The 52,633-nt window shown below is 42.1% G+C and overlaps 3 protein-coding genes across 5 annotated transcripts; 1 reads left to right on the top strand and 2 right to left on the bottom strand.

Moving 5' to 3' along the window:
- Positions 1–279: 279 nt before the first annotated feature.
- QTRT2 (queuine tRNA-ribosyltransferase accessory subunit 2) lies at positions 280–19,131 on the bottom strand. 3 transcript variants are annotated; one of them, XM_033146545.1, is made up of 9 exons: positions 19,068–19,131; positions 16,704–16,917; positions 15,607–15,662; positions 13,637–13,713; positions 10,495–10,704; positions 9,011–9,210; positions 4,748–4,899; positions 2,925–3,039; positions 280–1,021 (listed from the first exon to the last, which is right to left on the bottom strand). In XM_033146545.1, exons 2-9 carry the CDS (start codon positions 16,907–16,909, stop codon positions 790–792), a joined length of 1,248 nt encoding a protein of 415 aa, XP_033002436.1. In that variant the 5' UTR covers positions 16,910–16,917; positions 19,068–19,131; the 3' UTR covers positions 280–789. The 3 variants fall into 3 exon arrangements, with proteins under 3 accessions (XP_033002436.1, XP_033002437.1, XP_033002438.1); XM_033146546.1 differs by having other exon boundaries at positions 16,704–16,881; positions 19,068–19,120; XM_033146547.1 differs by lacking the exon at positions 10,495–10,704.
- Positions 19,132–19,392: 261 nt separating this feature from the next.
- Positions 19,393–40,135, top strand: CCDC191 (coiled-coil domain containing 191). The gene is made up of 17 exons (XM_033146548.1): positions 19,393–19,500; positions 20,615–20,653; positions 21,372–21,513; positions 22,773–22,919; positions 23,655–23,833; positions 24,912–25,135; positions 26,586–26,745; positions 28,245–28,435; positions 28,711–28,960; positions 29,286–29,773; positions 30,558–30,634; positions 31,839–31,921; positions 34,565–34,666; positions 35,625–35,768; positions 36,941–37,093; positions 37,812–37,966; positions 39,979–40,135. Exons 1-17 carry the CDS (start codon positions 19,429–19,431, stop codon positions 40,109–40,111), a joined length of 2,739 nt encoding a protein of 912 aa, XP_033002439.1. The 5' UTR covers positions 19,393–19,428; the 3' UTR covers positions 40,112–40,135.
- A 6,068-nt stretch (positions 40,136–46,203) lies between these two features.
- On the bottom strand, positions 46,204–52,187 carry ZDHHC23 (zinc finger DHHC-type palmitoyltransferase 23). Its single transcript, XM_033146549.1, has 4 exons — positions 51,817–52,187; positions 49,403–50,104; positions 48,052–48,219; positions 46,204–47,008 (listed from the first exon to the last, which is right to left on the bottom strand). The coding sequence occupies exons 1-4, from the start codon at positions 51,957–51,959 to the stop codon at positions 46,741–46,743; spliced, it is 1,281 nt and encodes a 426-aa protein (XP_033002440.1). The 5' UTR covers positions 51,960–52,187; the 3' UTR covers positions 46,204–46,740.
- Positions 52,188–52,633: the final 446 nt, after the last annotated feature.

Consider the following 52,633-nt stretch of genomic DNA (forward strand, 5'->3'; position numbering starts at 1 on the left):
AAGGCATGCCCCTTGCCAGCCACAAATCAGGGAGGGAGAATGGAATTTGCAAGAGGAAAATTGTTAAAAGCGTATTAAAAACCATGAAGATAGAACAGCTGTTGTTCTGGGGACTTTTTATCAAAACCACAGACTGAAGCATACAAGCCATAGTGCAGAATAAGGGTTCTGCACTGTGCAAGTCTATGAAATACTTTGGGGATTGGTCCCACTTGCAAAACATTGCTTGTGTGCCCAGCGAGCCAGAGGTCAAAGAGTTGCAAAGAGTCCTTTCTTCTATATGTTTCATCTTCTTCCCAGAGGCATTTTAAATAAAAGCCCAAATGGGCTGATATTAGCCGGTTATGAGGATGAAGTCAGAGTGCACAATGCAAGCTGACATTTTTAACATGATTCATGTGACAGTTTATATTCTTTTCTTCAGCTCTAGTGCTCTTAGGGTTCCTGAGGATTACAGACACAAAGTCATGATTTTAAACATCATGAATGGGTACCTCTAGAAATGTGATCTCCTCCTTTGTTTTCTGGTTCCTTTAACCCAGAGGTAGTCAAGGTAGTACCTTGAGGATGTTGTTGGGATGCCAGCTCCCATCAGCATGGCCAACGGTAGGGATGCTGTAAGTTGTAGTCCAACAACATCAGGCTGTCCTTGCTATAACTGGTTGGCTAATGGGGAAAAGATTCCAGAAGGCTTGGGCTTCAGATGACATGAGATTAATGGTAGCCAAAATATGGAGCCTGTTGCTTCATGGGTTCTTTTCTCCCTGTACTATTTGTGTATTTCTAGCCTCAAGGTGCTTGCATGCTGACAACCTCTCTCAATCGATCCAACTGGTCTTCTTTCAGAGCATCTCGCACAGAACAGAAGAAACCGAAATAGTGCTGAAAGTTATGCATCATAAGCAGCACACCAGCTAGCAACTCTTTGGTCTCAAGAAGGTGATGAACGTAGGCACGACTATGATTCTGGCAGCAGTAGCACAAACATCCATTCACTAAAGGGCCAAAGTCATCCTGGTACCTAAGTAAGAAAAGGAGCAGATATTAAAAGCTAAAAAAATAAAAATAAAGCAACCCTCCCACAATTAAAAAAAACCCTACACCTTGGGCACAATGAGGCAGCCACTAATCACTTATTGTGAGACAATGTCTGATTGCAAAGCAAAAAGTATTCTATACACAGAGTGCACTGCAAAGAATAAGATGGCCGATTCTTGTCCCAAGGGACTAACAAACTAAAAAGCATGAATATATTCTATGGAAACTAAAGATGGAGTTATCACCTGGGTGTCAAAGTATCTTTCTAATACCAGCTAGTTATCAGGGTGGGTGTAGGGATTCTCCGCTGGAATGCTATGGAGCCTGACAATGAATACTGCCTTGCCCCACCCTAACCTGAAAAGTAATGACTATGTTTTAATTACTATGGCAGGATGAACTTTTGAGGTGAATGGCAGACTCATTCTTTTCTTCATCAAGATAATGCTGCTATCTATCTGCTCTCTGCATTCCATTACAGGACACAGCAGGAGACCCATACACCACAATAATAAGGCAGAGAGCTGCAGAAGCACCACCTTGGCAAGAGGCACCCTGGAGCTTTGCTGTCAACAAAAACTTAGAAGCCCAATAATTTCTGGTGTGGGTGGACAGCCAAGAGTGTTCAAGTTCCTTTACGGTTTCATGGTTTTCACACAATATAAGCTAATCCCTCTAGCCTGTCCCAAGCACAGCATGAAAAATGAAGGCAATCATAATTTCTATTTAATTTTTAAAATGTTGACAAGAAACTAATTCTCCCTGCAATAAATTGAGCCAGGACATGCATACAGATGTGGAAAGCATCAAAAGTATTTAATAACATATCTGTTAAAAGAGATGTATTTTTTTCAACATTTTTTCCAACTCAAGAGGGTATAAGTTTACTATATGATGCTTGGTTTTAGAATGTATACATCCGTGGTATTCTGCATGTTTTCTAACCACTGGCCACCTGTAACATCATGTGCCAGTCATGGCTCCCGTAATGCCTGTTCCTAAGCCCTTTGAATATGAGCAAACATGAGGGGCAAAGAATGGTGAGAAAAGGGAGTGAGAGTCAGTTAAGGAAATATGATTGGTACAAGGGCATGAAGGGGATAGGGGAAATAATCAACAAGGAGCACAAGAGAGTGATGAAAAGCTGAATACCTGGCAAAGAAGGAAAAGGAAAGAATAGAAGGAAGCGGTTAGAAAGTAAAGCAAACTCTGACAAGTTGAAAGATTGGACTCAGAAACTGCTACCCTAACAGCAGCACTGGCAGTTAAGTTAGCCTTTACTGTGGTGCTGATATTTTAGCAGGGTGGGGGTAGGACTTGTCCTTTTTGTTGTGTTCGTGGATGAGCATTTTAGGAATTTTATATTACATACTTTTTGTTAATTTATTAGCTTTTAATTAATTTTATCTGTTTGTATTTTATCTTGTGAAGTTGCTTTGATATGTGTTTATTAAGTGCCTAACAAATGATAATGATAATGATCTTATCTGATATTGCCGACTCATCTACCCAGGAAACTGAGTAACCAGGATTAGTTTGGCATTTGGACATTGTGGGGTGGTTATTTATTGTTATAACTGTCCATTTATTGGTTGAGATACAGTAATAGTGGCATGTTCATTTGACTCTTGAGTGATTTCAGTTTGCTGCTCCTCATTCCCAATAGCAAAACCTCCGAAGAGTGGAATACTTATCTTGAGTTACTTATTGCATAAACTTAAATGGACTCAAAACTTTGCCAACCAGAGCATATTTACTTAGAACGAGTCCCACCATGTTCAGTAGGGTTTATTTCCAGGTAAATGCAGATCTGCTCCCTTAAGCAACAAGATAAGTAGTCCATGGCAGAAGCTGACATTTCAAACTAAACTCTTAAACCAACATACCTTTTTTCTTTCAAATTTATTTCAAATGAAGCAATTTCTTGAGCTCTGTGGATTGTTTCATTGTCTGTTTTTTCATCCTCCTTTCTCCTCGTATCTTTTTGCCCTTCTTTTAAGACTGCAATGAAACACAAAGTATTTCATTAATAAGGTTAAATAAATATAAAAAATATCCCCAGTCTCAAACACTTCAAGATGACTCTCTCATTAAAACACACATGGGCATTTAAAATGTTTAAAAGATAATCATGATATTGTAGAGGTAGTAAAAAAAAAAAGTGACAAGAAGAAGAAGAGGAGGAGTTTGGATTTGATATCCCGCTTTATCACTACCCGAAGGAGTCTCAAAGCGGCTAACATTCTCCTTTCCCTTCCTCCCCCACAACAAACACTCTGTGAGGTGAGTGGGGCTGAGAGACTTCAGAGAAGTGTGACTAGCCCAAGGTCACCCAGCAGCTGCATGTGGAGGAGTGTAGACACGAACCCGGTTCCCCAGATTATGAGTCTACCGCTCTTAACCACTACACCACACAAGACTTTAGAGGTAGAAGGGAGCCAACTACTGGTAATCTTATGGGGACTTGAAGTTCAAATTGCTGCATTTTAGTTGCTGTTGCTCAGCTGCCTTCCCTTTCCCACTCCTAAATAACCATAAAATTCAATGCTGCCTGAACTGCATTTTGCACACTGTGAAGTCACCAAATTCAATGGCTTGTTTTTATTTGGATGGAGTTCACAAGTGACCTGCATCTGATCCACACTCCACATTTGACCTGACAGCCTGACAGCTTGTTGAAAGGATTTCAATCAGAATGTTTCAACTGTCACAGTAGTGGTGCTTTTATAGATAAAAACAGACTCATAAGGATACCATCTGTAAGTTCTCAGCACACTGAAATGTTCATAAAATCACTGGGGTGGAGAAATGGTCTATGATGCATGTGAAGCCTATTCATCCTTTGGAAATTCTGAAACGAGACTAGGTATTGTTGTGGGTTTATTTCTTTTATAAATAAAAGACTATCTTCTATTTCCAAACAAGTTACCGTACTAAGAAGCACAGAGAGACTCTAAAACTTCTTATTCAATGAGAAAAAGGAGCCGAGTGTTTCCCCTTTGCACCTTAAATTCTATATGACTTATCATATTGTAAGTAAGGGTTCCGGAAAATGTGATAAAAGATATACTTGTCTGCTCTGAGTTGCCAAAGCATGAAACAAACTCTCAACCCTGAACCCATTAAGAAAGCCATCAGCTGCTCCTTTTCCGGCCTACATTTTCACACTTGCCCTGTCTGTGAATAGCAAGCCCTGTTTGAAATCTTTTGATAAAGAAAAAGTACAGTCCCTAAACTTCCTTCATAATCTAAGGAACTTCTGTTTTGATGGAAACAAAACAACACAACATACAAGCAAGTTTAATAACATTTGCAACCTTTTAGGGAAGACACCAGCAAGGTGAAGCCGAAAAAGAGCTCCTTAAAGTCATGGTTTGATTTCTTCATTAGTAGCTGGATGAGACTGAAGAGAAGAATTACTGTAATTTTGCACTGCAAAACACTAACTGTCCTAAGCCTCAATAACATATATGGACTATAAGGAATACTGTACCTAATAAAAATAGTGGTCTCAACTACGTCAAGCTTCATCTGAAAATAGCATTTCTTTTGTTATGACCAGTTTGTTGTTTTTCTGATGTCAAATGAGCTACAGATATAAGGAGGTTATTAATACTGCAGTACTGTGTATATCTATTTCTAAGAACTAAAAAAGTAATGCAGCCATTATTCCAGTATTCGCACAAAAGAAGTCCATAAAGACAAATACCTGCTGTTTCAGGATCTGGTTTATAATTGTAGCTGAAGGACAAAGCACTGCCCCGCTCTGTCACTTGGTAAGGGAAAGAACTCTCAAAAACATCTACACCTCTCTCAATGCAGTCCAGCACCTCATCAGGCCTGCCAATTCCATGAATCAGTCTGCAGAAGACATTTGCAAAATCATCACAGCAGAAAGAAGAAACGTGGACAGACACACTTTTTAAACCGTGTAAAACCCAAACTGTAATATAATAAATTAATAATAATAATAATAATAATAATAATAATAATAATTTATACCCTGCCCATCTGGCTGGGTATCCCATCTGGCTGGGTATCCCATCTGGCTGCTTCCAACAAAATATTAAAATACAATAGTCCTTCAGATATTAAAAGCTTCCCTAAACAGAGCTGCCTTCAGATGTCTTCTAAAAGTCTGGTAGTTGTTTTTTCCTTTGACCTCTGATGGGAGGGCGTTCCACAGGGCGGGCGCCAATCCCGAGAAGGCCCTCTGCCTGGTTCCCTGTAGCTTCGCTTCTCGCAGTGAGGGAACCGCCAGAAGGCCCTCAGCGCTGGACCTCAGTGTCCAGGCAGAATGATGGGGGTGGAGATGCTCCTTCAGGTATATTGGACCTTTAGGTACACTGTATAGGCCTTTATAGGTTGGCAGCAACATCCTAAGCAACTAACAGACTGGCTGAATATGCTAAATTGATTTATTGATATTTTTAATCGACACATTTTTTTAGAAGGGCGCAAAGTACAACATATATTATCTTCCATTTGCAACACATTCAATATATTAAAAGCACATTTCAAATTAACTTGCACCCCAACAATTCAAAGGTACTTTTTCTTTGGGCAGTTGTTTATTTAATCCAAGACCAGCATTAAAGTTTACAAAGTCACTTTCCCTAGACACACTTGGATTGAAAAGAATTATCATGACTACTGTTTATCATTCTGTGTAGCACCTTTCATAGTCCAAAATGCTTTACAATTTTTATCTTAATCATTTGAGTTCACATGCTAATGCTTGAGCTGCGTGCTAGTATGCTTTGTCTTAGCTCAGGATACAGCTGGTTCTCCCTTTCAGGTGGAGATGGGGAAAACAGTCACAAAGTGTAAACTTCAATTAGCACATAGCAGTTTGATCTGTGAAATCTGTGAAGATTCTTTTTCACAAGAGCTTTTCATTCAGTGCATATAGCATTGTAGCTGTTCCAATTAAAATATATGAGGCAGTCAGAGGGATACAGTGCACCAGCAGAGGAGTAAAAGAGCTTGCTCATTCTTTTTCAGACTGATACCCATGTCTGAAATCTATAACATGTATGGTTTGGGCATTGCTGTTTTCCAGAAGCAATAAAGTCTGCTTTGGCTTTCAGGAAGTCAGTAAGCATTCTGTGATCTGTCAAGATTTATACAGAAATACATGGCTGAAGGATGTTCTGTATAATATAATGGAACAGGGAATTTCTCCACTGGAACTTTTTATCTTCAGATGAAATGAAGGCAAAACCAGTATTGTTTCAAATAGTAAAACAAATAATCAAAATTTGATAAGGTGAGAATCTAAATTCTGTTCTCCTTCCTTTTCAGCATTAAATCCAATTGGGAGAAAAAGTAAAAACTATTTAAGAGTTCTAAATACCTATAAATATTGGATTCACATTAAGTTCGTTCATATGAGTGGGTTACCTTCTACCCAGTTATACAGGAAATATAATAAAGAGCTTGCTGGCAGCTCTAGTGACCTGAAAATCATGTTACATCAGAGGAGATACTATTATGTGTTTCTCTGTTTAGCTGATCTCTCCTGGATACTGAATACGCTGCAATTTCCCACACCATGCTGCAGTATCTGATGTAAGGTACAGTCCTGGTCTAATTGATTGCTTTTGCTACAGTTGCCTCATGATTTAGAGCAGGGGTGTGTCTCTCCAGATGTGGTTGGACTCCAACTTCCACTAGCTCAAGCCAGGATAGGCAACAGTCAGAGATAATGGGAGCTGTAGTTCAACAATATCTGGAGGGCCACAAATTTCGCATCCCTGGTTCACAAAGTATCATTGTGAGTTTTTGTTTGTGTAAAATAGTCAGCGAACACAAAACACACATTCACTGATCTAACCCAAAAACCGTTAAGTATAAGTCGCTTTAGTTGTGTGTAGCCTTAACCCAGTTTTTGCACTGACTGCAGGGTTGAATCCTTAGGGCCCTCTGCAGTAGGCAGTCCTAAACTGTTGTGAAATGGGAGCCAAAAGTACTTCTTGGAGTGGAGGGTGCAAGAAAAATACACTTACCGGTACTTGCCTTTTGGGACTTCTCTGGTTAAATAATATGCCCCCACCCCAAGAAAATATGAATTGCATTTCTGACATTTTGCACACATTCTCCTTCAAGCCCTCCAGATCACATGAGCTTTCTTAACCAAAAGTATTTTTTTCCTAAAAGCATTTTGCCATTAGCCAGAGCTATAATATCCCCTTGGGGCTCAAAAATGCAGCTGGAATCACCAATGCTTAATATGCTATTATTAGTTATAGCGATGCTAGACTCCACAAATTCAGCTGGCAGCTTTGTCAAAGACTGGGGGGTGTAGAAACAGCAGTTTTCCTCTCCCTCAGGAATAATGGCTGTGCTGACAATTGAACAAGCCAATCTAGGTCAATAAATTTAGCAGATGACTAGAAAAATGCACAGTACCATAATAAATTGTGACTTTAGTAATGACTTTTTTGACCAGGCTATAGAAAACTTACAGCATGAGCTGGGTTTATTTTTATGCTCCCTGGATAGGAAAATGCTATGCATTTAACATAGCTATTATACCAGCAATTAACATTTGAAGTTCCTTAACAACAATCTTTCTAACAGCAATCAAGGTTACTCCCAATTTAAAAACAACAAGATGTCTGTCAAAGTTTGACAGGCAGATTTTCTTCCTCTATCACTCCAGCCATCTCCATTCCAGGCTGAATGCAATAGTGAGGGGGGAGGGCAACTTTTGCAGAGAAAGTTGACGCAGCTGGCAGGTAGGCATAGAAGGAATGTAGGGCTTGGGTAAGAAGAGGTGACAGTTGCTCTCTTTGCCCATGGTCGGAAGCTTCTTGTGAAGCTTCCCACTGATAAGGAGTGGCATCACACCTCTGCTGATTCCCCTGCCATTTTGTGACTTCCACTCTTTTAAGGTCCAGTTCTTCCTTTGTTGTTGTTTAGTTGTGTCCGATTCTTCGTGACCCCATGGACCAGAGCACGCCAGGCACTCCTGTCTTCCACTACCTCCTGCAGTTTGGTCAGACTCATGTTGGTAGCTTTGAGAATAGAACGCAGCCCTTAAGGAGTAGAAAAATGCAGAACACAGCCACAAAATCTGCCTCCTCTCTTGCAGTATTCTGCCAGTAATTTATGAACTTTTTTATCTCATTTGAAAGCTCTGCCTTTTTTCCAGTGCTGAAAACAGCCATCTCCCAACGGAAGAAGGAAGTTTATTAAAAGGATATACTGCCAAGGGATAGTTTTTGCATTTTTAATGATCCTGATAAGCTCTTGGGGTGATTTTCTTCCACAGCCAGCGGAGATAACAAAGTCAGTAGTATTCTGCTATTGCAATTCCCGATTGCAATGAAATGCTGATCTCCAAACCACAGGCAAACACAAAGCAACACTCTTCCACTTACTTATTTTGAAAGCTTGAAACAAGACTACCAGAAAAATAGACAGAAGATGTTCATTAGCACTGGGGAGAGGTGCCCAAACTTCCTGCCAGGAGACACTGAAAAGGGACACGATGTCTCCTGAATCATGATGAATTGCAGCCTAAATTTATGTCAATCGCCAATTCCCCTCCTGCACTCAGAATTCCTCTCTCTGAAATATGCTAATTTCTATCTGCCTACAAACCCCTTTTTGGCTTATCTGTGACTTTATCTGCCTCACACCTGATATCAAAGGTTTCCAATTCCACTCTTTAAAATCAATATTCATGGTTGTTGCAATAATCTTACATAAACCGTTTTGTGAGATCCACCCAAAAAGTGGTACATAAACAAAAGATAACATATACATCATAAGGTTCAGGGGAGGTAGGGAGGCCTGGAAGGCCTGATTAGATTCATGGCCTGAAGTGCCCCACCCTTCCCATAATTTATGAAAATTTCATTTTCAACAGCACATAAAAAGTTGTGGTCTGGAGATATAATCAGCCAGGAACTTTCCAAATATCTGCATTATGTGGCTTTTGATCAAATTTACACTTTGGTCTGACCTGGGTTTATCTTCCGGTAACTCTGCTGTAACCGCGGACAAGAGTTCCAGCTTGGTCTTCCATGCCATGGCATTTCCCTGAAAGCCATCAAGCAAGAAGCCAGCTACCGGTCTCTTGGCAGTCTCCTTAGCAGATCGGAGCCTCTCCTCCAACACATCTCCACCTTCAACAACTCCAATTATCAAGCTCTGTTGCAATTCCTAGTTTGGAAGGAAGTTATAAATGTAAGATAAATACACCCTTTGGCTGGAGAAGAAGGTAATTTAAGCATGCAATCCTAACCCCTACTTGCCTGGAGGAAGCCCCACTAAATTCAACAGGACTCCGTTCTGAATGGACATGGTTAGGATTACACAACTGACTACCCTGTTGCACCAGCCTTATTTGGAGCAGATACCAAAAAGAAAGAAAAAGGCCAGTGTGGAGTATAAGGGTTAAATGAATGAACTGGGACACAGAAAAAAAATAATTACCATATCACTGTCCTTGTCCTTCTCCCCTTATCTTGACACCAGTTAACTTCATGGTACTTAAATGAGAGTTAAATACACATAATGTAATGGCCTGAGACTCTGCTCCCAATATTTTAAGGCTGATTCTCCACCCTATGATTGCTACTTTTTAAGAAAGAGTCAATACTGGCTGTGGCAGATTGGTTTCCTACTGCCAAGGAACCATAGAGCTCCTGGCTACCACTACCTTATGAAGAACCATCAGAATAATAAAAGAACTTTTCACACTTGTGTCAGGGAACTATCCCCGACTCAGCGCGGAGTGGTGCAAGGGCTCTCAGGATGTTACAGAGAGCCCCAGTCCCACCTTGCCAGCAGTACCTCCTCTAGCAGCGGGAGGAGTAGTGAGGCATCAAGCGAGGAGGGGGAGGTCTCTCAGGGGGAAAGGAGTCGAGGCTCTGGGGATGCACGAGAGACCTAGCACTCACACAGTTCTGCGGGCGATACAGGGGGTGCGCAACTTCTGTCGCCCCAAAGGCGTCATGGGGTGAAGCGAAAAGATGGGAGGCGGGGTTTTCGTATCCCTAAGCTCTTTTGTTGGAGTCAGAACCGGAAGGGACCATTCCCGGATACTGACACTGCTTGATACAGACATGAACTTTTTAGCTCTGCACTGTATATAGTTTGCACAATAAAAACCTTAAAGAAAACAGCAGAGTTCTGGCTGCTTACTCATGAGCAACTAACTGAGAACCTTACAACTTGTTTTTTCCAAAGTAAGAGAAAAGCTCATTCCCCAGCTCCCAAATAAGCATAATGCCTAAATGGCAGAGCAAATATCATTTTTGGGAAGCAGTTCTACAACACTAGTGCCTCAATATATTCACTAGAGCAGGGGAGAACCTTTTTGACTGTTCTGTCGATAAATATCAGACTTCAGAACTACTCTAGCTATTTTGCCAATATACTGTATGCTCCAAACCTCCCATGTTGTGGGAGACTTGAAATGGTTCAAACAGACTTAGCTCTTACTGGAGATTTATCTTGCAACTGCAGGCACTCATCCAAAAAGAACAGGGATCGATCCACAGACTTCTTGGCCCTCTTCTTAGATATTCCTTCTCCAACAGTGTCTCCATCTGATAGACACTGGAACCAGTCTGGCTGAATAACACGTTGGATGGCCATGAAATTTGATGGTGTCATTTCTATCCGCCCTCCACTTCCCCATACAGAAACTGACTGTCAAAGACAAGCAAACAGAGAGAGTTTAAACAGGGAGATTAGGAGATAATCAATGAGCGACAAAAATCTTGCTAATGGAACCCATCTTTTCATGCACTTGGAAACTCAAGGCAAAACTGCACTTTATAAAGAACATTGATTGCTATTAAGAATGGAAGTACCTCAAAGTCAAGTTCCTATTTCCTTTATGCTTAGCCCAAACTGCCCCATTCCCTGACTTCAATATGTTCATTACTCATTACTGTCAGCAACAGCCAATGATGTGAAGCAGAAGTAGAGAAATGCGCATTTTAATGACAGCAGGACAAATGAACAGCCAAACCTAGACAGCCGAACAAAGAGACTGGAGTGGAACTAAGCCAAAAGCTGCTGTTTTTGGTGGCAGCTTCACATTCTCTGTAAAGTGTCATTCCAACTTCTAAACTATGATCAGCAGATTTATCATCTGAAGGATGAGCATGTGAGGCCTGTATCAAGTTATAACTTCCACATGGAAAGAACTGTCAATAACAACACACCAGAGACAGTTTTTTCAGCTCACATAACATAGTGGTCTGGACCTTAAGTTCTCACTCTATGAACAGAAGGTGCATTCCATGGGCACAACTGTCCCGTCATAATAGAATTTCCTTTTCTTGTACCCCTCCACATGGAGGTAGTACACATCCAGCTGCTTAAGTTATGTCTATATACTTGTGTGAATCAGCCTCTGAGATCTGCTCTAAACTCACCAACAGAATTATAAAACTAATAAAATTAACATTAGAAAGATGTGATAAGATGTAATGCCAAAATGTAGGAGACCTCAAAGGTGCACAGAGGAGGAATTATTCACCCAACATATTGAAAAATGGACTCTTCCCCACAAAAAAGAGATTTAGTTATTTGAAAAGATAACCCAAACTATCTTCCACAGTTTGTTTGAGTAACTAAGGCTGCAAACCTATACACACTTACATTGAACATCTTCTAAATTTCCACTTTCTTCCATCTTGATGACTTGACTGTCTGTGATCTTTATTCCTCCAGCTCTAGCAACAGAAGGTCTCATTTTCCCTCAAAGGACTCGTCCTTTCTCCCTTGCTACTCCATATGCTTGGAACTATTTCCTAGAACACCTGTGTGATGCCACCTCTCTTACTTCCCTCAAATCCCTCCTCAAAACCCATCTTTTCAAAAAAAAAAAAAAAAAAAAAAAACACCCTTCAGCACAACTCCCAGTTTCATGGCCTTTTGTAACTGAGCCTAAATTTGTTTAACTGGCGCAATAACACACTGCTTTCCTGTTGACCCCTATCTCCACTCCTCCCCTGTGTTGAATTACAGTGGTGCCCCGCTAGACGAATGCCTTGCTAGACGAAAAACTCGCTAGACGAACGGCATTCGTCTAGCGGAAGCTGCCCCGCAAGACGAAAAAGTCTATGGGGCTGCTTCGCAAGACGAAAAATTTTCTTTTTTTTCCCGTTTAGCGGAGCACAGCTGTCATTGCCGCTTCGCTAGACGAAAAAACCGCTAGACGAAAAAATTCATAGAACGAATTTTTTCATCTAGCGGGGCACCACTGTACAACATAAATTGCAAGCTCTCTGGGGCGAGGAATATACAGTGTCATGCAAACTGATGGTGCTATTTGATAATAATATGCTGTATTGCAGCAGGAGCCTTTAACTTTGTATTCTGACCCAGTGTTGGTGTTATTATGGATGATTATTCAAGCACTAGGCCTCACTGGTATCACGTAGACCCAAAAGGTTGAGTTATTAAAGCTGCCATCACTCAGGACATATTGCAAACCAAAGTCACCTGCAGATAATTAAATGCAGTGAATGCGGACTAGCAGTTGTACTGAGCAAGACTTTACTGCTTTAGCTGCATTTGCTGATTCTTAATTTCAAAATTAAGAGAGACACTCAATTAATTTAGGCTTTGATACATCTGTTGAACAGATCAACAAGCATCTGCTCTCTTGGGCAATTACTCCAGCAATTACAAACTTTTCCATACAGGGGGAAAAAGTTATGTTTCCGTATTCACAACATGCTTCCAAAATCAGAATGTAGTATATAGGCATGGAGAGTAGATTTGTACATAATATATAGTATACCATACTTCTGTTTTAAGTCCTATAAAAAGGGTAGAAAGAACAAAATGGATGTTGAACACCAGGCTTAATTTGGTTTGAAAATCAAGAAAGGAGTTGTGTTATTACATTTCCAAAGTAGAAAATTTAAAAAGGAACACGGTCTTATGCTTATTGAAGGGTTGTATATATACTTTGATTCCACAGACAAGAAACTGTCTTCCTGAAAATATCACATTTAGACTTATTTAGCTGTTTGTTTTTAAATCATGTTTCTAGTCCTCATTGTGGCAACAGAAATGAAAATGTGCTGGTACTGTATGCAAAGGATTCTATAGGTCAGGCTTGCAAAACCTGAATAGCTGCACATCTCTTTCGGTCATAGTTTCCTACCAATAATTATCTTCCTGCTACCATAATTCCATGCCAAAAATAAAGCAAAATAAAAATTCTGAAACTGTCTCCCCCAACCTGCAAATCTTCTATAGCTGTCACTACTCCCAAACACTTCAATTGTAAGCACATTTACTCAGAAGTAAGTCCCACTAAATTCAATGAGATTTACTCCCAAGTGAAGTGCATATTGGATTGCAGCGTTAAAATTTGGGAAGCCATGATGGCTATGTTCTGCCTCCACTGTCTAATGCACTATGTCTCTGAATACCAATTGCTGGGAATCACAGGTGGGCAGATCGTTGTTGTGCTCATGCGCAGCTTTGGGGTTTCCCATAAGTATCTGGTTTGCCACTGTGAGTTGCTGAACTAAATGGGCCATTGGCTTGATCCAGCAAGCTCTTGCTATGTTCATTAAAGTACTGAAATGTCAGAAAGTTCTTGTGTCTACCATACCTTGCAGTTGTTGTAACCAGGTGGGGAGCAGATAACTGGGTCATGGAGGGAACAATATAGTACTGAATCTGGCATGCCTATGTATGGTTAAAAAAAAAGTTACCTTTTAGTATACAAACTATGAAACCTGCACTGATAACTTTTTAATACATTGCTTATAAGCAACTGTGATTGTATATAACTTATCACTTCCGAATAGAAATACAACAGACAATTCATTTCCCTAGATACTATAATATTCTCCTGACCAGCTCTGTTCACCTTCCAGGAGAGAAAGGGAAGGGAAGTGGCAGCTACAAAAGCTCAACTTCATAGGCTCTGGATTTTGATTTGATTAATGTTCCTTACAGTTAATACTGTGCTGACCCCCAGCCCAGAACAGAGCTTTAAAGGATAACAAACATAAAAATAAAAGAGTGAACTGCTGCAACAAGAGAGTGAAAGCTAAAGTATGGCCTCAAAGTGTAGCTCATTTATTGCTTTCAGTGGTGATGTCAGGGCAGGGCTTTGGTGCAGCAGTCCAGATCCCCACTCAAAAGAACAAGTATGAAGGCCCCCAAACATAGTGGGGCTGGCCTACAACATTTCGATGTAACTAAAGCTATGCATGTTACCATCTAAAGAGGGGAAGGGGATAAGATAATTAAGCCCAGAATCTAAAGATACCTAAGTGCATCACTGATTGCTTTCAAAAAAAATTAATATAACAATGAGCAGAATTTGCCAGAACTTTCTGAGAGAGGTCCTTCTGGGAAGAGATCCTTCTTGAAGTGTAGGGCAATTAAGATTCCCAGCTTAACTGCAATTCTGTGAGGCTCTGGTACTTTAATGCCTTACAAAAAAACACTCCTGTGCTTTCTGTTAAATTAAATATAATACTAAAGGTGGATTAGTGATCAACATGCTACATAAGGTATTATTAAACAGCTTTAAAAACCACTTTAAAAGTTTTAGATGTTCTACCAAAAGGAAGTCAGGAGTTTTATCCTTGTAGTTGACTAAAGATATGATGGCAGAGCATTCAAAACTCCCCAGATACACAATGTTTTCATATCCCATGCCTGCTAAACTGACCTTATTAATTCAATCTGAGTTATAATTCCGAGAAACCTTTTGGTGTATATAGTGCTTTAAAATCTATTTCATAGTGTCCTCACTTCCTGGCAGGTTGGCCACTTGCAGTGGCCAACATATAGAAAATCAGTTGACCAATGTGTGAACACATAAACAAACAATAGCAAACTGGGTTTGCACTCGTGTGCAACACTGATTTTGCCTGCAATAAGCTCCTTATACAAACATATAGCTATAATTTGTGAGCATCAATATGGTGGAATATAAAGGCACAGTGCAATCTAGTCTCTGCTTGTCAGTGGTTTATAGGACTATTATGCCTTAATCCATGGATTGCCAAACTTTTTGGATTAGTGGGCACATTTGGAATTTTGAGAAAGTGCCATGCAGGCCAGTCACAAAATGGCTGTTGTTGGGGTGGGGCATAACATATCTGCCATTATCGAAAAGTGCAGAAAAAGAGCTAGGACCACGAAATGTTAAAGCATGCCCCCTCCAACAGCTGTCCTGCTAATGGGGAAAAGGCACCTACATCAACCATCGCCATGGTTTGCTCTTTGCACATCTCCTTTATTCAGAACAGGTGGGTGTCCAATGAAATGTGGGCTTGTTTAACATGGCATGCCCAATGTAGGAAAGGTTGAGCCAGTGCAAACAGGAACTGAGCAGGTACAGCAGTCTTTGTGCATTGTGGATCTATGAGGGGATATTTACTAAAACCTTTCATGAGTGCCATAGGAGGTACTGGTGGGCACACTACCATTTGAACATGCTGCGTTGGTGATCCTTGCCTAAATCTAATACATTCCATCCAATTTCAAATACAATTTCCAATACTGTACTGCATATTATATTCCATATTCCAGCGTCCCACTGTATTATGGTAATACTATTACCTATGAACTTTCCAGTTCCTTCTTTATATTCCGCCAAGACCTCATGAAGTTCTGCCCTGCAACCAAACAGAGAACAAATTAGACCATTGGGGAAAACCCTTTTCAGTCCTGTGAATTCTATGTCTGAAGTAAAGCTTTGCTTTAAATGAGTATATAAGGGAAATCACACTACTGAATATAAAATGTTAACTGCATATAAGCTGTCTATATACAAGATACAGTGGTACCTCTGGTTATGTACTTAATTCGTTCCGGAGGTCCGTTCTTAACCTGAAACTGTTTTTAACCTGAAGCACCACTTTAGCTAATGGGACCTCCCGCTGCCGCTGCGCCATCAGAGCACGATTTCTGTTCTTATCCTGAAGCAAAGTTCTTAACCTGAAGTGTTATTTCTGGGTTAGCAGAGTATGTAACCTGAAGCGTATGTAACCCGAGGTACCACTGTATCCACAAAACACCAGCAGGTGACTGACTGTTTAACTGTCACATCACATTGTCTTAAAACAGAGGTAGCTCTGGAAATGAGGTTTTCTCTTTATATATAGAAACGGGATTGGAAAATGGTAGGATTTGACTGGTCAAGTCAGTGGACATTCTTTCTCATTTCATTTAACCAATGTAGTGGCCTGACTGGGAGGAAGGGAGAAAATTCCACTCAGTGATTGACTGGAGAGATGCCTTAGTTGCAAATAAAAGGGCAGTCTCAAGCCACAGTCAAGACCAGAAAGTGGATCAGTCAGAAGTTGATTAGCTATGCAGCAACTTGACTCATACAGGGTCACAGCGAATAAGCTTCCTGCTGTCAGGTGGTTAGAGGTGATACACACTTATCTATAGAGTCCTATTGAGTTCATTGTTTACTACAGCATAGATATGTACAAGATTGCCCTGTTGGAATCTGATTCTATCACATCTGCGAGGACAAAAAAGCAACAACATTATGCAATCAAAGATACACTACAAAAGAAACATGATCTAGTGATGCATAGTCTGCCTTGGCCTCATACAGCTGAACGAGCACAATTTAAGGTGCAGTTTTACACATAAAGGCCTAAATGACATGGATCCAAATTTTAACAGAAGAAAAATGCACTCACAATGCTGGAAGTGGAAGTTGTATAACTACAGGAATATCTTGGACCAACTGTAGATTGTCATGTGTCAGGTGTGGTGCTGATCCCGTTTTGGTGTAAAGCAGACAACCTGGAATCTCCATAGATTGAATCCCTTTCCTACCAAGATTTGTCAGCATGCCAAGACGACAGCCACCAACTACTTTGGAGAGGCAAAATTTCATCTTCATTAACACAACTGAAAGAGAGTAGCAAATTCACACAGCCATATTTATCATGCAATACTTGCAACGATGTGCAGGGATAGTTCAATAATAAAGAACATGCTTTGCATGCAAAAAGTCCCAGGTTCAACCCCAACATCTCCTGATAGGACTTTGGGAAAAAACCCATTTGAAACATTAGAGAGCTGCTGCCAGTCACTGTAGTGACAATCTTGAACTAGATAGATCAGTGGTCCGAGTAGGTATAAAGCATATTTTTATTTCCCTAATTATCTAATTTTCACAATATCCATTTGGAAACTATTTGAACATCTAATTTCTCCAAACTACTATGGCATAAAGACGAAGATATTATCACTAGGAAATCCTTCTGAGTAACAGAAACTGAAATAAATGAGAAGTGTGCAAGAACACAGAATTGCATCTTAGAATGTTTGTTGTGAAATTCATTTTTCAAGCAGGAACCTACTTCATCATTTACTAAGGGTGAAGGTGTTGGCTAAGGGGTTAAAGGTAAAGGGACCCCTGACCATTAGGTCCAGTCGTGTCCGACTCTGGGGTTGCGGCTCTCATCTCGCTCTATAGGCCAAGGAAGCCGGTGTTTGTCCGCAAACAGCTTCTGGGTCATGTGGCCAGCATGACAAAGCCGCTTCTGGCGAACCAGAGCAGCGCTCGTTTACCTTACCGCCGGAGCAGTCCCTATTTATCTACTTGCACTTTGACGTGCTTTCGAACTGCTAGGTGGGCAGGAGCTGGGACCGAGCAATGGGAGCTCACTCCGACGTGGGGATTCGAACTGCCGACCTTCTGATCAGCAAGCCCTAGACTCTGTGGTTTAACCCACAGTGCCACCTGGGTTGCTAAGGGGTTAAGATGTATTATTTTGGCAGTGGACTGTGCTAAGGTTGAAGTAAAAGGTCCACAACATGTTGTTGAACTTCAGCTCCCATCATTCCTTGTCATTGATGGGAGTTGCAGTGCAACATCATCTGAAAGGCCACAAATAATAAACTGAAATAAACTATGGAGCACAAATATCCCTAAAGTGAGATCTGTGAGTTCCCACTTTGAATATTATGTTAGAATTTCAAAACACAAGTTATTCATATTTCTATGTGAACTAGTTCAGTGGTAGCCAATGTGGTGCCCTCCATTTTGGGGGGCTACAATTAGCATCATACTCAGCCAACACAGCCAATGGTTAGAGATGATTGGAGTTTTAGTCCAAAAATTTGGCTACCCCTGAACTACCTCCAAGAGCCGATGTTATTGGAGATTCATGGCTAATCTCTCAATGTAATTTTCTGCTTCTAGAAGCAGATGTGAGGGTTGGGGGAGGGGGAGAGAGATGGATTAGGGCTATGGCACAGGAAGGAGTCATTTCCCTCATACTACAGCCCCAGTTCAAAGTTGCCTTTGGACATATTAGCCACAGAGATGGGGGAACATTACAAGCTTTTCTTTCCATTATAGCAGCATTCATCTTCTTTTGATGACCTAAAGTTTTAGCTATTATGAAAAGGGAGGGATGACATCTTTCCATCCACTTTATCTACATCAAACATTATTTATGCTCCTGTCTTCCCCACAACCTTTTCTTTTAAAAAGCCCTCAACACACACAGGATAGTCAGAAGTTCACTGCTTGCTGTAGTGCTTTAAGTGGAGGAAACACATAAGATTTCGGTGGTCGCACGGATTACTAGGAAAACTGCCTTTTCTTCATCTCCAAGTCCACGTTCTGTGTGGCTGGCATATTAATGTAAACAGTGGAAAACATGCCACGTAAATGTGTGGCACTTGATAGGTGTCTACGTAGTAATAATAGCGAAATATTCAAAATGCAACATCAACACCGGCAGAATCCCAGACTCGCCTGCTTCAGGCAGCAGGGGAGGACGCTCCTCCAAGTAAAAAGAGTGTCTCCTTGCGTGCGGTAAACCAGCCCATCTGCTGAGCGCAGCTTTCTCCTCCCCGAGGAGCCCGTTTAATCCCCCACAAGGCGGAAGAGCCCCACACATTTAACGCCCACCACGCAACAAAATGAAGGGGCTGCAGTCCAGTATGGTACCCGCCGCCCTTATCCCAATTTAAACGAAGCCAGGGAAGCTGCACCCGCTGGGCCACAAGCGCCTCACTCTCGCGCACGAGCTCCCACTCGGTACCTCAGCTTAACTCCACGCGCCGGCCACTCGCTTCCGTCGCGGTCCTTCCCTCCTTCGCGCCCGGCTCACCAATCAGAGCGGGCTTTCGTCATCACGAGGCGCCGGTTCTTGGGGAGGGTCCGGGTGCTACGCCGCTGTTGCCATGGCGAAGCTAAAGGACGCCGCGCTCTGGTCGCGCGCGGCAACCTGGGTCGCGTAGTTCGCTCTCGCCTTCTGCTATAGGCGCACGCTTGGGACAGGGGAGGAAAGGACTTCGTTTCCCAGCATCCCTCGGAGCAAACGGCGGGGGGGGGGGGGAAGCGTGCTTCGGGGAAGGAAGGAAGAAAGGAAGAAATAAAGACGTCTGTCTTTAGCTTCGCCGATGGCGGTTATGAGACACAGACCTGAGTTGTACCGCTGGCGGCGCTTCAGCCAGCCGGCGTCTCGGCAGAAGGTAGGGATGAGGGTTGTTGTGCCAACCCAGGCAACTGTTCCAGCGTGAAGTTATGGTTGGATGGGAAATAGGCAGAGAGGAGTTCTTCTCGCTCCCTCCTGGTCTCTGTTTATTGCATTTATATCCCACCTTTTCTTCTGAGGAGCTCAAGGTGGTGAACACAGTTCCCTCCACTCCTCATGTAATCTTCCCCACAACAACCATGTGGGGTAGAATCGTAGACTACAGGTGGGCAGTGTAGCAGTGTGCCTTCTTCCAGGATCGTAACAATTGTCTATTTGTATGCCACTTTTCTATGGTAAACCATGCTCGAAGCAGCTCACAACATCCACAGTACACTTAGAATCACAGAACTATGGAGTTGGAAGGGACCCTTTAAGGTTCATCTAGTGCAGGCATCCCCACACTTGGCCCTCCAGATGTCTTGGGACTACTGTACAACTCCCATCATCCCTGACCACTGGTCCCATTAGCTAGGGGTGATGGGAGTTGTAGTCCCCAAACATCTGGAGGGCTGAGTTTGGGGATGCCTGATTTAGTGCAACCCCTTGCAATGCAGGAATCTCAACTGAAGCATCCATGACAGATGACCATCCAACCTAATTAAAAACCTCCAAGTAAGGAGAATCCACCACCTTCTGAGGGAGCCCAGGTAGGTTAAGCTAAGAAGCATTGAGTGGACCAAGCTTTGTGGCTGAGTCTCCCCGGTCCCACTCTGACTCTCTGATCACTACACTAATTGTGATGGCAAGTGGTGGGAGAGCCATGATTGACAAAACAAAGTATTAATTCATGCAACACATAATCAAGCAATCAAATTGGTTGACACTAGGTGTGTCGGTCCCCACCAATTTGGACTGCTATCACAAATTAATGCAGGATAAGGCTATCACTTACTACTAGTCAATGCTGCCACCAGGATCTGCGGCACTGTGCCTCTGAATACTAGTCACTAGGGAGTAAGTCTCAGAGTTCAGTAGAACTTACTCTTTAGGTGTGCTTAGGATGATTTCAACCTTAACCTTTCTAGGGGCTTGCAAAGACAGGTCTTTTAGTTTTACTTTAATATTAATAGCTAGCTCAGTGCTAAATTATTGTAATGTTTCTCCCCCAGACAAAACTTGATCCTGACAATGTGGAGCACTGGATTAAGGTAAGGGAGAATAAAGTGATGCATAACCTTCCTATTTACCTTTTCCTTTAATGCCTATTGTACCCAGTGGGACTTAATTTCTGAATAATCATCCTGGATAAAATTAGACCAGTACAGTGGTGCCCCGCTAGACGAATGCCTCGCTAGACGAAAAATTCACTAGACGAACAGCATTCGTCTAGCGGAAGCTGCCCTGCAAGACGAAAAAGTCAATGGGGCTGCTTCGCAAGACGAAAAATTTTCGTCTTTTTTTTTCGTTTAGCGGAGCGCGGCTGTCATTGCCGCTTCGCTAGACGAAAAACCCGCTAGACGAAAATTTTCGCAGGACGAATTATTTTCGTCTAGCGGGGCACCACTGTACTTATTTAGTGTCAAGGTATGTCATGTTTTGGAGTTAGTGGCTCCTCTTTGTATTTGGATTTATTTAATATACTGATTAATGAGGTGTTACACAAGCAGGTCTGAGCTGGTTATGTAAACTGTAGCTGAAATCTCTGCAGTTCACTGCAGATTTTTTTTTATGAGATTGTGACCTTTATATGAAGTAAGACAATGAGTCTACCTACCCCAGTATTGTCTATTCTGACTGGAATAGCTACCCAAGTTGCCATGGAAAGAAACATAGGACCTTACACATCTAAAGTGCCCTCCATTCCCTCCCTCCATGACTAATGTTTAATTTGTTCCTGATACATATGTCTGTAATTCTCTTTCTTAGCGAGTGGAACAAGCATCTGAGTTTGCTGTTTCTGAGACATTTTCGTTAAAAAAGAAATCTTATTCTCGAGGACTTCATGGCCCTGTGCTGGATTTGGAAACGACAGAGCAGCTGCAAGATCATGATGAGGCATATGTGGAAGGTATTTCATAAATGTGATGCTGGTCCAGATTAATATATCTATATTCTTTAGCTACATTCCAGAAGACTTGCATTAGGTACACCTGAAGAATAGTGTATGTTCATGGGACTTTTCACATTTTTTGTGGTGGTGGGAAGCAAAACTCTCTGCAGCACTCAAAGCCCATGCTGTATTACAAATGGATTTTGAGAGTTCCACTCTGAGATATATCTGGAGGTTCCTGGGGTTTGGCTACCAATATTGCCATTGGTAGTGGAAGGGACGTGTTTGTGTTTATTTCAGTACAACAGAATATATTTAAGAGTCATGTCTAACAACACAACCCTAACCATGTCTATTCAGAAGTAGTTCCTATTGAATTAAATGTGACTTGCTCCCAGATAAGTGTGGTTAGGATGGCAATCCAGGTTATTTGTCATTTTGACTAAATATTATTAACATATATGATAGCTTTAATGCAGTGGTTTTCAACCAGTGCCGTGGCACCCTGGGGTGCCTTGAATGGTGGTCAGGGGTGCCGCGAACAACACTGGCCTCTGTCCCATTTTCCTTCCCTCCCTCCACTGGTGCCCTCTTGCATCTCTGCCTCCCAAAGGGTTGCACAGCTATTTGTTGCAGCGGCCCTTGCTACAAACTCCCCAGATGAATGGTGCCTCTGGGGCTGCCCAGGGTGTTCTTCCCAGGCCCCTGTGGGTCAGTGTGAGGAGGTGCCTCTCTTTGGGGCAGGGGGGGAGCAGCTCAGAGACTAGGGGCTGCAGCTGCCCAGAGGACTCCCAAGGAGAGGGAAGAAGAGAGGAGGCTGAGGGAACACTCCACAAGGGACGGTGTTCGAAAAGGGGTGAGAGGCTGCCAGTTCTGCAGGCAAGGGGTGACATAACTGGGCTCCTGAGCCTCACAGGGGTGCCACAGAAAGAATGTAGTTGGTCAAGGGAGCCATGGACTCGAAAAGGTTGAAAACCTTTGCTTTAAGGTAAATGATGTAAAGTAACAAATTAAAAATTACAATCTGATTAGTATAATTTTTATTACTGAATTTTATACCCTCCCTAAAATATCCAGCGTAAACAATACCAACAGTAAAAAAGAATACAAATCTAAGGCCAACTTAACTAAGAAGAGAGTATAAAAGATACAACTGGAGCTTGCTTCCAAAAACAGATGTTCAGGCATGAAGTGTTAAGCTACTTTTGTTTTAGAATTTTAGCTTTAGTTGCCACTTCTTATCCAATTAAAATCCACTGCTGCTTTCATCAATGTAGCCCAAGAGCTCCTTAATGAATGGATGAATTCAAAACTGAAGTTGGAACTTGCAGATGAACAAGAAGATGATGCTGAAAATCCACCTCCTCATTCTCTTCCTCCCCAGGAGCCCCCTATTGGCTTTCAGAAGTATGAAAAATTTGATGGTGAGAACTTCCCTCAATTTTAAACTTGGATCTAGAAAATGTATAGTGATAATACTGAGTACCGTTTAATGGGAAATTGTCAATATGAATAGAACTTCCTTGCATTTATATCTACATTTATAGCTGAAGTACCAAGGATGTCATGCAAAGTTTGTAGTGTTGTTTGCCGCTACATTAGTACGTTCTGCTTTGATATTAAAATGGCTCAGTTCATGACATGAAGCAAATGTAACATTCAGATGGATTTGTATTCATTGATTAATATTGATCAAGTAGTTTGGGTCTTCACTGATAACAAGCTTAAACAAGTTACAGGTGGGTAGCCATGTTGGTCTGCCATAGTCGAAACAAAATAGAAAATTCTTTCCAGTAGCACCTTAGAGACCAACTGAGTTTGTTCTTGGTATGAGCTTTCGTGTGCATGCACACTTCTTCAGATATGTAAAGCTCATACCAAGAACAAACTCAGTTGGTCTCTAAGGTGCTACTGGAAAGAATTTTCTATTTTGTTCAAGCTTAAACAAGTGATAATAAATACCAAATATCTTATTTTGCATAGATATGGGCCAATGGCCGTAATAAATTTACTACTACTACTATTTTGCATACTTATAAACATTATATGTCTTGTTGCTAACCAGGGTACCTGAATTTCAACACTAGCAGGAAATGAAAGAATGGTATGTTTAAAAAAGTTTGGTGCCATTTCTGGATTGTTTTGCTTGGTAATTTTAGATTTTTATGGTTATCTGGAAGATGAGATGGAAAATACAACAGTACAAGATATTCTGCAGGATCTACTGCAGAGTGAAGTTGTTGACAGTGGTATATTGGGAAACCTTAGAACTGAAGAACTTAAGGAGAAAAGGAAGCCCAAAGACCCACGGATTACCATGGAATTAAGGCATAAACAGGTGAAGAAAAGGGGGTTTATTTTACACATTAAACTATTTTTATTTGGAAAAGACAGCCTTAAGGCACCTACTATTGTAAGGTACAGTTGTAAACAATAGTGTAGTGTTTCTTAAATTGTTTTGTTAAGTAAACTGTTTCCTGAGCCATGTATACTGCTGTAGTATAATTGAAGTTACTGGTGAACAACAGTGCTGATGTTTTTGTCTGTTTCCATGTATTTTAGAATACTACAACAGAGGCCAATTCCAGCATAACAGTGTATCCAGGACTTCTATTTACATTTGCCAGTTATAGAAGCAATTCACCAAAGCGAGGTTTAATGTTTTTCCTTCTAACGTCCTGAGACATAGATTTTCCAAGGGCCTAGTTTCCGCCTTTTGTGATTGTGATAAAAAGTCGACGGAATCTCTCCATCATATAATCTTTATTTGTTCCCTGCATAGTGAGGCTCGGGCAAAATTACTAAGACCAATAACTCAGAAACTTACAGGTGCACCAGCTGAGTCACACCTTGCCTTACTCCTGCAAGACAATGACTCCTATACAACCTTGCAGGTGGCAAGGTTTCTAAACTCTGTCATATCTCAAAAAAGGCGCTGTGGCCAACTACACGACCACTAATACTTTTGTTTTCTGCTCCCTGGTTGCAATTTTAAAACTTGTATTTGTGCTGTGGTTTGTTTCCCTATGACTCCAGGGTCTATGGTTTGCTGTAACTTTATGTCATATATTCCATATTTTATGTTTTTATGGGCTTATAGCCACAATAAATTTGAATTTGAATATAGAAGCAATGATTGCATGGAGATATCCAAGCACTTCACTTGTGTCATCCACATAGTTATCATCCTTGATGGCAGTCAAGTGCTGGGGAACATACATTAGTGGGGTTCTAGTTATATTTCTCAATGGATTTCCTGAACCTTGGTGTATTCTGGAAGGATTTCATGGAGAAACACAATAGTCATGGCAAAGGTGTAGCTGCCGTGAAAACAACACACCTACAACAATTTGTATACCATAGTCCTGTAGTATAAAACAACAAAATATGATCTTGGTCTTGATTTTGTTTTTCAGGTAAAAGAAAATCGGCTGAGGAGACAGAAGGAGCAAGAGCTTCTGAAACAAAAGAAGGCCCTGAAAAAAATGGCAATGTCAGAGGCCCAGAGGCAACTCCAAGAGGAGAACAAGAAGAAGGTTCTGAAAGCCAGGAGAGAAGAAGAAGAAATTCAGAAACAGATGGTGAAGCTGCGGAAAGAGTTGGTAGAAAGAAGGCATCTCATGGAAGAAGCCAGAAAAATGTAAGTTAAGGAAAACAAGAACTTGGCATTCAAATGCATTTTAGGTACCAGAGCACAGTCTGATAATGTGTAACGGAGCAAACATGCGGAAGTAGGTCTAAATATGATCATAATCTGGATGGGAGATTCTTGAGAATCCCATGCATAAAACTTAAGAGTTCTGAGGGAGGAAGAAGGCACGATATATAAGCCACACATTTTAATAACTCATTCCTAAGTTATGTGAAGCTTCATCATCTCCTGGAGCCATGAAGTTTCTTCAGATTTTTAGACCTGGAAAGCCGATTTTCCTCCCTTTCTGAGCTTGCAATTTAAAAAAACTGGCCTAATATCACGTGTGCCCTTTTATTTTTACTTACACTGTACAAATTAAATTAAAGGAAATTGTCCATTTGTGGTATCATGCAGCTCTCATAAGTACTCTGAAATAAGTCCCACTATGCTCAACGGGGCTTAGTTGCATAGTGCTGCAACTGAAACGTTTTGGCATTTCTACAGCAGAGAGCAAACACTATTAGGTCCCCCCAAAAGGCCACTTGAATCTTTTCATATGCTGTTGTAAGAAGATTATCACTCTTGGTGATTGGTTTCATTATATGAACTTGTTGGCTAGGGCAAAATATTCCAAATGCACACCAATTTGCTGCCTCAAACATGCTTCAAATGCAAAATTCAAATCCCTGTAGATGGAGGGTCCTTTATATTTGGTCACCTTAACTGCTTCTGTGAACCGCAAGGGCTTCTGCAGTGGTAGGTGGCTCAAGAAGGCCATTCTCTGATGTTTGCTTCTTTAGGTAACCATGGAATCCTTGGGAAGAATTCATGGTAGTGCTATGGCATTTGTTCCATCAGCACAATCTTTTTAGCTTGCCAGATGGAATGATGCTCCCTGTGTGCTGTTCTGGGGGTTCTCCTGAACCCCACTAAAGTCATTTGGGGGGCATACGGGGGGGTGCAGGAATTCCTGTTGAGCTAGTGGAAGTCCTTGTGTAGGGACTCATTAGTTGAATCTGTCCCTTAGTTTTTTTACATCATCTTTTTGAATGTCTACCCCATGACTAATGGGATTATGTATTGTGAACTTCTGGCTGCCTTTATGCCACAAGAACCTTATATTGCTATGATTTCTATCACTAAGTGGCATGTACAATACTGATTTTATGCAGTATACTTTTTACTGACACAGATTTCCTTTTATACTTACATAAAACTTTCCTAACTGCAGGCAGCAGAACTATATTCCTTTGAGATTTGCAACTAATACAGGCATAGGATAGAGAGAGAAATGTAGCAGTTACGTAATGAATCTTGATAATGGGCTCACAAACGGAGTCGAGTAACAGAAAAGTAAGGATATGAGAACTGGCTGACAGTGACATGAGATGACCATCACAGTCCTCTTATTCTCTACTATTTGCCTCTGGCCTCTCACAGATTGCTTTATTTTCAGGGAAAGAAAGAGGCATGATTTAAAAAAAATTAAGAGGCTGGTAGAAGTCAGCATGCCTCCTGTGCCAGTCCGTCTGGATTGTGAGATAGAAGGACAAAGGAAAGAGAAACAAACTGGGACGCAGGAGTTGCTGAGCAAAATTGACATTGCAAATCAGAAGGTGAGATCATTCGTTATCTGTTTTCAGCACTTTGAGCCAGATGTGTCTCAGTGATAGTCATGGGTCAGCTCTCTGTAAACCAAGAAACCAACTCCCCATTTCAGGCTGACCTAGATCAACTGAAGATTGAGATCCCAATATATATATTTTTACAAGATGTGAGGATAGCAAGACTATTAATCATAGTGAGCAGTTGAGTGGCAGGAGCTGAGATTTGCCGTGAAAACTACCCAGCCGTTTAGTTTATACCTGGAAATAGAACACAGTGTCACATTGGCTGAGTGCACAGATGGTTTTGAATCTCCTTTACACCTTCATTTCCCCTTTCATGCAGGAAGACTGAGTGAACCTTTCTTGCGGCTGCTACTGCACTGTTGAGGTTTGGTGTTGAAAATGGCAGTGCATGGCTGTATCATTTGTTTGTGCACTTAAAGAGAAGGCTAGAACAGCAAATAGGGGAGAATGCATAACAACAGACCAAGGCTGCAATCTTAAACTCACTTATTAGAGAGTAAATCTTATTGAAATATAATAAGACTTAATACAGATGCACAGGATTGTACTGTAAATTGCTATTTGGGAATAGTACTTGTTCTACTTTGACTTTCTTGAAGGCCAGTGCACACCAGTTAGTGACTCCTAGCTGTGTGCCTTATGAGGCTGCTGCAATTTATTTAGTAAAAACTGAGCCTTTCCAAAAAATGTCCATGGTAGCTGTCCATTGTTGTGTTTTTAGATTGTAATCAAGAAGAAAACAGCATATATATTACTGAGCCAAGCAGCCAGCCCCATAAGCATTATTTTTAAAAAAATTAAATGCAGTTAAATGCAATTTCCCATAGAACAGTATAAGTGATATGTGGAATTGTGATACTTGAGAAAAACACATGTAATATTACTGGAAGTTGAAGAGGTAGGCAGTAGATTTGTTCTAAAAAATTCTAAAGATCTTTCAATTTGGTTTTTTTTTTAAATAAGGGAGAACTTATAACAAGTGAATTTGGGAGAGAAAATAAGAATCCTTTGGTTCTGCAACACAGAGAGGTATTCTAGAAAAGGTAAAAGGGAAAGTCAATTCTGAAGGCAAAGTGTGAAAAGAGAAGTTTGTTTTCCTGTTAATCAGCCTTCTGTTGTCAGCAAAACTCTGAAGACTAAAAATATAAAGAAAATAGGAGATGATAGGATCTGAACAGTAGATATGATGGAACATTATTACTTCATTTGTCATTAACTTCCCATGAAGCACCTCAAATAAATTTTTGCAATGCAATTGAAACATATAACAAAATTGTATGATTTAGTTGAGATTCCTGCATTTCAAAGGTGCAGACTAAGATGACCCTCAGGGTCTCTTCTAATTCTACAATTCTCTGATTCTATAAAAACGATTTCAGATCCAGTACTGATACCAACTGCGATAAAGATCTCCACTTAGAAGGTTTGTTGAAAGAGGAAAGCTATCGTATAGTTACTTGATTTCATAACCGTCCCCAATGCAGTGCCTACGGAAGTATTTCTCTGCCTGGTACAAGCTTATTCTGGATCTCAGGATTAAGATGGGAAAAGCAAGGGCCCTTGCTGACTGGAAGTGCCAGCTGAAGACCTTGCGAGCCTGGAGAGATTACACATGGTCTCAGAAGTTAGAGCAGGAGACTAAAAAACTGGAGATCCATCTTCGCAAGCAGAACAGGTAGCAGCATTTAACACTTCCCCTCCCCCCCCCAGGATGTTGATAGTATGAGGAAAATATCTGCTGCTGTTTTAGGGACCAGTTCCAGCCATATACATTTTTGTGCCTGAACCAAAATGGTAAAATAATGATCTCTTTAAAAACAAAACAACCAACAAGAGGGTGAATGTTGGAGACAGTAAAATGGCAGTAAAATTCTAAAATAGGGTGGGGTAGACACACATACTCCAAATCTGAGGAATTTGCAATTGATTTTAATGAACATTTATTTTTAGGGGGGAACAGTTGGCTATAGAGTTTAATCGGAAGTGCATTTTGCGCCGTTATTTTGCTGAATGGCATTGCTGGAGCCGAACAGAGGTGGAAAAGAGAGAACTACAATTGAAAAAAGAGGATACAAGGAGGAAAATGGCAAAGCTGTTAGAGGAAGTGGCACTGGGGAAACATGCTACAGACGGCTCCCAGGATGCCAAGAGAACTCATGAGTCAAAAGAAGCTTGGGATCGACCTGTGAGTCCTACAGAGGTAAACTGGTTTTGCATTGTGCTTTTTCTTTCACAAACACATACCTCATCATCAGTCCCATAGTGTGGAACCTCCGTCCTATGGAAGTAATGCACACCCCCTGCATAGCTGTCAACTTCCCCCTTTTTTAAAGGGAAATTCCCTTATTCTGAATAGGATTCCTCACAAGAAAAGGGAAAAGTTAACAGCCATGCCCCCTATGGTGCAGAATTTCTGGTGTAGCTTCAGAACTCAGATGTTTCATATAACATATAAAAATGTTTGTTCAATGAGAACTGAGACCTTAATTTTTATAATTAACATAGGCTTTATCCTCCCTTTCCAGGTGGCTACAATACCCTGTTTACAGGATGATCCCAGAATAGCAAATGTAGAAAGAGCAAACTCCTGCTCTCCAGAGACAAGTCAAAAATGTGATATTCATCCTCCAAAGCAGCCAAAATGGGCATGGCAAGTCACCCTGAAGCATGCTGCTTTGAATGCTCAGGATCGAGCAGTGTTTGGTAACCAAGCAAGAAGTTCCTTGCAGCATCTTGAACCACCCAAACAAAAAATGTCCTCTGTCTTAAGGGGTCCCCTGGAGCACCGCCATGCCTTCCAGCAGCAGCTGATTGAAGAGCAGAAACGACAGCTCCAAGAGCAGCAAGAACTAATCCTTAGACTTCAGGAAAATGAGAGACTAAAGAAGGCCAGGGAGGAAGCTGAACAAGCCACAGCAGTTACCAAGGCACTTAACAACCAGGCACCAAAAACTAGAGAAGGAAAGCAGTTGAGAGAGAGCCAATTAAATTACAAGAATACAGAGTCTTTAAGGTACAGTACAGAGCTAAGAGTACAAAGATCCAATTATCTGATGGCTACACAATGTCCTGTTGGGACAGCAGGCTTTGAGACAATACCATGGTGTTTCTAAACATATCTGATAGCTCATTAGGGAGTGAAATGGCCAAATATGATGCAGGTTGATCCTTCTCTCTTCCTTTGTTATTATTTGAGTAGTGTTAATTGATTCCTCCCCCTAATAATAGCTTTAATATAGGATTATAATGCTGTAAATAGCAGACTCCTTTGAAAGATCTCTGAGTACTTTACAAATTATGAAGAGGCATACATTATCAAAGCCCACATTTATTGTTCTGTTTTGCATTACAGAGTGAGAAGGGGGGGGGTGTCTCCCCATTTAAGACTACTTATCGTTCTTTCTTGTTCTACGTAGTGAGCTGGTTCACACATAACAGTAAGCCAAGTTACTATTTAGCATGAACACTGGTTTCCAGACAGGAGATCATGGCTGCTTTACTCCTCCTCATCTCCTGCTGTTTTGCTATGAGCCAAGCTATGGTTTGGCTTAAGATGTCATCTGAACCCTGGCCGTATGGTTTGCCTCACTCTAGAAAAATCACAAGCTGTAACCAAAGCTTGTTCCTAGGTTTGCTGCATGAAATAATGCCACTGCTGTACAAAGGCAGGAAAAATATGGTATTGAGTCCTGTCATTCAGCCCATTGATCCATTGGGTGATCCTCAGCTAAGTTTTACTCAGGTCATTTAGGCTCATTTAAATTGGTCATGTCCATTCATTTTTCACTTTCTTTCAGATTAGAAAATTACCAGCCAGCTATCCAAAGCAAGAGGAGCCTGAAAGTGCTGTCCACACCACATCCCTTACTCAAAGGTATATTCTTGATGTAGATTCTCCTTCTGCACTTGATGGAGCCTTTTCCTTGGATACTTAGGGGAAAGTGTAGTAAAAGATGAGACCTGTAGTTATGGAGAAAATAGCACCATTTAAACACCACCATTTCAGGGGTCTCGGGGCCCTTGATCATAACTTAACACAACCCAGCACTAGTTTGAACCCAGACATGATGAGTCACAAGCGTCATATTCACACGATCAAATTTAGTTCTGTCCACATGCATACTGTTCCTTCAGTCCTCACTGTGGAGAAACAGAACTTGGAAGCCACAGTTAACCAATTGTTATGTGCAATTGGTAACTTTGGTTCCAAAGAAGCCAGAATGTGAAGCCATATTTGAAGTTAGCTTACAAGTCCTGGCTTCTTCAGAAGGCATTCACTAGTTCCCAGTATGCATGTAATGGGAAGCAAGGGTTAACTAACTTCCTGGAGCTTGTTCACAGCCATTGAACTAGGCTTGCTGATTGTTCAACACACATATGGAACACGTTTACTGAAGACATTTTGTTTTCAGCATATGACACTTGGCTTTGAGCAGCATACGACACATGGCTTTGAACCCTCAACTTCAGGTGTTTTTCTTCATTTACTACTATTTTTTACAATAACTCATTCTGAAAGTGGTTCACATCAGTAAAAAAAGGGGGGGGGGAGACAGGCTCTGCCCATCGGATGTGGAAACTGAAAACAGAAGGCATACAAGGAGTAGGAAAGGGAAAATGTAGAAGAGGGAGACAAATTCTTCAAAGCCAGAGCCACATGGTGAGCTACGGCCATTTATTTTTGCTTTTTTAGGAAAAATAAATAAATTTAAATAGAATTGAGTGTACACATACATAATACATAGTGAAATTTGTCATACAACATATAAATTATAGGAAATATATAGAGGAGGGTGTATACATATAAACCACTTCTTACTATTCCTTCTGTTCTTTAAAATAAAAATATTTGTTGGATTTATTTTGTAGGGAACTTCTTAAAACTTAATGGCTAATTTTACAGGTTGCCTCTGATGACAGATTAGAGCTAGATGAAACAACATGGCAGTTCTCACTTTCCTTCCTTTGATATTACCAGGTCAAATCAGACACAATTTTGTAAATGGAACTCTGCGTTCTTTATGTCGCTGTGCTTCACTTGTTCTAATTGTTGTATTCCTTATTGCGCAATTCTTTAGCCATGGAGGAAAGGGCAATTCAGCGTGCAGAAAGGAGAAGGGAACTGGAAGAAGCAAAGAAAAAACGAGAAGAGGAGAAGTTGGTAAGTAAGTTGAATGCTGGCTTAAAACAAGGGCGCACCATCAATACAGGTTAGTTGGTTGGTTGGTTGGTTGGTTGGTTGGTTGGTTGGTTTTTTAACCAACATGCTGCTAAATCAAAAGGCCAAGTCCAATTTGTTAATTAAAAATGAAAATCAAGTGAATTTAAAGCACACAAAGACTGAAATTGATATGCTCCATAGCAATATAAGAACTGACTTGCTGGGTCTGATGAAAGTCCATCTAGTTTATTTAGTTCTATATTCTGTCTCCAAAAGTGATCAACCAGATGCCTCTGAGAAACAGGATAGTGATCACTCTGTCCTCTTCTTTGTCCCTAACATCTTAGAAATATCCAATCTCTGAACATCTAGTTGTTGTGGCTAACAACTGTTGAGACTGCTGTCCAGCCATTACTCTGAGAAACCGAAGCATGCACCAGTCTGATGCAAGGAATTTATCATACATAATTTATCCTATCCTGTTCCTGTGTGTATCATAACTTAATAGCCCCAGGGCATTGACTGCATATAGCAAAGTGACCAATTCCTGGTCCTCAAGGCTTTCCACAGGGCCCATATGATGGTGACAGGTTCTTTACACTTACACACACACAGCCCCTCAATATCAAATATTGTGCTAGGGGGGCTTTTGATGAGTTGTGAATGAAAAGGAAGGCACACAAGGAAAGTCATCCCCATATGCTTTCCTCCCATGCAAATTGTATTGCTCCTGACAGTCAGGTGCAGCCTCTTCCTGCTGGGGTGGGGAGGAGTCTGCCCTTCCTGGGAGAGGTGGGGATGGGTGAGTTCTAAATAAGATATATTCAGATTACTTTATTCTCCTCAGACCAGCATGTGAGACATCTGTGCATGCACATGAAAGCTCATACCAAGAACAAACTTAGTTGGTCTCTAAGGTGCTACTGGAATGAATTTATTATTTTATTTTGATCTGCTTGATGGGTTGTATGTCCCCATTTCCCTAGGCAGGGATCATGTGACTTAATATATCACATTTCCTCCTAGTTTCCCTCGATTTGTGTAGCCCCGCTCTCCCCTACTTCTGCCTTGCACTTCATTAGTTTCCCTCAGTGTTCCCTTTTTAAGCTGTGTAGCTTACTTCTCAAAAATAAAAGGAAAAAATTCCTTACCTCCCTCCACCACCACTCCTCTCAACTTCATTCTTTCTGCTGCTGTGGTGCCTGCAAGTGGAGTGGGGAGGGAGCCTCTCATTTTGAGAGAACTGCTTCAAGCTGAATTGCTGCTTAGAACCCTTCCAACAAAGCCTCTGCTCAGCATTCCAGCACTTAAATGCTGCCTGCCACAAAGCTGCCTCCTGTGGCTCCTCTGTACCAAGAGCGATTCTTCAGGTAGACTTAGCGGCTTCCTGCCATGAGTTGTAGAGCCGCTCTTCACAACTGGAAGGAAAGTCACTCAACAGACAAAAGAGGCAAGTTCCGCTGCTCCCCGCCTTAGCCGTTGTCCCACCACCTAGGAGGGTATAAAACAACCAATTCTCGTACCAGCACCAAAACATGATTTTCCACTCATGGAGCAGAGGCCACTTTCTCTAAAAGGCATGGATTGCAATGTCAGCTATTTACCAGAGGTCCTCTAATGGCCCAGTAATTTAAGTGATCTCTGTTTCTGTTGTTCAGTCAAAGCCTGCCAGCTCTAATAGCACAGGTTCCCAACATCTCTGAAGATGCCTCTCATTTTTCCAAAATAAATTATTTGGGGCTTTTGTTTGTTGCTGGTTATTACTTCAATGGAATAAAATTCAGAAAGTATCTTAGGCACAAAAGGTGTTCTAGGCAATTGTCCTCTTCTTTTTCTGTACCACAGAAGACTAGAAAAAGACTAAAAAGGCTGCTAAGTGCCCTCACTCAAGAGGTTCAGCTTCTTCTCAAGGCTCCAGACCCAGGAAGCAGAACTCTCCCTTGCAACAGGGTCTACTTATGCTCCTCCCTTACACTGTTGGCCTAGGGTTCAGCGCGAGATCACCCCTACTTGCTTTGCAGGCCTTAATTTCTTCTGCCTCTAAAGAGCAGCTCCTCTCTTAGGGGTCGCTCCTTTATGACCCAGCATGGTTCAATCTAGTCGCTCAAAACTCAAGCACCATTTTAGAGTCTGGCTAATTGTGTCAGGTGATTGGCCGTCTGCGCTGGCATAATGAGATGTCCAGTGCAAGGCCTCCTCTCATTTTCTCATTCCATTGGGAACAGATTGCACTTAGTAGTGTGGGTGTTTCTTGGTGTTCTTATAAATCTTTAATTTTCTGTCCATACTTCTTACTTAATGACTTAATGGGAGCATTCTCACAGATGGAAAAACTGGAGGGGAAGCCAGAGGGAAGATGACATATTAAAGCAGGCTTCCTCAAACTTGGCCCTCCAGATGTTTTGAGACTAAAATTCCCATCATCCCTGACCACTGGTCCTGCTAGCTAGGGATCATGGGAGTCATAGGCCAAAAACATCTGGAGGGCCGAGTTTGAGGAAGCCTGTATTAATTAAAGCTTAAAGTCATATGGTCCCTGCCTGGGTGGATTGGGACAGCCCATCAAGTGGGTGTCTCATTATGCCAGCCCAGAAGGGCCCATTCATGGTAAGTGAACTAGTGTTCCGTTCTATCCATTTTAAGGCCCGGATGCAAGCCGAGGAAGAAGAACGTCAGAGGCAAGAAGCAGCAAAGAAGGAGGCTCAGTTGCAGAAGAGGCAAGAGCAGCGGAGACTGCAGAAAGTGGTGAGCAGAATATTGCGCTTGCTTCTCCTAGTTCCGGCACTTGTTTGGTGTCACTTTGGAATAAGTGGGAGAAGGCAGCCTGTAAATGTAAAGGGCTGTTCAGAGGTGGTGGTGGGGGGAGCTGTACTGTTGATCACTGTTTGAAGTGATAACCATGACCCCCTGTAGAAGGGCTAGCATTGTGTTGCTGGTGGTGGTTGGTATAATCTTGCTTCAAGGATGCCAGGCAGTAGGTTAGGGCTCAAGCAGTGCCAGCTCCAGGTTTTTGGGGAGGCCTTGTGAAAGATACCTCTCTGAGTGGGCCCTTCACCATTTCCCATTCATTTACCCTTTTCCTCTGGGCCCAATCCACACCACTGCCCAGGACAAGGAGAGGACAAGGCAAGTGGAGGTGGATTCTGCTTCTTCTTCATGATTTTGTTCCTGTACTTGTGCTTCGAGAGGGCAAGGAAACCATGAGGAAGAGGGAAAAGCTGCAGAATCAGGGCCTTCAAGGGTGCAAATGGTCCACCTGCTGGAGTTTGGGCTTTGACAAGTGTTAAATAATGCCAACCCCTGACACCAGCTAAGAGTTCAAGCGTGGATTAGGGTGTGAGCCCAGTCTCACAAAAAAGATGAAAAACTGGTGGTCCATTCAAAATGGTTTCCATCCCTGCATAAAAATATGCAATAATTGCACCTGTCGTGGTGAGAATTGCTGTTCACTGGTAACTTACAGGTAAGTGCTCTTAGTATTGGGAAAGGATTATAATGAGGATGATTTCTGGGGCAACATCAATTGAGCACTTTAATGATTCTGTGCTGTGTGCCCAGCAAAAAGATTGTGTCTGGAAGCCTCCTAGCAGCAACTCCATTATTATGCTAATAATTAGTTGCAAGCCCAAATTAAAAGTAGTGGACATTTTTGACAAGGTATTCTTACTCCAAGAATTGATCTCCTATGTATCCTTAATCGCAGAAAGAATTGGAAAAACAGAGGAGGCTGGAGCGGGAGCAGCAGCTCTTCTCAAAAGCGAAGAAACATTATGATAGGTTCCTGCTGAAGAAGCAGGGACTGGAGCCCTGGAAAAGACTAATACAGCAAACTCGAGGAAATATGCTGGTAAGCACTGGAGTAAAAATGGGCATCTAGAAAGGAAGGTTGGCTCCATGTCTTGAGGGTTAATCTTTAGCCAGTCTTCTGCCTGCCGTCAAAGAGTCAAAATGCGTGCCATCAAGCCAAAGTCTCTGAAGTAGTTCTAGTTTAGTTTGACTTAGCAGGAGCTCAGCCTGGTACCTCTTCTGACTTTTTCATGCACCTTGTTGTTGTTACGATTTATACCCACTGTTCACCAGAAGAGGGCAGGTTGCAGCAATATAAAATACAGCATTAAAAACAGTTTAAAACAAATTGTAGTCACAACTAAAGTGGGTCCTAGGTGTGCAGGTGGTGGGAAATCATCCAGCATCAGTGGATTTCAATTGAGAGATGAAAGGAACAGCTTGGGGTGGAGCGTTAAAGGGAAGGAGAAGACTGCAGGAAGAGCCGCATAAAAATAATGTTATAGGTGACTTCCCTCATAGCATGTGCACTGATTAATGGGAGATGGTTTCTCACACAAATTTATCAAGTGGAATCTGTAAAATTGCAGGTTTTTTGTTTCAAGCTGGCTTTTATCAGCTGCATGTGGAATGATGTCGATCCAGTATTACATTTTAATGTCTTAAGTAGGTATTTTGCTTACTGCTTTATTAGGCTTTGGTTTTAATGCTGTTTGTGCTGAGCTCTCGGGGTTTACAGCACAATTCTAATCACGTCTTTGTAGGAATAAGTCCTATTGAATTCAGTGGGGTTTACTCTCTTAAGTAGATGAGATGATCAAAGGTCATTGAGTCCAAGCCCCGTTGCTTGTGCAGGAAATCCACTTCTGCTGCAGCTAATAATTAAATAATGGCCATGTGCATTCACACATGGTCAGGAGGATCTGTTCAATCCAGTCCAGATCATGTTGTAAGTATTACTCATGTTATAAGCACTCGTGCTATAAGTAGTGAATAAAACGTAATCATACTGATGAACTACAAGGTAAAAGTGAAACGAAGGAGAGGATCAGTTGCTTGCTCTGGAAAAGTTATAGTGGAACAGAAAAGCATGAGTGGAAATAATACAAATGTAGGTTACAGATGGTGGGGACTTCTAGCAGTAAGCCAGAGTAATGTTGCAGCGGACCTGTAGCCCCTTGGTAATCATCGGAGTAACTAGTTCTCTTTATTTCCCTCTGTCTTTGCGCTCAGGTGGCACAAAGGCATCATTGCTTTAGATTGCAAAGGAAGTGTCTGCTTGCCTGGCTTCATCATATGCAAGAGATACTTGCTGGGAAAGTAGCTCAGGCTGAAGGACTTTATTCCCGTCTGCTGCTCAGAAGGTCCTTCAGGATCTGGATAAAGGTGAGCAAGAGAAAATGTTACTTACTATGGAAATGTTATAAACTAGGGACTTTGCTATTACCTTTAAAAGAGGATTCATGAAGAATGAGGCTTATTGATGTCTGCTGGTAATGCTGGTTATATGTTTCCTCCAGGATCAGAGGCAGCAAGCCTGTCTAAATAACAGTTACTGGGGAACAAAAGTGGGATAAGGTGATTATTGTCCTCATCTGCTTGTGAGCTTTCCAGAGGCACCTGGTTCGCCGCTGTGGGATATAGGATGCTGGGAAAGACCAAGTCTCTTTACCTGCTCTCATTGCTCTGTGCTTGTATTGTACCTGGGAGTTGCATTGGAACAAAACTACATGGCTCTCCTACTCCTAATGTGCAGGTCTCTGTTTGGAGCCACAATTTTTGCCCCTCCAACACACTTGGCAGGGAAAAGGACAGTACCCTTTTTCTTTAAAAGAAATGGAAACAGAGATCCTCACAACACTGAATTGCACATTCAATAGTGCCTGTATGAAATAGTGGAAAAGAGGAAGCCCAGACCATGAACAAAGCATTATGCTATTGTTATCCTTGAAATGTTAGTTTCTTTTCTTATTTTCCTGCACACAAACCACTCAAAACTCTTGTCTCACTCCCATTCCTTTGCTTTTCCTGCCCATGTGTGTTGCTGTGTGCCTGTATAAAACATATCAATACTGAAATCTATTTCCTTGGGTTTGTTGTATAGTACAAGCATTATGTATCTACTTTGGAAGAGAGTGCAAAAAAGCTCCATGAAACTTCACTTAAGAAGAAGGTCCTCTGGGCTTGGTTTGATGTACTCAATGAGGAAAAGAGTATTTTCTGGAGAAAACAGAAGACTGCAGATCAATATCGTGACAGGTGACTATATAAATAGATTATATGTTTCACTTGAGCTGCATTTACTCCAATTGCTATTTGCCCTTTTCCCTTCATATATTGTCATCATTTTGTTTGTTGCAACGATTGCAAAGTGGTTCTTGATTCTCATATTTTGTAGTTGCAGCATTTAGAGATGGTGAGAGCCCCAGAAACTAGTGGTGTCTAGAGAATGAGTCCACCAGGCCTGGACACTTTCTCTATATATGTGTGTTATTTCACCTTCTTTGAAAATGGGTGCACTGAATCTCTCTTCATTAAATAAATAAATTGCAACAAAAATTGTTATTAATAATAATAATTTGTTGTAGTAGTAAATTATTATTACCTGAGAGTAAGACTCTCATAAATTTGTCTACACAATGAATGCACCCTCCAAAAAAAGATGAACACTCAGTGAGGCTGCCGTCAATGCTGTCATTAGTATGCTACTTAATTATACAAAAGGGAAAAATATGATTGATTCTTACCAGCCAGGGGCCTGAAAGGAGAGAGAACAAAGCAAAGACCAAAATATGCGAGTGCAGCTAGCGAGGAACCAGACTCTTGAGTTCGCTTGTTGTTTTTTTGGAGGGGGGGGGGGAATACTTAAATGGAAAATTAGAGCCAGAGCAAAAGGCAAGAGACTGAGAAAGCAGCAAATTTATAGGAGAAATACTGTTACAAGGTGTAGTTCCACCCTTTGAAAAGGGAGGAGCATGGCTAGAATCATCAACTTACTGTGAACTATGTAGTTTACGTGACCATCCTCTACAGCTGATGATGTTCCAGCCAAGTTGTGCTGTGTTGGCATTATCCCCAGTTCTCATTAGTTCTGTTCTGTGCACAGGCAGCTGTTCCTCTTGCTGGCACAGATCCCCACAGCAGTAAGGTGGTGGAGGGGGTGAGGTTTGCTTCCCTGTTGGCAAACGACTTGATGGCTTTGGATGAATAACTATTGCACTTACCTGTCCATTTCAAAACAAAACAAAACAAAATAAAACAACTCTTCAGCCTTTCCTCCCAACAGAAAAGTGCAGTAAGATAATGGAATTTCCTTCCCCAGCACTCAGTTCCTATGGAAAAATAGCTCTGATAATATTCTCAGTACACTTATGCAAAAGCATTTATTAAGTGTTGTAGGGCCTGGTGGAGGAAAATAGCTGCACCAGTATTAAACCATCAGTACCCTTCTTTCCAGCGTTTGTATATATTCCTATGGTATGCTTTTATATATGTGTGTATGCATAGCACACTAAAGTCAGAAAGGGATTTCACTTGCTTTTTAGAACAATAGCTATACTGGCCTATACAGGAGTTATATATTGTGCAAAAAAATCATTTGTGTATTTCCCTTGAGAGTAACCCCATCAAACCCAGTGCAGCTTCTTTCTGCGTAAACCTGCATAGGATTGGAAATTCTAATCTGAAGTAGCCACTGTGAAAATTGAAGCAGGTCGGTGTTTATTGTTTCTGATTTCAGTCATCACCAGCTCTGGCTCTAGCTACTCCAGGTATGTGGCCTATGTCAGATTGCCTCTGAGGGCATGGGGCCTTGAAAAAGGCCTGCAATACCTTCTCTCTGCCTATTCTGTTGGGGTGAACAACAAAGACCCTATTCCTGGACCCATATTCTACCAGAATAATCCATGGGATGTATCAAACTAAGCCAACCCATTAGTGCAAGGACTTCTGCTTATATAACAAACCTTTCCCTCCCTGCACACTCTCCCAAATCTACTGCAGAAAGTTGGGGGAATCCCAAGAACAGATTTGGGGGTATGCAGCAAGAAGTTCTGTTGTGCAAGAATTCCTTGTGCAAATGGGGCGATGAGTGGAAGTTTACCAAAATGTTTTAAACTGGTTATATTCTTGATTTTTGTAAATAATGTGAGAATAAATTGTCAAAAAGGAGAGGAATTTGTTCCATACAGTGTGTTTCATTGAACGAGCATGTCTCTTTTTAATTCTGTTACCTTGGATTTTTTTCTCTCCTTCACAATTTTTTTATGTAGGAGGATAATGCAGACTGCGTTCAGAGCCTGGAGGCAATTCCCATCTTTGATGAAAGAGGAAAGGGAGAAGGAAGAGAGAATAAAACAGCTAAGGAAGAGAGTGGCTGAAATTCTGCCAGACTTCCGAACATGACATTTCAGGCCAGAAGACAGGGGGGGAAAGGAGTTCACACGCACCATTCTCTGGTTGAGAGAATCTATAGACATTCTAGCAAACAGACTTCTCTGTCCAGTGTGATAGAATCTATTTGGGGAAGTTCCACCTAACAAGCCCCATCAATGAATGCCCTGCACAAAGATCTCTTGTTTGCATCACAGGGCTTTCCCCTCCTCCAGTGTCCCTCCTGAGATTAGCTTCAGGGGTTAGGTGAAGAGAGGGGGGATCATTCCGCCTGGCAAGCTGCAATGCTTGTGGAGACTCTGAATTCCATCCTTATTTATTCTCCAAGAGGAATTGTTCTATTGAACTCCTGCTAAAATATCAAAGTGTAGCAGTCAAAGCTGATATAGGCCAGCGCTTCTATTTTTCCAACTACATCCTTTTCCCATCTTTGCCTGCTTCCCTGTGGTAAGCACCTATATGTGAACGTACAGTATCAATTCCATTTGCTGACACACAAGCATGAAATCTCTTCCTTGTGCTATCTCAAACTCCTGTATTATGAGTGTGTATCCACAAGAACAAGCAATATACAGGGACAACCACTGTCTCACTGACTCTTTCTCCCTACTGAATTAACCACACAGCCAGCAAATCCGCTGATGATGTGGTAGGGAGGTGTTGAATCCACAAACTATTATTCCTTGCAAATTGAACATTCAATTAGAATGAAGGAAAGAGTGCCTGAAAGGGATGTAAGAATAACCTATAGGCAGCAGTACAGATAGCACTGCTGGGAACAGTTATTGGAAATTCAGATATTCTGTGAGGGGTTCTAGTTCACTTTGTGGAAAGCAAATTAAGATGCCTCATAGTCAGAAAGCTTTCTGTCCTTTAAAAATGTGAGGTTTTGATATTAGAGCTGCTTTGCCCTCGCAACTCCTTCTGTCCCTAGGCACATTTGAGGCTCTCTCAGTTGCTGGATTTTCACTTCAGCTTGCAGAGTTTGAATGTCAAAACATTCTAAGTCCAGTAACTTACCTCCCATGATGTCATGTGGAATCTTAATTAACATTCTGTCAGCTCAGTCAAGCAAGTCTTCAGACTTCATAGCACAGCACCACACTTAAAAAAAACAAAAAACCCATAGTATATTGTATAGATAAACCAGTCGTAGTTAAATCTTAACCGACAAGTAGGGGCAACCCTTGTAGTAGTATACCGCTTGAGATGATATTTGAATTGTAGTGCTTTGTTACAAAAGCAAAAAAAAAAACAAAAAAAAAACCCGCTCAGAATAATTGCGAACTAGCCAGTTTGTTCTCAACAACTAATGTAGATTAGCGCCCCTCCCTTTTTTGCACACAGATTGTGACTGTGGAGGTGGTTAAAAGAGTAAAAAGCAAAAAAAGAAATCGGCTCAATCTTGGGTTTGTTACCTTAATTTCTACAAGAGTAACCCAAAGTAATCTGCTAATATTCTCTCCCACTCTCCAAAATTTGTAAGTAAACACACTGAAGAAGATACACATCCGTTTGATTTTGCTTTATTACCAGCTTAGCTATCTTCAGTTGATTCAGAAAGTCCTTCAAGCCATTCAGAAGGTTTAAAGTACATAACAGTTTTGGTTTACTGCAGTCTTGGACTAAAGATAGGAGTCTGAAAATGCACCTCTTAGCCTCTGACACCTGAGATGTACTGTATATTGTTCAGGACCCACCCAATTCCTGTGATAATAGGTATTAACTGTTTTTAATTCTGAATTTTAAATCATTGTAACCTGCCAGGGGGCCAGCTAGTGAAGGACACATAATAAATTTGATGTTATTGTTTTTCCAGAGAATAGTATTTTTTAAAATAACTTTGGGTACAATCACTCAACACTTATTTTTAAAAGAAAATTTATTTAACTGTGTTTAACAACTGATCTCAAATGCAGGGCACATAATAAAATGATGTCAACACAGTGCTCAATAAAACTTGCAGATAAAATATCTCATAATTTTCCAAATACCTGGGGTTGGGGGGAAATTGAGAGAAGCAATTCAGATATTCTCCACACTGCCATCAAGCTTATAAAATATGAGCTGCAGCAAGGTTTTTAAATAGAATTCAAGTCCTATACAGTAGAGCTTGGCAGAGGAATAAAGGCTTCCAGGAAGAGAAATGTCACTTAAAATATGATAGAAAAACATTTGTAATTGCACCATCCTGCCCTGCAGAGGCTAAATACATTCAAGATCAAGATTAAAAGTCACATAACACATGATTAAGACTCTGGACAGTAGGCAGTTATTACTTGCTCTAGAGAAAATGCTCTCATAGCAAATTATTTTAAGACACTTGAAAGCAATCTACTTTGAAAGAAAAAAGCACCATTAAAAAACAAGGAGAGGCTGGAATATCATTGGCCTGTTGGGAAGAATCAGTTTTTACTTAGCCATTTTAAAGAGATGAAGGAAATATCTAGATGTCTTGCTTCAGTCACTCGACACCTCTACAAAAAAAATGTACTCTGAAAAGTACAAATGTATGACTGGGAAGAAGCATCAGGTTTATTCCTAACACGGTTTACAGTAGTGTTTTCATATTGCATGGGTTTGACTTTGACACCACTATGACAACAACGCAGGAAATTGAGTTCTTAGGAATTCACTGGTGTCAAATTGTGCAATACAGAAGAGCTTTTAAAGGGAATTCTGTTCAGATGAGCCCCCTTAACCCTCCAGAGAGGCACAGAAAGGATGAGCAAAGATTAAGCAGGTGGAAGGGAAGCTTGTGCCCCATACTAGATATAGCCCAACCAAATATTATTACCATACAGTCATACCTCTAGATACGATCGCTGCGGGTTGCGAATGGCGCGGGTTACGAACTCTCATAACCTGGAAGTACCGGAACAGGTTACTTCTGGGTTCGGCGGTTCGCACAGACACATCAAATGACATCATGCGCCGACTCGCAGCCCACGCATGCGCAGAAGCGGCGCTGCGGGTTGCGTTCTGCTCAGGATGTGAACAGGGCTCCGGAACGGATCCTGTTCGCATCCAGAGGTACCACTGTATTTGCCCGAATATAAGCCGCACCTTTAAAATTAATGGGGTGGGAAAGAAAAAAAGATAATACCCAAATATAAGCCGCTCCCTTAAAATTCTGCAGGTACTCACACCTGTTATGTTTTACCATATGTCTGTTTCAGCAGCGATAACGTAAAAGTCAATTTTTGTAAGATTGCGAATTTAAGCCGCGCTTTAACTTTTCACGGTCAGAATTTGGGGGGAAAGTGAGGCTTATGTTCAGGCCAATATGGTACATACCTTTTGCACCTCCTCTAGAGTAAATAGTGTGTCTCCAACCTTTCTGTATACTTATGAAAGAAGCTATTTCTGTCCGGAAGATTAGCTTAAAACTATAGTCACACAGGAGGAAAAATAGCTCGGTTGCTTAGAGCATGGTGCTGATAATGACAGGGTTGCAGGTTTGATCCCCGTATGGGACAGCTGCATATTCCTGCATTGCAGGGGGTTGGACTAGATGGTCCTCAGGATCCCTTCCAACTCTATGACTCCCTGAAATCTTCAGTTTAAAATGGGTAGGCATTACCTCCCACTTATGTGCTGCAATGCGCAAGAGTATTTAAGAAACCTCTAAAAATCTGCATGAGCCCATTTATAGCCACATTCCATGGCAACATTTCCTTCATATAAATGTGCTTTATTTTTCCAATACATCAGTAATGTAATCCTTTCAACTTCCCTGAAGAATGCTAGAAGTATAATCAACTGTTGGCTTAGTAAGAAACAAGTCCTTGCAAAGCACACCTCCAGCCAGCATGGCCAGGGTCTCAAGGGTGATGAGAGATGTTGGCCAGCAGCATCTTCAGGTCACCACATTGGCTACCCTTTGGCTAGTAAAGCTAGGCTCTTTACCTTTTGCTATCGGGGACACAGCCCATGTCTCAGTCTTCGGTCTTAACAACATAATACAGCACCATCAGTGTCACACTGTAGCTTACTCAGTGGATTACCATAATGATGCAGTCAGACTTTTATTCATTTCCCTACCTTAATTTATTCCTGCTGCACACTTCCTACATACTGTATATACTTGAGTATAAGCCTAGTTTTTCAGCACATTTTTTGTGCTGAAAAAGCTGCCCTCGGCTTATACTCGAGTGAGGCGGGCGGTGGGGGCAGCGAGAAAGAAGCCCTTTCTCTCCGCTCGTGCCGCCACCTGCTCTCCCCAGTCAACCATTCCTTAAGAAGCGTGCAAGAACGGTGGTTCTTTACTATCCCCAGGCAGCTTGTTCCATTCCTGAACTGCTCGCATAAATGCAAACTTAACAAAGGAGGAAGAGGAAGGAGCAGCCCAAAGGGCTGCTTTCGGGCTGCTCGTTCCTCCTCCTCCTCCACAGCAGCAAAGGTGAACCGGCTTATACTCGAGTCAATAAGCTTTCCCAGGTTTTTGTAGGAAAATTAGGTGCCTCGGTTTATATTCGGGTCGGCTTATACTCGGGTATATACGGTACCACCAGCAGGGAGAAGAACCTTTGTATAGAGTGCATTTCAAGTCTCTTTCTGCAAATATTTTACTTCCTGGTGGGCGGGAACACTCTGATGATTTGCTGCATTGCACTAACGCCCTAAAAACAGAGAAGGCAAAACGCAACTCTTGTTTCAGTTAAACGCTTGTGTGCTTGTTCTGTTGCCAAGCTGGCTTGTTCAAATAAACTGATTAATATTAACCACTTTGTCAGCTTGAAGGAAAGAAGCCAGTTTTTAAGCAAAGCTTCTGAACTCCTTCCACCTGCAGGGAGCAGCAGAGTGCAAACGTGAAGCTCAACAAAACTGGATGGAAGCCATGCTAAACTATGGTTTAGTACAAGGTCTGAACTCAGACAGTGTCTCCAGTTATATATTTTGCAGCCAAAGATGCAACTATTTCAAACTGTCTGAGGAGCATGTACATTTACTGTCTAGAAGTGAACCCATGTGAAAAACTAAGAAACTAGAGAATTCTAATTCCCACTTCCCTCCAATTCCAAGTTGAACATTACCATTATGCATGGAAACCTCATGTCTCACCTTGAGTCTATATCACCTTGTTTGGAAGAACAGTTCTGTTGCCTTTTATCTCTTGGTACCATATAACATCGTATGAGTGGAACTGCAATATCTTATTTCAGCAGCAAGCAAGCCTTACTTAAGCTGGTACCCTCCACATGCTTTAGATTGCAGCACCCAGGTACAGAAAGCAGTAGGTGTAAAAGCAGAATAAATCATTTTCTACATCCATGGCTACCAATTCTCTCAGTTCAATGAGGCCACCAGCCCTACAGTCCCATTATTGCACAGTGATCCTATCTAAATGGAACTTAAACCTTTCTAATCATCTGATTGAGCAAATGACTTTTTATGGGAACACTATTGAGACAAGGATCCTAAATAAACAATCAATTAAAATAGTTGATCATACGTGATGCAAAGCAGTGATAGGTTCCATCAATTCTCTTTCATTATTAAGTACTTTCTAATGCCAATTGTTTTTGTGCTTTTTAAAGTTTTTGGATCCAAGTGATTTAAGAGTTTATTTTCAGCAATTGCAGCATGGGTAGGCAAACTAAGGCCCGGGGGCCGGATCCAATCACCCTCTAAATCGAGCCTGCGGGTGGTCCGGGAATCAGCGTGTTTTTACATCAGTAGAATGTGTCCTTTTATTTAAAATGCATCTCTGGGTTATTTGTGGGGCATAGGCATTCGTTCTCCCCCACCCCCCAAAAAAATATAGTCCAGTCCCCCACAAAGTCTGAGGGACAGTGGACCAGCCCCCTGCTTAAAAAGTTTGCTGACCCCTCAATTACAGATTTCATTTTTAACCTTTCTGAATGGATGGGGGGGGAGAATAAACATTCATTAAATACAAATGCTTTCTCTGAGGTGTTTTGAGAACACCACACAAAACCACCCCTGCTATCTACCAGTCTCACAAACCACAGCTCCAAAGAAAATGTCACACAAAGGCACTTAGTAGAACCACTGAAGCAACGAGTTGTGTGAGTGGGGTGAAAAGTAACATCATTTGTCGGTTTTGCGGGGTTGTTGCTATTTTGCTCTTTTTCTGCATGGGGGTGGAAGTGCCCCCTTTTTGATACCACCCATGGCCATCACCACCATTGACAAGCACAAAATTAAAGCTCATGGTCAAATGAACTTCCTTGTGGTACATTAAGATTAGTCCGCACAAGCACATGAAGTTTCTCAAACCTATAGAATTAAAAAATACACTACCTCTTCAGCACCGCAACCCAACAGCAGTGATCTCTTTGCCAGGTTAATGTCAGGAATGTTCCTGACAGTTAATGTGTATAATCCTTGTAAACAGCTACGTACACAGTCCATTGGCACAAGCGCATAGAACTGTAGACTGAGACGCTAATCCAAAACTGGTTGCCAGCTGTGGCTAAGCAGGTGAGCACTTAAGAGGCTGACATACATAGTCACCCACATAACCAGGTCATTTGTGCCCAGCATTTGGAGTATCGCCTGTTTCTGAGAAAACGTTGCTCTTAAAATATGGCTTAAGAGATGAGAACTACCTGTCCCCTTAATGACTTCAGGTGTGGATGATCAGTTAACTAAATGTGATTGATAGGAAGCTGCTTTCATACAATGTCTTCAGTGGAGCGCTGCAGATCGGCTGAGCGCAAGGTCAAGAACTGGATCCAATTGTGCAGAATGCCCCGATGGTATTGGCCTGTGTCAACCACCATTCCCCATAACAGCCTCCGCCCAGTGTTCTCCTTCAAAGCAATTCGAGCTTCCCTCTCAGTCACGTTGTAGCTGATGTTCAAGAGCTGGATGAGAAGGATGTAGCCCATGCCGGAAGTTACAATGGTACAGTACCACACACAGGTGAACGAAAGGGCAGAACTAGAAGGGGGTGGAAACAGAAAGCAAGGAACCTGTTTTAATAGGGACACAACGGCATTGCTGTGGGGCTACAGAGAAAAGGGGAGACTGACATGCTATTTTGAGAGTAAATAGTAGAAACTTTTGGTGCCTTTCCATCTCAGATTCTGCATCACAGCAAATTGCAATCTCATTTCCCCACTTAAGTGTCTCATTTCATTGCAAAAATTATTTTTCAAACAGTCCATCATCTATGCCAGGCATAGGCAAACTCGGCCCTCCAAATGTTTTGGGACTACAACTCCCATCATCCCTGACCACTGGTCCCATTAGCTAGGGATGATGGGAGTTGTAGTGCCAAAACATCTGGAGGGCCAAGTTTGCCTATGCCTGATCTATGCCTTACTATAAGGTAATAAGCATTGGGATTTGATTATTGCTAAGCTCAACAAACAGTTCTCTGCCCTATACTTCTGCTCTGCAAAAACGCCCATAGCAATGTAATTGCACTCAGGTGGTTACAGATGGTCTCTTTACAGGTTACAGACTGATCTCCCACACCCTGGGCATGCTATTTGAATATCCCTAAAGTATGGGTAGCCAGCACGATGCTCTTCAGATGTTGAGGACCATAATGCCCATCAGTCCCTGCTAGCATAATCACTGATGGGAGTTGTATACCACAACATCTCTACTCCTTCTGCAAAGGCCACAGTTCTTCCTTTACACAACCACACTTTTTGTCGTTAAAAATGTTACCTGACCATGCAAAAGAACAAAAATAAAACAACCCAAAAAGGAACACGGGACTTTATCTTTGTTTCAACCACAAGAGTCTCATATGGTCACTTGGGCAAGTCACACAAGCACAAAATAGTGCACCGCAGCATGCCAATCTATGAAAGCAGCACAAAGCTTCCCAAGGACAAAGGTTTTGACATTAGCAAACATCCCAGCATGCACCTCGGGCCAAGATAGCAGAAGCCAGGCAGACCAGAGGACTGCCCCTCCGACAGAGGGTCATATCAGTAGTTTCTTATCCCACTGCAGAGTATTTCTCTCACCTGTAGTCTCCATAGACACCAGGACAGTAGAAGAGTGCCTTGATGGTAGCCTTCCCTCTACAGATGGTGTCCAGAGTCAGAGAAATCCCATACACTGATGTGAGCAGAAAAAGGGAGAGTGCAAGGATAAAGGCTTGGTGGTTCTGTTCCCCGACACAGCTGTTAATCCTCCAAGAGATAAAAGAAAAACCTTTTTTACAAACAAAGTGGTGTAAGATAAAGAAGGTGCCAGATTCTGGTGTCCATTAACTATTCTGATGTCCAGCTGAGGAGTAGTTAACTATGGTTTGCAGCACGAACACAATTTGCAGGTTTGGACAAAATGGCAATTGTTGGTTTGACTCATTGAAGGCTCATTTGCTAGGCACCAAACCATGACTGCCCATTATGTCTAAACCAGGCTAACAGAGAAGATTAATATAAACTTGGTTTTCAAACTAGCTTATGTAAATAGACCCAATATACAACAATCTGCACCACTTAAGACTAGCTGTTAGAAAGCTATAAAATTCTGCACTGTGGATATTCTGCACCCCAACAAATCTTTCACACATGAAATGTGAAATTTGTTACCTACACCCAGTATCCTAAAGGCCTGAACTTGCACGGTTTAACAAGTTTCTGGCCCTGATGTTTATAAAACTTGGAAAAACAAAGGTTCAGAAATGAGAAGAGAGCTGGGCAAGTTTTACTTGAGATTCCTGCATTGCAGGGAGTTGGACTAGATGATGCTTGGGGGCCCCCTTCCAACTCAACAATTCTATGATTCTGTGACTTCCAGTGGTTCAATGCCCTGCAGAGCTCTGCAGCTACTATTCAAAGCATTTTCTTCCACCTATCTCTAAATGGCCACTCTTCCCCCATTCCCTTTGGCCCACATTTGGAGGAAAAAACATCCCAATATTTTGACAGCCCAAATACCTGTAGCAGTATGTATTGTTTTTAAAAACTGGCCCAAAGTGAAGTGTGCAGGTTTGCTCTTGACTACAGAAGCCACTACACTAAGTACACACACCCCTAAATGAAACCATTAATGTATCACAGCATTTACAACTGCTGATGGATGGCATAACAGATTATTAAGTTCCCCTGGGGAGATCTGGCACTTCCTCAGCTTGCCTGGTTATAAAATGGAACAGAAAGGATACTGAATGCAGGAAAGAGCAAGTATTAGACAGGGAACGCAATTCATGCCACAAAACTCACTATGCAGCAGATCAATTAAACATACTGACAAGAGCCCAAACAAACCGGAAAGGAATTTTGGGGCAAGAGGAGATCCGTGACTCATTGGTAACAAAGATATCTGAAAACATACGTCAAAGCCAACTTGAAACTCCAAGAAACATACCAGACACAGTGATGATCCAGTCTCTTCACGCACCTGCCACATATCCGGCAGTGCCCAGCTCGGGCTGGCCTAACCAAGTGACACTTGGTGCACCAGTCCTCCGTGACCCCACCTGTCCCTGCTTCCAACACTGTGGCATAGCCCTCAGGGTAACTGTTCATTGCAATGTCAGGCACAGCTGCTGCCTTGGAGCTCTCCAGGTCATTCCTGTTTGAGATGCTGTTATTGTTGATGTTGCTGCCTTGGTAAAGTGCTTTGTTACTGCTCGTTTGGCAGGGAAGGTAGCCAGGGTCTCTCTTGGCTTGAGACAGGGCCACCAGCATAAGGATTAATCCACAGGTGAGAAGGATCACCTGGCTGGTGCTCACATGGCCTCGGGGTACCACCTCTTGGAGGAACACGTAGTACATGTAGCCTAAGGAGAACAGCCCTAGACTCAAGAAGAAAAGAGTCTGGCCCTTCTTCCTGTGTGTGAGGTAGTAATACCACAGCACCAGTACAGGAAGTGATATCAGGATGACAAGAGCCAAGAGGAGGTGCAAAGCTGCTATGTGAAGGAAAACAGGCAACAGGATGATTGGCGGGAGGAGGCTGATATCGACCTTTACAGCCCCCCTAAGCCATGGGAGGCGAAAGCGGTCTGTGACGGTGTCTGCAATTCTCTCTAGAGTTCCCGGGGGCAAAGATCTGCAAGTCAGCCACCTGTTAGGGAAAAGCACAGAGGTCTGCTCATGTAAGACTGAAGAGACCAAGAAATACATTTGTGTTGGCTTCTGTCACTCTCTCAAGTCACTTTGTGTCAGATCTCACCAAAGTACAGCTGTTTGGAGCTGCTTCGGACAATTGTGGATGAGCACATGTTTATATTCCCTTTTTTATTATGCATATAGACAAGTGTAAAAATGATGTGTGAAATGGCCATAATTCTTCAGTTTCTACCCAGAAATTTGAATAGTATTATGTGGGGCTGCATCTCATCATATCTCATCATATCGTCCTAATGCTCATCTGAAAATGATGAGTGTATCACATTGTCAGTAAATCCAGTTCTGTGAAACTAGCCCTCAACTTTCTCAAGTTCTATTCTTGTCTGGTCTGTCAGTTTACCTGGCAAAGAATCTCTCTGTAGAATAGTGCTGGGAATCACCATGGCCCTTCAGATGTTGTGGAGATGCAAACTCCCATCAGCCCCAAGCAGCATGGCCTATCACCAAGGATGATGGGAGTTGTAGTCCAATGGCTGCAGCCTCCCCATCCCTGATATAGAAAGACAAGGATTCACAAGCTCATGAGTTCACCCACCACTTTTAGTACACTGAATAGGGAAGATGGAAGACATTTACGGCTCAGAGAAGTGTGTTGGGTTTTGTTTAGTTAAAGCAAGATCATTGTGGGAGAAAATGGCCGGAACTCCTCCACATAACTTCCATAAGCTCCAGACATGGTCAGGGAATTACAGCCCAAGACCATCTGGAGAATCACAGGTTCCCTCATGCCTGCCTAAGGCCACTTCAAATGTTCTCTTTCCAAGAAAGAAATAATATGTGCTAGTCTTGCAGAGAAGTTGCCTAAATTATGCAAGTACAGCTGGTCAACTTCCAACTGGGTAACCTTGACCAAGTTTAACATAGGGAACACTTGCAAAGCTTTGCTTCACTGCATATGTGTCCTTGAAGGGAAGCCACACCCGGAGGGGGGGGGACAACATTAAGAAGCAACCCTTACTCTCCAACATTCCCATAGCAGGGGTTTGGGTTTTTTCCTTCCTACTTTTGGAAACTACTGCCCAGTGTTGACATTTGCCAATTTCAAAAACTCTTCCAAATTCCCATGGTTACACCAATTTTTTTTTCTAAAAGGACTTTAGGAGTTGCATGTGATGGACTCAACATATAAGGTTTTCCATCTCTATGGAAAAGACACAATTCTTCAGAGTTTGTGCCTCATGGGGATGTTAAAGGCATAGTAGCTCTGGTATTTATTATTATTAATAATAATTTTGTAAGGTACCTCAAGCAACAGAGGTGGCCATCTGATCAGACAGAAATCAAGTGATTACCAGAATCACCACATGTGGAGCAGATAAAATACTCTGAATAGGGACAGAGCTCTGAAACCATACGCTGGAATGCAGGCCTTTTTATGCCAGAAATTTGAAGACAGGAGGAGGGAGCAGCTAAGGGCCACCCCAATGGCCACAACGGAAAGATCTCACTCAAGCCACAAGCAGGGCAGCCACCAACAAGCTAACTACTAGCACATTGGCAAAGCTAAGCAGGGTCCGGCGTGGTTTCAAATTGGACGGGGGAGAGGGCACGTGTTGTGAGATTTCTGCACTGCTAGATGACCCTCGGGGGTCCCTTCCAACTCTACAATTCTATGAAAAGTGCCAGCTGGGTCAGTTTCAGACGTACCTTTCACAACCCTCGTCGAGGTCCTCGCACTCACAGAAACACGCCGCCAGGTGGCTCCTCTGCCCCTTCCGATCCAGGTACTCGCAGCAGCAGAGGGTATCCCCCGCCTCGGGGCCTCTAACTTTCTTCCTCCCACGTTTCATGGTGGCAGCAGCAGCAGCAATGGCCCCTCCCGCCCTCGCAAAGACCGGAGGGCAGAGAAAAAAGAGGCGCGGGGAACCTCTCTCGCAGCATACAAAGGGCAGGGAACTCCAGGGGAAGTTCTCATTAAAGCCAGTTACCCAAAGAAGACTTTTGCAAACGAGCTGCGGAGGCAGAGGGGCAAGGCGACAGCAAAGAGCCTTTTGCAAGCCCGAGGGAGAGGAAAACGAAAGGGGGGGGGAGAGGCGCGCAGCGATTTTCCTACTAACTCCGCCTGACACCTGTAACCAAGCGCCAGGCGGCAGCGAGGTTCTTCCCTTCCTGCAACTTGCTTAGCCTCCACCCGGGTAACCTAGGTCTCCTCCGCCCGTTTGCAATCGATGCGCATCCAGTGACTTCTCCTCGCGTTCTAACTTCCCGGCTATCAAGGTGCAAAGAAGGAATTATTGTTGGGCGAGGAGGGGAGCAGCTCCCAAGCCCAACGTGCTCCTCCTTGGCCAACGAGGATTGGCTGGAATCTCTGCAGGCTCCGCCTCCCTTTTCTCTCCCTCCTGCCCCCGCCTTGCATCCAGGGCGCGCCCTCTCCGTTCTCCCCTAAGCGACCTCGCCGAGCGACCTAAAGTTTTCCCAGTTTCCGGCTTCCTTGGCACGCCGGCCTTGTCCTATCCTCCCGTGA

This window comes from Lacerta agilis, chromosome 4, assembly GCF_009819535.1.
Source record: "Lacerta agilis isolate rLacAgi1 chromosome 4, rLacAgi1.pri, whole genome shotgun sequence".
Lineage (NCBI taxonomy): Eukaryota > Metazoa > Chordata > Lepidosauria > Squamata > Lacertidae > Lacerta > Lacerta agilis.

Bases quoted from the DNA above. Each gene is read 5' to 3' on its own strand.
- QTRT2 (XM_033146545.1), bottom strand. From the start codon at position 16,909: ATGAAGATGAAATTTTGCCTCTCCAAAGTAGTTGGTGGCTGTCGTCTT. The intron at 3,040-4,747 runs GTATTTGTCTTT...GTTTCATTGCAG, and splicing joins ACCAGATCCTGAAACAGCAG to TCTTAAAAGAAGGGCAAAAA. The intron at 1,022-2,924 runs GTATGTTGGTTT...TTTCTTACTTAG, and splicing joins ATAAATTTGAAAGAAAAAAG to GTACCAGGATGACTTTGGCC.
- CCDC191 (XM_033146548.1), top strand. From the start codon at position 19,429: ATGGCGGTTATGAGACACAGACCTGAGTTGTACCGCTGGCGGCGCTTC. The intron at 20,654-21,371 runs GTAAGGGAGAAT...TCTCTTTCTTAG, and splicing joins ATGTGGAGCACTGGATTAAG to CGAGTGGAACAAGCATCTGA. The intron at 23,834-24,911 runs GTGAAGAAAAGG...TTTGTTTTTCAG, and splicing joins TGGAATTAAGGCATAAACAG to GTAAAAGAAAATCGGCTGAG.
- ZDHHC23 (XM_033146549.1), bottom strand. From the start codon at position 51,959: ATGAAACGTGGGAGGAAGAAAGTTAGAGGCCCCGAGGCGGGGGATACC. The intron at 50,105-51,816 runs GTACGTCTGAAA...TTTCCCTAACAG, and splicing joins CTCGACGAGGGTTGTGAAAG to GTGGCTGACTTGCAGATCTT. The intron at 48,220-49,402 runs GTATGTTTCTTG...TATCTCTTGGAG, and splicing joins CTGGATCATCACTGTGTCTG to GATTAACAGCTGTGTCGGGG.